Below are 63,399 nucleotides of genomic sequence, written 5' to 3'. Positions count from 1 at the left end.
CGGCGGCGGCGGCGGCGGGAGGGGCCGCAGGGCGGACACCGGAAGCAGGCCCGGCGCGAGGCGGAAGCGCGGGGGGCCGGACCAAGCCGCAGGGCGGGGGGAGCAGGCGGGCGGGACCATGGCGGGCGGGGCCGCGGCCTGCTCGCAGTGCTGCTGTGTGGCACCGTACGTGTAACGATACAGGTGTGAACACATCCTGTATAACAACTACTTATAGATCACATACATGTAAAATAGCTGCGTATTACGTATGCTTATATAAACACGTATCTATATATATATATAGATGCTATTACATGTAACGGCATGTGTGTATGTGTAATAAATAACCCCAGGCATTACGAAGAGTGCTGACTCACGACGCTCTTCTTTGAAGCAGCTCTGGGTCGCTGCAGGGCAGCTGTGGCCGTGTTTTCCCTGCTCACCGTGGCTAGCCGTGGCTGACATGGGATGACATTGCCGCAGGCATGGCCCCGCGGGATGCTGCACGGATAGAAACGGGCAGTGAGGACATCTCGCCATGCCAAACGGCAAAACGAGTCCTCAAGTGAGCCCTGTCCCCCAGGTGTGCTCTGTATGTTGAAAACATTTGAGAATTCCCAAGCTGGCTTCTGTTTTCTGCCTGCTTCCATGCAGGGAACCACAGGTGGAAGAAAACCCAAGGAAGCTATTTACAGATTCTGAGAATCAGTCTGGGATAGTTATAAAGGGCTGTCTGACAGCCAGGCATCTCTCAAGGAGCCAAGTCTGGGTTATGCACATGTGCTTAATTTAGTCACTGCTCAATAATATATGAATGGTTAACTGCAAGCTTCAAAATATGAGATCATTTTCAAAGGAAAGAGGTTGAATAAATATCAACAGGGGATAGCCTCTGAGGCTTTGAGGATGAGCTGGCTGCTGCAATAAAAGGTGACTGAGCCAGAAAGGCTCAGTGCCAGGGATTTCTCTGTGACCTGTCTTTTGAAGGCTAATATCCTTGAACAGTGTTGCCCACCTGATGTCAGCTGCCTTTAGCCAGAGCCTCCTGCCTGCCCAGTGAACACGGCAGGCATTGCCGTGCCCGGTTAGCGTGCGGAAGCAAAGCAGGTGAAGCCCAGGAGGGCATGCCTGGCCAGGCTTTGCCCACGCACCCACAGCTCCTGTGTGAGGAGCAGTGTCTGAGCCCCAGGCGTGCTGCGGGGCAGGCGGTTTGTGCTGGGCTGGGCTCAGCGTGTGCTCCGCTGGGAGCCATGCTGGTGCTGTCTGTAAAGCACCCTGTGACACGCCAGGGACCCTCTGCTGCTGCTTTTCCTGTGTTGTCCCGTTTCTTGGCCACGTCCTATGCTGCAGAGCTCCAGGACAGCTAAATTGCCTCCGTGTCCCCACGGTGCGGGATGTGGGAAATGCCTGGCCGCTTCCCATGGAAGATGGGAGCTGGTGGGATCTGGCCAGCTCCTTCCTTGCTGTGGCACTGCTTGCCAGCCTGGCGTCTTTGCCAACATTTCACCATCCTGGGTCCTGAGCGGGGATTCCGGCCAAATTCCAGGGGAACTGCTCCTCGGGGCCTGCCCACCCGGGCAGCCAGGCCGGGCCTGAGGGGCGGCAGGGAAGGCGGCGGGCGCGGGGCCTGGCCCGCCGGGCGTCCATCTGCATATTCAGGAGTCGTTCCCAGCTGGTTGGCTGCCTCGGCCTCCCCACTCCCTCTTTAAAGGCCTGAGCGCGGCCGGAGGACCGGCACCGCGCTCCCGGGGCTGGCTCGGCTCGGCTTGGCTTGGCTCGGCACGGCACGGCACGGCACGGCACGGCTCGGCTCGGCTCGGCTCGGCTCGGCTTGGCTTGGCACGGCACGGCTCGGCTGGGCTCGGCTGGGCTCGGCTTGGCTTGGCTCGGCTCGGCACGGCACGGCACGGCTCGGCACAGAGTGCTCGGACAGCACGCTGCTCCCTGCACGGCTGTGGCACCGAGGAGCGCCCAGGGAGCCCGTGAGGGCTGGCTCAGCTCTGGAGAAGGCACACTGCCCTCGGCTTCTGGGCATCTTCGGCTCGTTCCTGTCTTTTCCTGCAGGTAGGAGGAGACTCGGCTGCTTTTTAGTGTTCTGGAGGGTGGCACTAGTGACAGCTGCCAGCCAGAGTGGGCACCACAGCACGCACCTGTTAACTCCGTGCGGAAAGAGCTGCATCGGCAGCGGGAGTTTGCTCAGGGCAGCAGCTCCTGGTCCTGCGGAGCCGGGGATGCTGTGAGCGGAGCCAGGGCCGCCCACAGCCCGGGACCGGAGGTTCTGCTCCCTCCCTCCACATCTCCAGAAGAAAGACCGTGGGGCTGGAAACCTTACGCAGGTGGAGGTTTAGCTCCGAGCTGATCTGCTTAAAAGGGGTGGATCACCCAGGTTCCAGGGGCTGGGAAACCTCAGCCCAGGGGACAGGTAAGCTCCTGACCTTGCTGTTGAGCGCAGCAGATGAGAGAAACTGTGAGCAGGTGTCAAAAGAAGGTGGTTCTGTAGAAAAACAAGTGAGGCTACAGAACCACACCATTGAGGAAAGGATTAAGGTTGGATGGAATCTGTGACTGCAATGTGTTTGTTGTCACATTTGCAAAGTCACAATGTGTTTGTGACTTTGTTGGGTGCAGATGGCAGGCTGAGAGGCAGCTGCAGGCAATGCTGAAGCTTGTAACACAAGGGCAAGGCAGGATGTTGGGAGCTGCTGGCACCCCAGCCTTGTGCTGGCTGTGGATAAACTGAGCAGCTTGAAAGACCCTACTGCAGACTCTTAGGAAAATGAAACACAGCTCAACATGTGGTGTCAGATAACCCAGAAAATACTTGGTTTGTCAGGACTATTGCTCTGCAAAAGGTAGAGCTCTCCCAGGCACCTGCCTGGAATTCAGGGTGTTTGAAGAAAGGCAACCTGCTAAAAACCCCTGAGAAGAAACCCATTTTCTACACTGCCTTGAGGACTTGGCACAGAGCAGTTCCAGGGACAGGAGACTGATGGTGTTGAAAATGATTTGTGGGAATAGCAAAAGAATCTCAGACTTTAAATATATCCAGAAAAGAGCTGTCCTAATTTGGTGGTGCAATTAATGTGAATAAGGAAGAAACATCCCACAGGGAGGGTTACTGTATAATTGCCCAGGATACAATGTTTTACACCTTCTTTTCAAAGCTGCGCAAACGGGGAATGAGCCGAGGCTGTGAATCCCTGCTTGGAGCCAGCATGGCAATTTTAAGCCTGGGGCTGCTGGCTCAGTGTTTTTTCTCTCCCCTGATAATCCCCATCCTCATTTCTTTTATTCAGTGTTTTGCCAAGCACTTAGGAAGCCCATGTTGAGTTAGCCTGAGCATCTCGATGTATCCTGCTCACAGCAAGTCACATTGCACTTTACCCTCTCTGTGCCCTTCTGCACCAGCCCGTGTGTGCTGGCCCAGCCCCAGGTCCTGCCACCCCTCCCCGTGCCCTGGGGCTCTGCTGGCAGCTGCTGGGGCCAGCAGGAGCCGGCAGCACCCATGGCCTGGCTGGCTGTGTGAACAGCTTCAGCAGGGATGCAGCTGCTGCTCTGTGCTCTGCCAACACCCAGGAGCACCCCAGCCCACCCTTTGCCCAGGGGTACGTGGCAGAGAGCTCTGCCGGGTGCTCCCTGCCCTCACAGCAGAGTCCACAAGCCCAGAGGGCAGCTTCCCCAAATGCCTGTGGTGCAGATGCAGCTGGTGATGTGGGAAGTTTGTGCTGCCAGGCACTGCTGGGCCCAAAGCAGGTGAAATGTACTCTGGGCACGATGAATGCCTGGCTGGGAGGTGGGAGGTGTGGTGGTGCCAAGGGCATTGCTGCTGTCATGTGACATCTGACAGTCTGCTTACAGGTTTTGGAGTGCTTGGAGGTTTCTGCCTGGGTCATTCCCTGGTGAAATAGTTTTTGCAGCAGAGCAGGGATGCCATGGAAATCTGGGAGAAAAACATCTCTGGCCCTGTGCTTGGAAAACTGCTGTATGAGGTCCTGTTTCTTGCTCTTTCCCCAGTTCCACAGCACTAGCAGGCTGAAACATCAAACACCTGGGAAGCCCGCCAGTCTGTCCAGGCAGGAAGAAGATATGATGGACAGCAGGACTGGCTTTGATCAGGATAGAGACTGTGCCACTCCAGGGCATGGCCAGGGGCTGAAATTGGAGCCCTGTTTCCAGACTGACTCTCTCTTGCCTTCCCCCAGTGCGTCCCTGATACCACAGCTCCTCAGCCACACAATGGTTGGCAGGAACCTGGATCCCACCATTCTTTTCCCTTCCTCACAGGCAGTGGCCTTGCCTCATGACTGCAAATGTGGTGCCTGTCCTGGAGAAGAAGCACAAGCCCTGGCTTTCCCCAGGCCCCGTGCCCCAGCTCCTGTGCCCTGTGCTGGGGATGGGGACCAGCTCTCCAGCCAGCACCCACGGGAGCAGCTCTGTGACCAGCACGTACGAGCCAAGCGGGCCAGGGTGGAGAGCATCATCCAGGGCATGAGCCTCCCACCAACCCCGCAGGCATTTGACTCAAGCCTGGAGGCAGCTTTTAGGCAGGAGAGGGAAAGAGGTGGTGAGATGTCCCAGGAGAGCAAGAGGAAGCCAAGGGTGCCCCAGCAGGGCACGGGGGCAGCTGGAAGAGTGGCTCCCACAGGAGGCAGCTCCCATGCCAAGGGCTGCCAGCAGCTGAAGGAGCAGCTCTGCTTTTTAGAGCAGCAGCTGAGGTGGCTTCAGGAGAAGTTCTACCAAGTCTGTGACTCTGAGGATGCTGCCCAAACACAGGAAGATTCTGAGAAAGTGCAGCCACTGCCTGGAAAGCCTGAAGACAGGCTGAACAAGGACAGGGCCACTTCCACCAGCAACCCACGCAAAGTGCCTCTCAGAAGGAGTGTCCTGGAGGTGTGTGGGCTGGAGGAGGTGGAGGACAGAGGTGACACGGGTGGCCTGCCCTTGGCAGTGAGGGTACTCTCACAGGCACTGAAGCATGAGCTGTCTGTGGTGACATCCCAGGTAGTGGACTCTGTCCTGAAGACAGTCTGGCCAAAGGCAGACAGCCACATCCAGAAGCAGCACCACAGCCTTCCGATGCTGGGGCCAGATGCCAGGAGAGAGTATTCTGCTGGTGGGAAAGGCAGAAAGCCACTTGGTAAGCCATCTCCTATGAATGCACCTGGCTCCCTGGGCTCACCCCAGGCTGAGGTCCTGCCAGGAGTTTTGGGGAAGAGCCTGGGTTCTTATGCTGCCTCCTTCAACTCAAAAGGGGTCAGAAAATCCTCTCGGGTACCCAGCATGGGTTATTCACTGGGCTCAGCCACCCCTGTCCAGCACAGCCAGCTGCTGAGCCAGCTGTTGGGCTATGGCCAGCATAGCCTCTGGGGCAGCGACTCTCCTGAGAGCCCATCTGCTCTGGAGAGGGGTTGTCCAGAGCCCCTCAAGTTGCCCTGGGGAACTGTTAAACTGAGGTCATCGATTGTGAGACAGCAGCAGCACCATCCCCTGCCCCTGGGCCCTGCCAGCATGGAGAGCCTGGCACTACTGCCAGCTGGCAGGGATGGCCACGGTGAGCTGCCAGCTGCAAGTGATGGAGCACCCTTTGCCTCGACCCACATATCCTTTGGGGACAGCTAGAGGTCCCTGGGGAATGTGCTCCCCTTGTCCTCTGGAGCTGGGCACTGCCCCTGCTGGTCTCTGCAAGGCCAAGGTCCCTGCTCCTCCACAGAGGGCTAAACAGGTGTGGGCAGGAAAGGAGTCCTGAGCCATGGAGGGGCACTGCCACTCCTCAGGGTTGGCCAGATGCTGTAGCATAGCTGTGGGTACAAGACAGGAGCTACTAAACCTCCTTTTGGGCCTTACTAGGGATCCTGTAATCCTAAACCATGAACAGGAGTCTCATGGAAATTCTGGTTCTCACAAGACTGTGAAGTGCTCTGAGGAGCATTAGCTTCCTCAGGGATTCTCAAGGGAAAAACCAGTGGCTGTCCAGCCAAGGATGAACCCCTTCTGCCCCCCTGACAGGCCATGGGGGGCTATGGAGGGCAGTGGGCGTGCGTGTGTCAGGGGTGGTGCTCAGGGACATGCCGAGCTCAGGGTTTGCTACGTGTAGGCTTTCCTTGACCCCACGGCAGATGCAGGAGGCACTGACCCCCGGGCACCTGAAGAAGGCCAAGCTGATGTTTTTCTTCACCCGCTACCCCAGCTCCACTTTGCTGAAGACCTACTTCCTTGATGTGCAGGTAAAGGAGCAGCAGCCAGAACTGGTGCTGGGCGCGGCTCTGGTGTGGTGTGGCACCTAGCCTGCCTCCCTGGGGAACCATGAGGAAAGGGCTGCTCTTGTGACCCCCTGCCTTGCTGGCAGGACATGAGGAACAGCACCCATTTCAGCATGGGCTGCCCAGGAGCAGGTGCACAGGGTGGTGGCAGACATGGGCTGTCAGCTCCTCACTCTGTGCAATTGAGATATTCAGATTAAACCACCTCATGAATGTGCCTTCTCACTGCAGGGCACTGGAATCTCAGTGTAGAAAACACCTCGGACACGCTGATGTCATTGCCCCAGCTTGGGGCAGGGTTTGGGCCAGTCCAGCAGTGCCTGGCTGGGTTTGCAGGAGCTCATGGGTAGGGAGGATCCAAGCTGGCCTAACACCATCCTCTGGCTCCCCCCCTCAGTTCAGCCGCTGCATCACCTCCCAGCTCATCAAGTGGTTCAGCAACTTCCGTGAGTTTTACTACATCCAGGTGGAGAAGTTTGCGCGGCAGGCCCTGCTGGAGGGAGTTGTGGATGCTTGTACTCTCCAGGTCTCCCGGGACTCGGAGCTCTTCCGTGCCCTCAACATGCACTACAACAAGGGGAATGACTTCGAGGTGAGGAGGGGGGCTGGGGAAAGGGGGTGCTGGCGTTTGTGGGGGTAAGGAGGAGCCATGACACGGGGGTGTCACTGGCTGATGGCTGTCTTGCTGCAGGTGCCAGGGCGGTTCCTGGAGGTGGCCAGCCTGACACTGCAGGAGTTCTTCAGTGCCGTCAGGGCAGGCAAGGATGCCGACCCCTCCTGGAAGAAACCCATTTACAAAATCATTTCCAAACTAGACAGTGACATCCCAGAAGGGTTCAAAGCTGCTGGCTGCTCCCAAGAACTGCTCCACAGCTGAGTCTCTGTGAAAGCAGCCCTGGGTTGTGTGTGCAGCCACCATGTGCACCTCCTGGGCACTCTGTACAGCACCTGTTATTTGGGGTATTCTCTCTCTGAGACAGCTCCTAAGGTGAGGCCTATCACTTGCCTCATGTGCTGGGATTTTATGCTGTGCATTGTATTCTGCTGCTCAGAACTGGTGAGGACTGCCAGAAGGGAGGGACAGAGATGAAACCATCAGGTTGGAGCCTGAGAAGTTGCCCTGCCCCAGATCTCCCTATGACCCTGACTGAGCCGCCTTCATTCTCTCTTCCAGAGGGTCACAAACCAGGGCAAACAGCCTTGCTGTTTATAAAACAGGAAGAGGTCCTAGTAGTGGGCAAAGTTTCCTTGGCACAGCAGACTAGCAGATGTACTTAGTCCAAAAGCATGACTCAGTTTCTGTCCAGATACAACACACCAGTGTCCAAAGAAAACAGCTGGTGAATTCCAGCGGCTCGAGCACTCCATGGGGATAGTTGTTCCTGTCTGGGATATGTAAAAACGATGTTTGTTCTAGCCAACAAGAATAACACTCTCCTCCACCTCCCCTGTGCTGTCAGACAAGACCCCCCTGTGCAGCTGTGTGCTGTGGCCAAGCAGGTGTGTGCTCCCCAGCAGCATCCTCTGGGATGCTGGAGGAGAGCAGGCTGCACAGGCAGCTCTTCTTGGCACTCCAAAGAGTCTCCATCAGCCCATCACCTGGGAGGACAGCTCCATGTTAAACACCCATCCATGTTCTCCCACACTGTGTTCCTGCTGGCAAAACTGCCCCAAGCATCTCTGTTCTGCACCCTGCCCTTGGTGAAAGAGGAGAATGTTATTTGAGATCCATCAGTCCCTGTGGTTTTAACACAAGCTGGGGAAGAGCTGGGCCTTGACATACACAACCCCATTGCTGTAAGGGCTGTAAACTCAAGGAGGTTTCTTTATCCTGTGGCCAAGACTTAGTGACCACTTTTCTACCTGATGGAGCATGGTGAAGTGTTTTGTGTTAAGGGCTCTCTAATCCTCACAGAGGTGGCAGTGGAGAGGAAAAGGCTGTGAAGAGGAGGGAGTCCTGACAGAGGCATGGCACGAGGGCACTGGGAGGGCAGTGATGAGCAATAAAACTCACACAAAACCCTCAGGGAGAAGACTGGGAAAAGGCCAAGGTAATTTTGGAGGTGCTGTAAGGTGTCAGCTGGTACTAGAATGCAGCAAGTGACTCTCAAGAGGAGAAGCACAGCTCCAGCATCAGATGAATGCTTGGGGTGATCCATAGGCAATGCATCTACAGGAGTAAAGAAGTGGCAACATCAGGACACAGTGGGGAGCTCCGAAACAGGGGCAGTTTGACAATGGTTCCCCCCATTACGAGTGTGGCCACCAGATTTCCTGCTCCTTTTTGTGTATTTATTTCTCCAAGTTTGTATATTTTACAACCCCAACACAAAATTTACATGATTCCTTTTTAAATAAACACATTGTTTAAGTTACCCCTTTACATCCCTGTATACCTATTTGATAACATCTGTTCTAAAGAGTTATCCTAGAAATTTCTTGCTTTTTGTTGGGAAAAATAACACCACAGAAAAAGGGCATTCCTTCTGCCAGCATCTCTGTAGGGTCAGGAAGGCTCCAGTAACTAACATCAGCTCCTTTAAACCTGCCCCCTCACGCCAGTGCCTCATGGTTAGTCTGCTCTGAAGTGCAGCTTGTGAGGATCAGGAAGGAGGGGCTGGAGGCACACAGACATATCCTAAAGCTTAAGGGTGCTGGACTCGTGTACAACATCAAATAAATGCTGCTGGTGGTACCATGAATGTGGTATTCTTGAGGCAGTAATGACTTCACAGCTTAAGTAATGCTTTGGATAGGCAAAACCAAAGCTGCTGGAAAGGAGAACGATGGGCTGGCTCAGGGAAGGGTCAGCAAATTCATGTTTGTAGCTAAATAATTAGGGAACATAAGGTACAGGTTTACTGGAGGCATCCTGCTGAAACAAAGCCTTCTCACACAGAGTTCCTGGTGGGGCTAGCAGTTTCTTGCTTCCTGTGGTAAAATGCAAGTCCATGAGTGCCAGTAAAACAGCAGGTGGGGTACCAAGGACAAGACAGTTCCCCAAATCCCAGTCATGCAGTGGCTGAGGTTGTAGGAGATGTCTGGAGGTCATCTTGTCAAACCCCCTGCTCTAGCAGGGCCACTGAGAGATGGTTACCCAAGACCGTCAGAGGGGTTTTAAGTATCTCCAAGTAAGGAGGGAATGTTCTTGAAAGGGTCCTTCCCTCAAACACACATTAATGAAGACATTTAAGAGGACTGGACTATTTGCAGCAGCATTTGTGCTCCAGTGGTTGCCACAAAGTCCATGATGGGAACTAGAAAGCTGTGTAAGCTGTGTATTACACTTTTTTTTGGGAAATGTCAGCCAGTATGACCACGACAAACAGCATCTGGCATCAGTTATGCTTTGCCTGTGGTGAGGTCTCACTACTTGTATCCATGAGTTTAATTCTGCCCATGTAAATTTTCCATCTAACAAAGACGTTAAAAAAACAAACCCAAGAACAGACAAACAAAAAAATAGACAAACAAAAAAACCCCACAACACCCGCCCCCCAAAAAAAAACCAAAACCCAACAACAACAAAACCAAAACAAAACCCCAGAAAACAAAACAAAAAGCCCTCCAGCATGGCTAAAGACTCAGCAAAGTACTCAAGATTACAGACCACTTGAGCCATTGGCTGGCATCTTCTTTGGCAGATTTTTAACCTCTGTCTACCTTCAGCCAAGTGCGACAGAGGCCACAGAAGTGTCAGAGATGCAGAGGTAGAATCCACCCACCTTTTTGTCACCCTGTGGTGCTCCTGCAAGCAGAGATGCTGTCTGGGGAGCCTGGAATGCAGCTGCCTCCTCCAGGGTCACTTGTCTGTTTGGAAGCAAGGGGGTTGCACTCAGACAAGCACAACTCTGCTCTTGAAGGTGAGTGAGCTGAATCAAAAAGCCTTGTGCTCCTATGAGAGCCTTGGAAAGCAGCAGCCAGCTGAGAAAGGAGGAGCTCACACTGCCTTCCCTCCTACCTAAGTCACAGAAGTCCTGATATGGAGAAGGCAGCACATCTGCTGGGATGTGGGGAAAGCTGGAGTTACTCTAGGAGCAATGGAGCCTCAAGAGTGAGGGAAATAGGGTGTGAATTCCAACACTGTCCAGTTATTAGTGCAGTTCTGCAGGGTTCCAGTTCTCTTCAACATCCTAATGACTTAGGTGTCAAAAGAATACTCAGACTACTAAGTTTGCCAATGTTAACTCTCTTGAGGGCAGAGAGGTCTTGCAGAGATCTCAACACACCAGACAGATGGGCAATCACCAATTGTATGAAGCAGAGCAAGGGCAAGTGCTGGACTCTGCACGTGGGATGGGGAAAGCCTGGTTGTGCATCTCCACCATCCTCAGAAGGTCAAGCGGAGGGGCAGGCACTGATTTCTTCTTTCTGGTGACCAGTGACATGACTTGAAGAAATGAGGCTGAGTCAGTTTAGGTTAGATATCAGGAAAAGGTGTTTCACCCAGGGGGTGGTGGGAAACTGACACAGACTCTCCAGGGAAGTGGTCACAGCCCTAAGCTTGACAGAGTTCAAGAATTATTTGAACAATGCTCTCAGACACATGATGTAACTCGTGGGGTGTCCTGTGCAGAGAGGAGAGTTGAATGTTGATGATCCTGATGAGTCCTTTCCAACTCAGCATTATCCATGCTTCTATGAAATGAAGGTTTAACCACTTGTGCAGTGCAGGGTATGGTGTGTAATGCCATTTACCCAAGACACAGGAGCTCTAGTTTTCAAACAAAGCCTAATGGGTGTCCATCACAGACAGAGTGCTACTGAAAAGCTGAGTCTGCTTGGAGGACTGAGGGGAGAAGGGAGAGCTGCTGCCCACACAAAGACTATGGTCATGACTCCCAGTCTTGGCTGGGCTCTTGCTTCACCATTTCCCACTAATTAACCAAGGAAGCAATTTGGGCAGTGCAGTCACTACTGCTGAGTTTCATCTTTACATAAAAAAATCCTTTCCTTCCCTCTATCCAAATTTCTATGGTATATGCAAAAAGCCCACAGGCACTCATAACTGTCTCCTCTGGGAACAATTCCTTGGGCTATCCTTTTACATTTCCAATTGCATTCCCAGCCCATCCACAACAACACTTGAGTCCACATAGCTGTAGAGCAGCAAAGGCTGCTAAATATTTTAAATCACTGATTCCTGCCTCCAGGCTGCAGCTGCTCAAAGAGGGAGGTGTGACCACACTGACTAAGCTGGCAAGAGCCTGAGAGCCCTTAGGTACTCCTCTATGTTAATACTTACCATAAGAGCCCTTATTACTCATGTGCAGCTAATTAGAGCTTGAAGAAGTTCCTAGTGAATGTTTGCTCTTATGCCAAAATAGCTTGGGGGAAATTGACAATAAAACATATCTGGTTTTTCTTTTCATCAATGTAATGACTTGCACCTGTCTACAGTGACTGAACCAGCTCTAGAAGGTCACCGGTTCAAAGAATGTGATGTGAAAGGGTCCTTCCCTCAAATACACATCTCAGATGCTTATTTGACATCAGGGCAGCTCTCCATGAAAGTATCCTTTGGTGAACCAGTAGCCCATGTTCATGAAAACTCAGTATTTGCTGTCCCATTATAAGCATTGGAAGGACAGATTAATCTACATCTAATTAGGCTACAGTACAATTACCACATTTGAGAGACCTGACTTTTCTCTGAAGAAGACAGCCCTTCCTCTGCCTCTTGTGCACAGAGCTGCCCTGGCTGCAGACCCAGCACCACCTGAGGAGAAGGTGAAGTGATGCACGGATAGACTGTGGAGAGCAGTCTTGAGAATAAAACAGGCTGTGGGGTCACTCAGGACAGACTGGCATGTCTAGCTGATAGCAAAAGCTTTTTCCTTTTGCACACCAAGAAATAATTTATTAGTTGAACCATGGACCAGGAGATGTGAACTGGGGCTCTGCCATGTGCCAGCTTTGTAGCAGCAGCCACGTGAGCTGTTCTTGCTTGACTCACTCAGTGAAAAGCCCTGTTTTGCCAGTGGGAAAGAAGCCACGCTGCCCTGGCTCATCAGCCTGCTGCAGCAGCTCAGGTGCAAGCACAAAAGCTCAGGTGCAGAGATGAGCACACTGCAGAAGGGAGATTGGCAGCTTTGCCCAGACAAGACACCACAGGCTGGCACACCATGACAGGGAGGCCATCGTGTAACCCAGGGGCGTTTGAGGGAGATACTCTGGGCACACAAAGGAGTGAGAGCACAGTCAGCCTCTGCTAGAAGCTGTCTCCATCACCCAAACCCCACAGGCTAGTGCTTGCCTTGGAGATGGGGAGGGTGGCTGGGGTGGCAGAAGATGACAGGCTGCTAGAGAAAAAGCACATATATCCATGCATACATATACACCAAACCAATAAATCCATTTTTAAAAGCAGGCCTGATAGAGAAGAATTCAGAACAGCTATTCAAGTAAAACCAGGGAGAGCTGTGCACAGATCTCAAGGAAAAGCAGACTTAAGTCAGCACTCAGCACTTATGAGGACAGAGTTCATATTCATATACTAATTCATTCTTATCTAACTGTACAGTGCCAGGTCAAGTCCCCATGCCAACATTTACCTTTTTTCTGGTAACATACATACATTAGAGAGACCTAAAATTTGAGAAAATTTCCGATTTTCTCCTTTTTAGATGGCTTTTAGCATTTTTACAGCAAGCAATCCCACCTGTCATTATCTTCTGCAGTATTTCTACAGGCTTTCCAAATTTAGTCATGTTATTTGGCACTAGACTTTTGATTAAAAGTTTATAGGGCAATTTTCACTTTATGTACAAGGGTTAACACTGTTCTTGTTTTTGCTAATCCAATAAAACAGGCACTACAGATTACCTACTAAGCAACTCTTAATGACACAGCATAAAGTCCAACTGGCATGAGCTGAAGTGGCAGCTTCCCTCCCGGTGTTTATTGCTTTCTCACTAGTTGTTTTATTAGATTTAAAAGGATCATTTTTAAATGTGCCAGTCTGTACCAACAGCATCAATCTTTTTATCTTACTGCAATCATAGAAAATAAGCAGCTAAAACTAAGTGGTGAAGTGAAAAGGTGCACATATGAAAACTACAAATAGAGGAAAAAAATGACACTTCAAGGAATACATTTTACTGGATTTCCCATGTGTCATCCAAAGATTTACACAAAGAAATTATGGAAAATACTTTGTATTATTAAAAAAAATAAGCTAAATACCTAACATGTACACATATAAACATATATCTATACATCTCAATAGAAAACCTCTCCTCATAATTCTCAGAGAGCAAACACAGAATATACAACAGCTTACATAATTGTTTTTTATGTCTAGTTTCCAGGTTTTTAAGAAAAAGTAACCATAAGGAGAACAATAAAAGCCACCAAGAATTCATGCTCAAGGGAAAAGTGAGGCCAGCCCTATACTGAGTCCCTACAATTGGCAGTGCAACCTGTGTTGAAATAAAAACAATTACAAAGGCTGGTTTTAGATAAAACTCTTTTGGAACAGTATCTACAGTTACAAAAAGGTAATGCTGTAAAATGGTGTTTTTAAAACCCAGAGTGCTTGCCCCTCTTGCACAATCATTATAAAGCAGAACTATCACCTGTTCACGTTTCCCAATGTTCCAGGATGCAGCTGTGAGCCCACAGATTTTTCAGTTTGTTGTTTCTTTTGAGGAAGCCTGTGCCCATAAAATGGCATTTCCTCCTGAGCACAAAACACCAGATGCTTTTCACTTGGCAGTGTGCTTCAAATAACTTCTTGGGAAAGCACAAGCTCCCGTGCAGCACCTGGAGTCACCGCTGCTGTCAGAGCTCCACTGCTCTGTGACTTCAAACAAACTGTTTTTTCTGTGACTTCAAACAAACCACTTATTCTGCAGCTATCTAACCCCTGAGCTTCACAGCAATCACCTCCATTTCTGACTAAACTTTTAATAAGCAATGTTATCCAAAAGACCAGGGCAATTTTTACAGGAACTGGAAGCATCAGGAAGTAAGAAACATCATCTCGGTAACGGTCTCGTCAGTGCAAGCATTCATGGCACAGGTTCTTGGCTGTAACGAAGTTGTAACAGACCAGGCCAAGGTGGGAGTGTCTGATCTGGTGAGAAACGTTCTGCTTCAAAAACTTCACGGAGCTTTGATTATTTTTGGAAATGTACAGGAGTGACAATACTATACTCACCCATATGTTGGCATGTAACTGGACACATGTCCATGAACATTGTATGATTTGCTTGTGTATGCATCTTCCAAACTGCAATGTAACCAGGATGCTGCCAGCAACGTTTTCTGCATTTGAATAGTCATACTGACCAGGGAAACAAAATCCTTGCAGATCCTGGGCTTACTCATAAAGATGACTGCACATCTTTTTTTAGAAGGGGCCACCTCATGCTAGGAGGAATTATCTTCAGACTGGTGTTTCTTGACAGGCAACAATGGAGAAGATTGCAGTGGCACAGAGCGTCTGTTTGGTGCAGAACAAATTGTTATTGTGTGAACTCTTGAGTAGCTAAGACAAAATCTCAGAGCCATCCCACTGATTTTTCTGCAGAGGCTGCTCTCTGGCAAACAGTGGCAGTAGCAGTCCTTTGCAGACCAGCATCTTACTGTAAACGATGCTGGAACCAGCGTGGGAGGTGTTCCTTGGGAGCACTGCACTGACATCACCTGAAAGCAGTATGTAGTGCCCCAAAGGCCTTCTCAGAAAAGTTTACTGTGCCTTGCATCATCCCTGAGACACAGCCATGATCCAAGGATCTTGCTGCTTCCACAGTTCACAAAACTCAGTTCACCATTTCACAAAGCTGCTCCTATGAGCCTTTTGTGCCAGTTCAATTGTCTTTATTCAGTCTATTATTGAATGGTCATATGTTTGCAAGCATTCAGTGACTTTTTCCACTGGAAATAAACCATAGAATTACAAGTCCACACCCAAAACATAACATCTCTAGCACACTGAAAGCTAAAGCCAAGAAAGGATTCTCAGATTTACAAAATAATAATTAAGAAATCTGGGGGAGAGGTAGGTAGAGAGTAAAGAGAAATGCAAATACTGTAGATGTAACTCAGATATCATGCAGGTGTAAAACAGAAATCTGTAAAAGTCATGGAGTAATGACAAGGTAAATATGGCGTTCCAAAAAATCCGGTCCTACACGGGAAAGATCTACATATGAGAGCTCTAAATCCTGGTACAAATAAAGGAGCATTGAGAATGAACAGGGAGGAAGGTTTTATGCAGATGCCTCTCCAATGTCTGTTTTTCCCCATAAGACACTTAAACACAACTGTAGCACTGGGAAAGTGTCCTGCCATGACAACTCATGTCTGCACTGGTAAGATTGAGCACAGAGTTGTGTTATCAATACGTTTGACTGTAGCATGGCTTCAGACATTCAGCGTGCCTCAGCACATGAATCCACACCATACACGGCTCCAAATTACAGGACATTCATCCACCATCCTGCACAAAGATGTAGCATTCCCCCAAATGCAAAATGGAAGACGATGGACTCATTAGGATAATCCCCTAGATAAAAATCAACTTAATTAGTCCAGGAGGAGCTACAAGGATTTCTGAGAAGCAACCCTGGAGACATGCATCTTTGTGCCTTCTTGCTCAGGTAATGGGGCTCATCTGCTCCACAGGAACCCTTCAGAGCTTGGCTCAGACACATCCTGGGCACAGGACACGATCCCTGTGCGCACAGGTTCAAGGGCAACATGTCAGGGACTGCCAGAGATAGGCTGCTGCTTCCAAAAGCAAAACTGCTCTTAAAATAAACCAAATTCTGGGACAATGACATCAGCAAAGAAACACAGCCAAACAAAAAAATACCGGTTGGTAACAGTGCAAGTCAAAAAAATGTGGTGCCTAATTGCAAGAGTGGTATTTTAAATATTATCCTATTTTCAAAACCTTCATCTATTATCACAGTTAGAAAATCAGCAAAAAAAGAGGAATCTGACACAGAATGCTGAACTCCAATTCCTATTTTTTCACAATGTATTCCTACCTTTTACACTTTCCAAAACTCCCTAGAATATTGCCCAGTCTTCATTTTGCTGCCAATTATACTCTATTTGCCATGGAACATGCCAACCATAAGCATATTTGCAAAATATTTTAATAATGTTAATGATTTTCAACTAATAATTTCCATTATTGCTTGTGTATCAAAGGTTTTAAACAGAGAAACTAGTAAAAAAAAAAGCATCTAGATACTGCAGAAAGTTAGTAATGTCTCTACTACATATAGACTCCATGTGTACATTCAGCTACACTGAACGCTACTTGCCAGGTGTATGCAACTTGACACTAACACTGAGAAAAAAAAATTACAGCAAAGTCTGAAACTTGAAAAATAGCAGTGCAGAAGGCTCTGAAGGCCACGTACAGGTCTTAAATATCTGTTGGATAGGACTAATCCAGCTGGAGAACTGAAGGTAAAGGAAACCAACTTCAGCATCACATATTTATGTTTTATATAATATACACATGAGATGCATTACACATTTGTTCATGACCTGTGCTAGAAAATGCACTAAAATAATTATGCCCAAGTAAGTTAATTATCAGAAGACAGAAGTTCTTTGTCTCTCCTGTACCTCAAGGCTAGCAAGTGGCTTCCACTGTTGAAAAACATGTCCCTCATTTTGATGCACATAGTAAAGGACAAGTAAGATAAGAGGAAATGTCACAACAGTCCAGAAAAGAAAAAACAATGTATTACACTCCTGCAAGAATGTACTAATCTCATTACTAACCCTGGACCTCATGCAGACTTGTAAGCAGTGTGTATATGAAATTTTGTTTCACTAGGAATGATAAACTGCCCATGCACAAGAACACAGTACCTGCATTTTCTGTTCACAGAACTTAACACCAAAAACTTCATATGCTAAGAAGAAATGTCTGAATGAAGAGACAAATGTTGCAATACTCCTTGAGAAGACAATCTGTATGAGATTGTTCAGCAATAACAGACACTGCTGAGGAACTTGTCTCCAAAACTCTGTAATGGTTGCTGCTGCATCAGCAGATGTAGTAAAGAACAGCTTTTGAGAGAGAAATTCTCTGGACAACTGTAGCTTTTCAAATGAAATTATTTATATGTATAATGCAAAAAAACTATGCAAGTAGAGTGCAACATGACATGATACAGTCAGCATTTTTGCACAAGCAAAACATAAATCATGCCAACTTTAACTTCTAGAAAGTCCTTTTCTTCAACAGAGCACATTGCTAAGTCTAGCCAAGGAGCAAGAGAAGGACATAAGTCTGCAGAACTCAGACAACCTTCTACAAGCCAGCACTGATACAACTGATAAGGAAGGTGATGAAGAAAAATTTATCCTTGAAGGTCTCAAGTCTCAACAGTTCCCCAAAACTGAACCACACTCAAACAGTAATTTCTGGTTTTACTGAGGTAAATCTAGCTTTTGAGTTAGACTTTTATTTTGCTCCAAGTCTGTCTTCAAATATAACATAACTGGCATGCACTGTTAGCATAATGCCAGCAATGCAGCATACTCACCAATTTAGGGGCTCATCCACAAGATTAGTAAAATAATTGTTTAAAGGCAACTGATTGTTCTTCTCGAGCTACATCTGAACCATATATACTGCAATGAGACTACAACAGGTAGGCTTTGGATTAAAAATGAGGCTGTTTATGCCCAAGTTAACTTCACAGCTATCCCTTCAGTCTTACAGCAGACTTTCTCTGGCTATTGAGAAAAGGGAAAGGAGATATAAATAGTTATATTCTTAATAAAGCAACATGTAGATTGCAAACTTCTTGGAAAAGAATATTCATGTTCCTCCCCAACTATAAAGTACCTCCTGCAGACTGTGCAGCAGTCACATTGCACACTGTGCAAACCCACTCAAACAGTTTGCATTACAGCTGCAAGTTTGTTCCATTACGACAGATCTCTGTAGTGCCTCTGGATCCAGCTGAACTTCTGAGCCTTCTTAGCAGAGTAAAGTTAGCAAGTTCTTCTACAAGAAGCATTGTTAGTGTTTTGGCTTGGATATTTATCCTTATTTTTCTTCATTCCAAGAAGAAAAAACCAAAAACCAAAACCCACAAAAGATGCAATAAGAAACTCTGGAAGGCTTCAGAAGCATTATTTCTTACTACAATATATTTAAAGACTTCACAGTTCAAAAGCAGATATTAGCAAGTTAAAAACAATTTTCCATTAGAAGTCAGCAGTTGTAAATGTTTTTTAGGAGGACATATATGACAATTTATTTTTGATGCCTCTAATTAAAGCCAAAGAAAGATCTTGTTCCATGTTTATACAGTCTGCAGGTTCAATGGAGCACAAAATCTTGACTGACTTGCAAGTGATATTCTACACAACACCACAATGTTAACCACTGATTTTTTCATAGAAAAGTGGCCACTTTCATGAAGTAGAAGTTACTGGTTTATAACTGTATCAGGCAATACGAACCCACAAAAAAAATCAAATTATTGTGTAATCAATATAATGTTTTTTCTCCCCAATTTAATCCTAACATGAATTCAACGCTTTAGTGCCATCTGGTTGTCATTACCTGAAAAATCTTGATTTCTGTGAGACTAATTGAGGAGAGCTGGTACCAGACTAGTTGATCTGTCCACGCCTTGAAAGAAAAGAATTTGGCAACTGTAGTTCAATGGAAATTGGACCTCAAAGTATAGCAGTAAAGACTCATCACTTACACATGAGTTTTGAGCAACCACAGATTAATACATGGAAACAATGTAGGCGTTTGTCACTAAGGTTTTTTGTCCTCCAAACAGTAATACGGTCTTCTGAAAAAAACAGAAGCCACATATATACAAAGGCTTGTACCTGGGTCAGTAACAGCAGTTAAATAAAACTTTTATTACTATTTGTATCAAACTTACCAAAACAGAAAAAAAAAAATTAACTGCTGCTTAAGACATCTTGTCATACACACATACAGTGTATGTCACCACTAAAGTAATTTTCAATAGAAATATTTAGACTTTCTGCAGTTAAAGGTTATTTACACTCTGATACCAGGAAGACTTGCAGCTCTGTTTCCCTACTGTGCTAATCTCAGAGAATTAACATCCTACAAGATTTAAACACAAAACATTTTACATTTGAAAGACTTTTTTCTTTCCTTTGGTAATGTTTCAGTTTACATGTAACCCTTAAAAAGCCTCTTCAAGACAAACTGCTTTCTAAATCAGCTTGCTCAACTATACTCTTGACCTGCAGGCAAAACACAGCAGGGATGAATTTAAGATTCTCCTCCATAAACATATATGCAGCCAGTAGCTAAATCAGACATCTTGAACAGTGGAGCTGCTAACACATTCTACTCACACAAGACAGATTCCAGCTCTGATAATTAAAGTACCTGAATTCCTTTTCCTTCTTTGGGTTTGGTTTTTTCCCCCAAGGACCACTGCAGTTATAATTTCTACCCAAAGACAGCAATATCACAGGAACTGGTGATGACAACCTTGTAGTCTTCATGTATTCCTAAGAATGTATTACTAACTGTTCAAACAGTAACTCCATATAGGAATATACTGGTGCCAGCAGACAGTTCAGATGCCCTCCTAAAGCACAGCATTAGGAATTTCTTGTGTAAAGCTGAACATCCATTCATACAGGTGTATCTTGACCAGTTATGGGAACAAAAGGTGTCCCCATACACACGTACAAAGGAAACAGTATGGAGAAACACTTGACTGACAGGACACTCCAGAGCACAAGCTGTAGGGAGAGGCCTCCCCTTCCAAAAATATTCAATCTGAGAGTTCCACGAGGTAGAAAAATCTTACGAAAAAATGAAACTCTGACATTTCCACCAAGACAACTTTACATCTTTGGTTTTGCATATTGAAATACTAAATCCTACAATTCAAAGAGACTAGAGCCTCCTGTCTAGAAACCTAACACAGAATAGAAAATATAAGCAACTTCAAAACACACTTGCCTCTCCATTTGCAGTAAACTGCTGTGCCTTTGCTTGGTAACAGTACTTCAGCTTACCTGATTTAAGCAAAATCATGAATAAAAATATATTCTTCTTCCAAAGAGTATTAATCAGCTAGAAGGTGGTAATTCACTGAATGGAATATTGTAATTTCTCGTTTTCCAATCTACTTGCATGAGGAAGACTTAAGGCTCCAGGCTGCAGATTCAATACCATGCAAATTTGGAAGACAAATCACAGTTGCCGGAACACTCCAGAGGTAGGAATAAAACAAAACAGTTTCAACATGAAAAAGTAAGTGACTAATCTTGAGCAGAAATTTTAAGTGTTCCTTGGAGTAAAGAGTCCTTTTGTTGGCTGAAGGATTCTGACTCACGCAAGTAGAAAGAAATGAGCAGAAGAGAAAACAATTTTGATTTAAGTTTTATAAGAGAATAAAGGTGATTGCCCTAGAGACTCAAACCCCAAAATGAGCCATTCATATTTAAAATTCTATGAAACTTTTGTTCTTTCTCGTCTCATTTCTACTATGACAAGAAGACTAAGTATAACCACAGTTTAAGAATAGCTGATGCTCCAAGTATACCCATCTCAACTGAGACTGCGACCATGGCTCCTCAAGTATTTTACCTCATAGTATGCAAGTTGTCCTGCTGTAGTTTGATCACAAATTGTCAGTGCACCCAAGATCAGAATTTAGAACTCGTTTTCCAGAAGTGATCTGGGAAACATTAAACGCTGAAGAGACATAACAGAAAGGAACCATGTATCCATCGTAATTTAGCTTCCCGAGGATGCATGCCATGTGAACGTTCCATAAGCAAAGAAAGCAGTACTGCTTCACCTTTCCAGTCCTTGAATGCTGAACTACAATGCTCCCAGGAGAGTTCCAGGCCTTCAGTTCAGTCAGCAAAGAGCTACCTAGCTGCACGCTGCCAGAGACAGCACGAACTTCATAGCAAAAAATCCCAGCTCAACCATATTTCTTCAAATCTCAACTCTGTCCAGTACTGTGTGGGTGGCAGCAACATGAACAATAAGATGGCACAGCCTGCTAAGGGAAATTGTGTCCTAAGGGCACAAAAAAATGATTCACCACGACAGCTGCATTTACATAAATGAACAAAGTATTTTTTCTTCTGGTAACAATACACTTGTTTAGATGACAGCAAGGTGTCCCACAGGCAGAATTACTTTATTCCTTTCAAAAGAATTCTCAAAGTGTTCCGATGATGTTGAAATCTCAAATTGGGAAAAAGTGATTTTGGCTGGTGAGATCATGTTCTTCTCTCTCATTAAAAAGCACACTACCTACAGACTATTCTTCTGCAGGAATCACACTTTCTAATGTGACTTGCAACTTACAGTTCTATGATAATTTTTACCTATTCGAATGCATTAGATGTGGGCTTTCTACGGATAGGTTAATATATGTTTCAGTGTAATCACAACTCTACTTTTCCAATTCAATCCTTTCAGAAAAGATTCTACTGAAATCCTCTCAGTATCCCCATGGTTACCTAAACGGTTGCTCAGAGATTAAAAGGCTTCTGAAAATAGTTAAAACAATGCCTTACACAAAGAGAGAAGAACAGTGATGTATTCTATGTATCGACAGACAGGCAGGGAAAAACTAATGGACAGGATTAACAAAGATGACTGAAGCAAAGTCCAAAAAATGCCAAACCCAACTTGATGTGTGAAAAGTAAAACTAACTTGTACCAATACCAATTCTTCCCTTTGAAAGACTGGGAACAAATAATGCAAGGCAAGTTATTTATCTTTGTTGATGTAAACATTAAAGGAAACAGAAAAACAAATTTCTAGAACTGACCTAATACTCAGCTATTGTTTCACTCTTTCTTACCATAGTCAGACCATCACACTTAATGAGCAATCCTACAGTAAAACACAAGGTGACTGAAGATGACAACTGTGCTGTATTCACATAGCACAGCATGTTGCACATTCCCTTGCAAAAACCACATGTACTTCTCTCATGAGACAGGTAGCTTCAATATTAAAAAAGTAAACTGTCTTGAAAAAAACTGAAGTGCCATAAGAAACTATAATTCACAGAAAATACTGTTTAAACAGTCAACTTTGTTGAGAAGGTAGCAACTCCATTCTGCAGCAGCTGATGTTTTTTTCAGAGCTGAATTTTTCAATGTGATGCACAGAAACAGCGCAACTTAGAGACAGCACAATTGCATGCATGGTCAAAGATGGATCAATACATGAGAGTGCTAGATGCATATCTCCCTATTTAGTTATCAATGAAAGCTGGTATTCATTCTGCTCAGTGCTGTGTAAGGTTCTACTGACAATTTCAGTGAGCATAAGAGTAAGAGCTAAATCAGGATCAAGACAATGTATTCTGTACTGAAGGACTTCCCAGACAAAAGCAAAATCACTAATCACCAACCTCTGGTTAGGAGCCAAGCAAGGGATTAGCTAGCTATTCTCAGTTCTGCCAGCAGGAATGATGAATTTTTCCTTTTTGCTTGACTTCTTCAGCCACCGAATGTCAGGAGTATGTAGAATCTACTATATGCTGTAGTTCTGGCATAAGTTATTTTCTTTCAGAGCCACTTCCCATCAAGAAGTTGAAGAGTGGTCTGCTAAGCATTCAAACCAACTGAAACAAATGGCAAAGATTATGGATATATTGATATTTCTGTATTAAAGAAGGGGAAAACAACTGAACTTCAGGAAAACAACAAAACCCAAGCCCTTCAGCCTTTTCTGGTCAAACAGTCTGACAACAGTCTACAATGGTATGTTTTCATAACTGAATTTTGGTTTAAACTTCAAGACTGATATATTTTCTGTCAGTACTCATCAGAGTAAAGTATAACTTCATGTATATTCTCTGCTCATTTTTCTTTAGTTCTACATGCACCACAGAATAAACAGCACAGCATAACCTCTCAGTATTATCTGCTAAAATAATTTCAAAATTTGTAAAACCAGTAAACAACATTATAATTTCTGACAGACACTTTCCATTGGAATGCTCCAGAAGTATTCTTTAGTCTGGAAGAAAAATGTTAGAAAAGGATCTGGTACAGTTGTATTACCAAAAAATACAGACAAAATCACTATCAGTTCTTAAGAGATAAGAAGCAGCATCAACTCATGGTATGCCACGAGAACTCCAGTTTTGTCATGAAAAGCTGAGTATAGACTGAAAGCCATTTTACACATACCTGAGTGTAACTCCTCCAAAGTGAAGCTCACCTGATTTCCACAGTAATACACAGTACTCATTTCTTGTTAACTATTAGTTTCCCTTTGTCAACAACTCTCCACCACAACTGAAAGAGTATGTACTGAGCAATATTTTGAGAAGTATATATGCTATGTAAAGTAAGGGTACGCAGAAAATGTGCATTTAATACCTTCTATTTAAAAAATGCTGCATTCAGGGAGCTCAATTTTCTTGTATGAAACATATTCAGGGCATAATACAAGTTCAGCTATTCCCCTTGTTTACCGAAGAACTTTTAATCATGCACCACAGAAAAGGCTGAGAGGCAGCCAATAAACCAAAACATCAGAATGGCAAACAAACCCATCTATTACAACCATGCTCTCCTTTAACAACCTGAACTACCACCACACCAGAACAAGCTGATTTACCACTCTAGATGCAAAGTACAATGTAATCACTCAACAGAGAAGGAAAATTCAGGACTTCATTTTCTTTCCTCAGAAAGATCAGGAGAAAAATTCAATTCACCATTAAAACAGCAATTATTTTCAAATTTAAATCTCTTTCCTGGTTACAACATTGTTAATGCAAAGCATTTGCTTTGAAACCTGTGAGGACAAAAGGAAGTTTTCATCAGCAAACCCGATGCTCTGCGGAAGTGGTATCCTAGCATCTATGAAGAATCTGTACCACTTTTAATAGTGTGGACTGTTATTCATTCATCTTTTTTTTTATCAAGCTTAAGATGTTTATCAAAGGAAAAGAAGACAACATTGTTAATGCAAAGCATTTGCTTTGAAACCTGTGAGGACAAAAGGAAGTTTTCATCAGCAAACCCGATGCTCTGCGGAAGTGGTATCCTAGCATCTATGAAGAATCTGTACCACTTTTAATAGTGTGGACTGTTATTCATCTTTTTTTTAATCAAGCTTAACATGTTTATCAAAGGAAAAGAAGGTATAACTTCTGGTCTTTGTCACTTCTTTTAATGATGTATCTCTATGACTCAGTAGACTTATGAATGGAATTAAACAACCTGATAGGGATCAGCGTTGACTAAAAGACATAAGACCAAAACAAATTTTCTAGGCTGCCCCTCATAAAACTCTCTAGTACTGGCTTTCATATTGAGCATTAAAGACAAGTTTTTCATACATTGCTACCTTGAACATCAGAGAACCATCCAACACAATTCATACTCACGTAAGTAACAAAAATTTGACATAATTGAGAAACCAGTATCCAAACATAATGATATTCCTGCTTTCCAGGAACATGAACTCCCAAAGGCCAGCAAGACCTGGGGTCTTAATGGATCTGTCTATGAGAAGAAGAGCAGGTGAAAAACCTAGAAGACAGGACACATTCCAGAATATGAGCACAGTATGTCTTCCAGGTAAGGGTGGCTCTGAGCAATAACATGTGAACACAGACCACATTTAAAACGTCAAACAAAAACCATACTATACGGTCCACCAAGAACACTGAGTTTATAGTGAAATTTATTGTTCTGCTTCCTAATACAATAAGCTACAAGGTACATACAGTATAAAACGAGAACATCCACAGAGCAAAGGTGATAAACATTCTGTGATGGTACAGTGGAGGTAACATCTGTCTAATCCTTCCACTTTATCCCACAAAAAGCAGCTAAAACTACTGACCCTCCCCCTCCCTCCCCTCCAAAAATATTAAAAAGTAAACTTTCTCTCTCACTTAGGAGTAGTGGGATTCAATGAGTTTTTTGAGGGCACTGGTTATCTGCCAGTATCTCAAGAAAATTGCTGAAACTAAAGTAACAAAGAAAAACTGTGAAGGTGGGAGTGACATGACCCATGCAAGATGCTCATGACACCTTGGTTCAGTTCTCCGCAGAGCAAATGGCCTGTAAAGAAAGGAAAAGTTTGTTATGTCACATAAACCAGCAATTAACATGGTCAGAATTAAGATATAATAAGCAAAATCTGAACTCAACAGGAGTAGTAGGCACACAGCTAAACTACTCTACATGGAACCACAAGCTTCCTTGTAATAAAGCTGGGAGATCTGAGAGCTGACAACCCTTTCCCCTTTATTGCCAGGTGCTGTACAGAAGGGTGCAGGTTGACACAGGCACAGCTGACACCTACTACACGACGTTCCAAATCAAATAACCTTGTCTGGGAGAACTCCAACAGTGGGGTGAACTGCAGCCTCAACTCTTGCCAAACATCAAGAATATAAACGTTGATGGAACAATGGAAGATGAATATTTACCTTAAAGGCACAAAAATCCACTTAACCACTTTTTCATATATACTTGGTGCGGTTGAGGGCTCTCTCAGCAAGGTGACCACTTTCATCTGTTATCTTCTCCCAGTCGGTTTGTCCAACTACAAAACCGATGGCCCTTTTCCTGTCAGCATCTTTTTTTTCTTCTAGATCTGCCCATCGCACCTATGGAGAACATCCTATCAGTACAATAATCTTCCAAGAAATCCTGATATGAGTCTAGGCTTTCCACTGCAAGTAAGAATATAAGAATACTAATTTCTACTAATTTTCCTTAGAAGAGGTAAGTATTGGGTTTTTTTTCTGATAGGTAAAGAGAAAAATTATTTTTAATTGAATATACCAGGTGTTCTGTGGAGTAGACAAAAGGTATAGATGATAAGCTTTTTCCATTTCAGTGCTATAGTTCTGAGAGTTGAAGTGTAACTAATACAATTATTTCTCTGTTCAAAGCAACACTTTCTGCTGGAAGAATTATCCAAGACTCATTTACTGTTTTAATTTTCTGGGAAATCTGTCTTTCAATTGCACAATTGAAACATCTAGAAGATGATTATAAAACTACAGAAAGACAGTGTTAAGGACAAAGTCAGCAAGGAATAAATAAATGAAGGACAGTTTTCTTCTCTATCTTCCATTATATATTTCTATTTAAATTTTCACACTATTTCTTTACACATGTTATTTCCCCATCTTTACATCTCCTTATCTGCACTGCACCTCTCTGTGGTAATGCAGATCCCTTTAACATATCCTGTTCAACATACACAGTGACATCCCCAAAACAAGACACCAATGGGAGGGAGAGCAACAGGAAGGAGGGAGGGAGAGATGCAGTGAAGAAAGGCTCCAGGCCAGAAACTCAGCTGAAACACACTATTGCAGGACAAGAAAAAACGGCAAGGGAAAGAGCTCTTCGTTGCATACTGATTAGTCTCATTCAAGCTCATGTGTTACTGGGGAACGTAGCCTTATCAATTTTCCACCAGCACCTCCCTATCCACAGTCTACCTGAACTTCCCCTGACATTTCTACTGATAAGCAATGTCAGTTTTCTTCCACCATCATCTCCTCTGCCAATGCCACAAGTACCTAAATTTCTCTCAGACACACTGTCCAGTACTATCAGTTTTCTATTTGACATTACAGAGCAAAACAATACCCAAACACCAATAGTTAATTCAAATTACTTCTAGTGGCAAAAGCTGGTCTTTCTATTTTGCAGAAAAAATAAAAAATTACCTCTTTCTATTACATCTTTATCTCCCTCTATGATTTTCCCCCCTTTTTTTTACAACAGAATTTAAATATGCAGCACTTGGTATTCAGACCATGTCCTGCATAGTTAATCTGTATTATCTACAATTCCTAGCTCTGTTATAACTAATATGTTTACCTCTGGAAGACCCTACTTGCAAGCATAATTTCTTACAGAAGCTAACAGAACAGCAAAATGAAAAGGGAGTCAATGAAATTCCCATATTCATAGACATTGAATTACTTGATATAAGCTCTCTTTCACAGAGGCCATTGAAGGGTTATATACAGACAGTAAGTCATTTGAAAATTTATTACCCTTTTCTTTCCAGGTTCAGAAGCACGTGTATCATAGTCATCTGGAAGCTGCAGATAATCTTCTATTCTGCTGGCAATTGCTTCCCAGTCACGTTTTCTTTTAGTGCCAGTCCGCAAACCGTCCAGCTTGTCTGAGAACAAACACAGAGCCTCAGCGTTAAGGGAGATTATTTTTTCTATTATGCACACAAACAAGATGAGAGTGGAAAAGTTTTCAAAAGAACGAGCAGGAGAATTTGTACATCCAGCTTGTCTTGACAGGTGTAATGATGAGAGTTGAAATAAACTAAAGAAGACTCAACACAGTTTTTAAGTTTTATTGATCTTTCATGTTAACTGTGTGGCAATAACACTCAGTGTTGTTTTCTATATGAGGGAGAAAAAGTTTGCTCTTCCGGATCTACATGGAGTTTGCCCTTACAGGTACAATATAGCCAACAAAAGCTAGGAACCACAGATCCATCTTTCTGTATTTGAACACAATATTAAAGCTGTAGCATTTTCCCCAAATTTGGGGATAAATACTGTGTCAAACATGGCACACATGCAGTTTCAGGGAACAAGTGGCAATTATATAACTTAATGCATCAAAGATAAGTTTTTGAGATATTGTTTCTGCTAAACAAAACGCTCCTTGGAAAGCCTGATCCTCCCCTTTTTCTCTCCCCATAAGGCAAACCATTTAAAAAGTCTTCCAGGACTGGGAGAAAAATATCTCAGAATCTTTTCTTTCATGGTGTAAGAGGTCAGTCATGAATATTTGAACAGTACATTTGTCCAAGAGTCCTCAATTTCTTCTTTTTCTTATTGCACCGATACATGAGGAGAAACAATTCCGTTCCTAGGTTCTAAAATTTTGTTCCACTTTAGACACTTATTCTCAGTAAAGAAAACAACACCTTCTTTAAAATATGTGGCAAACTGTCTTTGGAAAGGAGATGAAACATTCATTGTAAGATTATGAACAACAAAGCATGAAAAGGAAAACCAGCTCTACAAGTCAAAGGAAATTTTGTTACTTCCGTCGATGTAAACTACCAATTTATAAGCCAACAATTCAAGTATGTGTAGAAGGTACACTAAGCTTGGCAATTACATTCATTAAACCATTACCAGTGATGTTAGAAATACTGTTCCAGAAGTCACTGTTGTAATTAAATTCACCCACAAAAGGCCTCAGAAATAGACCAAATACAAGGCAGCATTATTTTCTGGATAGCAGAAGACGATGTTCAAAGGTATGAACTTAAAGAAACTCTGTTCAGAGATGAGTTTTTTGGAGAGAGAGAAGAGTAACAATGGAGACAATGTGAGGCAATGGTACTGTAGACATGCTAATAAAATTTAAAGTCCATAAACTAATTAAGTTATTTCTCCCTCATACACCCCAAAACCTTTTAAAGACTCCACCTCTGCCCCATTTCCCTGGAACAAACACAGAACTTCTAATAAAACATTATAATCCCTCTGCTTCTTAAAATAGCCAACATTTAAGAAAAAATGTTCAGAGTATTTGTATCTGTTACATTATTTAGTTAAGGTTCTTTTTGCTCTAAGTTAAATCTGCCAAATTTGATGCTCGATCTCCACAGAAAGGTGACACTCCCTCTAGAAGACAAAATTGATTTATACAATATTCCTCTGTTACTCCAGTTACAATCAATCAGTGTAGACCATTTGTGGCATTTAGCATTTCCAGAAAAAAATAACATTGAAAAGGAGATTAACAGACTCATTGAGGAGCATTTAGGAACATGAAGAAGGGAAAATGGAGAAGCTCTCTGTTGGCAAGTACCTGCAGACAGACATATTCCTGTTGGAAGGAAGCTATGATGCAAGCTCACCCCATTACCGATGTGAAAGTAAGTTAAGGCTCCCACTCCCTACTGCACCCCAAACAACTGAAAACATTGCCAAGAAACGTGTGATGCTCAAACGTCAGTAGACAGCTCAGGAGCTGTTCTGAATATGCAGTTCCCTTCTGTCCCTTTTTGTTACTGCTACACAGGATTTATTTTAAAAAGTTATGTCCTTCCATGTTTGAAGCTGGATTGCTTTTCCAGACAGGTCTGCTTCCATCCATACTACTGCAGTTCAAGGTATGTGTGTCATGCAGCAGACACTACACACATGTCAAAAACCTGCCACAAAGGATTATTTCAGAATATTCTTTTCTGAAAATGAGACAAGGTGTCATTTTGTAACATTGGTGCTTGTGATTATTTGTGGCTGATGATTATTTAGTGTTAACCTACTGAACATCATTTCATCATTTCATATTTAAAAACAACAAAGAAGCATTTCTGAAAACCCATAAAACTTAAAAACTCACCTTTAGAATTTTTAAAGTAACATCTGAAAACAACTAATTTAATTAGCACCTTCAAAACCTAAATAAATCAATCGGTTAAATTTTTCTCTTCTTATACAAAAGCCACAAAGTTTTATGTAGAATCCCATTTGTATTCTAGAGCAAATTTTACAATGGTATCAAAGTTTCAGGTACACCAGAGCTCATTTCTCCATTCCTGAAAGTTTGTAGAACTTGCCACTAAGCCGCACCTTGAAACAGAGCATTGCACTAAACACTCCAGTCAAATTTTAAAAATTAGAGTCCATTACTTTAAACTTCAATATAACAACCTTTGTGCATTATGCACTGAGAAGACCCATGAATAGACTTTCAGAATGAAATTGTGGCTGTGCACAGCACATAAGGAAAGGATAAATCACACACACACTCAAGAGGAATGTAAGAATAAAGTAAATCAATGCTAAAGAGCTCTGGGTCATGTGTTTGGCGATTGTCACAAGTCAGTGTTTGCAGCTGGAACTCAAACTTTTCAGACATTTTCTGAGGTTTATTACAATCAGCAAGATCTTACTGTGCTCTCCTGTAAACAATATCTACTCAGAAAGAAAACAAAAAAAAACAAGACAAGACTCAGAGCATTGTTTTTGGAGTCTGCACGTACGTCATCCTGCAAATGTGTGCCCTCTGAGACTAATGCAATAAACGCAATGGGCAGGCCAGCTCCCAGGAAATAACTCAGTTTTAGAGTAACTAATGCACACCACAGCTTACATGTCTTTCCAGAAATAATTCTAACTGATCATCTACAATGAAGGCTTATTGTGAACTAAATATAGTAATTCTTACTCACAGACTGTAAGTGCTTCTAATGTACACCTTAAGCTAAATGCTGACTGCCCTGGCAGAGTAATTTTCAGAGAAACTGCCTTCTCTACATAGGAATGCCTCACTTTTTTAAAACCTAAGTTCTATCAGAATTTACTTTTAATCTACAGACCTATATATATATGAAACTGAATCTAGAGGGTAGTTATAAAAGTAAAATTGTGAATACAGATTTAATAGAAATCCCATCTCAGCACCTGGATTCTGTGTCTTGCAGCATGCTAACATCCATTTTGTTAATTAAGTTTGTCTGTTAAAGGATTATTTCAACAGCCTTGCAAGTAACTTACTTCAGCATAAAAGTGACTCTGCTGCTTGCTCCCCATTTTACATTTAAGTGGAGACCATATAAAAATAATGTTTTTTACATTACGGAGTTTTCATTGTGGAAGGAAACGTAACACAGTTCTTAGCATGAATTTAAGAAATAATTTTATATGATTAAATAAATCATTGCTTATAACAAAAATGCAGACCAATCCTAGCTTAATTGTCTAACTGCCTAGCTGTTTGGTATGCCAAAATCATTGAGTACAAGGTCCCTCTGCTTGTACTGCAGGTGCCACATCATTGAAATAATCCACAACTATTTCTATGACTTAAAAGAGAACACAGCAGGAGAAAAGATGGTATAGCTAAGCCCTTAACAGCAAAAAGGTGAAAGGCTGCTTTATATAAACCAGACCTTCTAATGCTATTTCTATGGTGCATTTGTGATTTTGGTTATTGGAAAGTTATGATGCACAAGGCTGTACCACACACACGAAGAAGCAAACCTCAAAATTAAAAATTATTAAGAAATGCTGCGTCCCATTTAGCTATTTGTGACTTCTGATGGACATGATACAAAAATAGCAGTTCTGGGCAGACAGCCTAGATAAAACATTCATTTAGAACTTTTACTGTTCAGTAAAAAAAAAACCAAAACAAACAACAAAACAGATTATCATGTTCATTTAGAACTTTTACTGTTCAGTAAAAAAAAAAAACCAACCAAACAACAAAACAGAAACCAGAAACCCCTTTCCATGAATAATCCTTTCACCACCGATGTGGTGCATGCATTTCTGCCTGAAAGCTGCTTTTGAATTTGGCAGAATCCTAATATTGGCAGTAATGAGAACAAAAAAAGTACAGCAGAATTCATGCCCTTGTGCTTTTGGAAAGTCCATTTTACATACTACTAAGAAGAATTCTATTGCTCTCCTGGAACTGCAAAGCACAATGAACTTTAAACTTTTTAATGCCTAAGTTGTTGAAAAGATGTACTGACGTCTAATCATTCAGAACCAATTTCAAAGCTACTCTGTCCTCACAGATGTCAATTTTGAAAAGTGAGAAACATCTTCAATACAGTTCAGTTATGAGACATGTCTCCAAGAATGCAAGAAGTTACTGATGACACTTAGGAAAAAAGGTATGCAATATGAAAAAGAGTACAGTGTGATGTAAGTTGACTCTTTGCTTATATAAAAATAATAAACACAGAAAGATGAAGAATATAAATACTGTTTTTTTCAGATTTGAAGACACAGTACTTTCCTTGAACAGATGGAGCAACAATTAATGAGTATATACAACAGTGATGATTAGAACGTAGTGAAGTCTCCTGCCTCTGGCAGAAGATAGATTCCTGTTCTGTATAGACGCTTTTGCAGTTTCAGACACATGTATAGAAATCAACGCATTTATTTGTCTTTCTAAGGAGGCACAGTAAAAACAAAAATTCAAGTCTTGCAAACATCATTAGATACCAACTATAAGAAACAGGAAAAAATAAATACCCACCTAGCTTTGCCTCAGAAGTGTCCATCTCCCATTTGCTTTTCGGAATGTAACCCTAAATCATACACAGAAAGAAGCTCGGAGGATTAGAGAGAGACACACATGCATATCACTTTTGAACTGGAAACAGCATTACAATGGGAGTTTAAGGTATTTCTTTTTGTAAGGCACAATTCTCATTATCAGATGGAGACCAATTATTCGGTATTTCAGAACTTCTGCATCCACTTCCCATTCAGTGATTTCAGCCCTTGCAAATCATTAAAGAGTGCTGCCCTCTGCAAACACAGAACTCCAGAATGAGTCTGACAGACAGCAAAGGCACTGTGTGCAGTTACTGTATTGTATTATCCCAGGTGGCAAACTCACTGCAACACAACTTTCAGGCATAAAGAATATTCAAAGCTTTACAAACTCAAATGAAAAAGTCACCGTAAGTTTTTATGAACACATTCCCAGATTTAGTACACAAGCTTCACTTACTCCTTTTGAAGGGACAGACTAAATTCACGTATGAGTGGTTAATCCACAATCAAACTTTTTTTTGTTTAAATGAGAGTATCTGCTGAGTCACTAGGATTTAAGTACTACTTTTCATTTTAAAATGGTACTCTTAGCGCAATGACTCTTATAAAACAACTTTGTCCTACAAATAATGTCACCATGTGTAATGAACTTGAGCCAGTTTATTCTTTGTAAATGAGCATAATGAAAATAAATTTGGCAAAAAGGTATTTATTTTAGTTAGCCTCTTGTTATATTTTCTTTTTATATTCTTTGACAAGTAAATTGTTACTAAGTAACCCTCATTTCAGCTGTTCAGTTCAGTGTAAGAGTACTTATGTTCCTCTGCAACCACATAAAAAAGCTCAAGGTAGTGAACGGAAGCCCTCCGAGAGAATTTAATTATTTTTTAGAATGTTTTTTAATAGAGAGGGAAAAGAACTACTCTAGAAGATTTCAGGAAGAAAACAAACAATTCACAAACCAGTTTTATTACACTAACTTCTTTCCTGCTTTATTTATAGGTTGTTTCCACTGTGGTAAAAATATATGCGTATTTGTTAGTACTATGTGTTACTAAATTCCTGTATTCCAGTAAATTCCAGAGAGCCACACTGCATTTGATTATAATCAGCACTGCTCTTAATAATCCTTGAATGAGCTTTTTCTATCAAGCATGTATCAGTGACTTGAGGTTATCAGATCTCTGGATTTTCTTGGTTTTAATAAAATCTGTAATTAATGCAAACCAAAACAGTTTGTGCTGCAATATTTCCTTGTAACAAACAAATAAACTTCATGTATATACATATGTTTATACATTTAAACCAAGTTGCACTTTAAAGCTTGCTCAGAAAGTTTACACCACAGCTAAAAGCCTGCATTAAACAAACTGATGTGGGATACACTGGTGAGAACACTAAGTTATATGTATCAATAATTCATACCATCAAGCACAGAAAAGCAGGAACTGTCTGAATGCTACAAACAATCCTATGGGAGTTGATAATAGCAAGAAGAGTGACTTTGATGGTGTGAAATGGCCTATTGTGTGCTGAATCTATACAACATCCTGGTCCTCAAATAGGATAAGCAAAGATTCAGACTTTATCCTTTGGTACAAGACAGTTGGATATTTCAAAGATATCTGCCAGATGGCAGGAGCTTCAGACCTCCCTTTTCTCACAGGATTAAATGCAGCAAAATGAATTGCATAACCCTCATCAAATGCTCTCAAAAGGGTAACAGATACCAAACACAGTGTCCTGTTCCACTTTCTGTCTGACATAATTCTCTGAGATTAGCCATCTGACTGAATTCAAGAGATTACCCACAGCAGATAATGCTCTTTTTCGTATCTTGTGAATCTGAATAGGACACATTCTTATATGCAGATTACTTTTTGCTTTCTCTTTGTCTCAAAGAAAAGGCCTATTGTTATAAGTGCTGTACATTAGGACACTCCCCGGAACCCATAAACACACACATACACACACAGATTTATGCACAGATGTCTTAAAAGCTAAAGACAAATTCCTCTTTTAACTATAGCTCATGGAAATGGGACGAGCAGCCATATTCTTGTAAACATGGATGCATCCTTGAAATGTTCTAACCACACTTTATGCAGTCTCATATTCTGCGCCAAAGAATAATTTAGTGAAGAAAATAAATCAGTCATGTTGAAAAAACCAGATGTTTATTAGAATCCACTTTTCCTAAGCTTTTCAAAATTCTGTTTCAACTGCTTTCTGACCTGCCACTCCTAACGAATAGTAAATTTCCATCAAGGAAAAACACTTTGCTCAACTCAGACATTTTTGGTTACTTCCTGTTTATTTAACTTTAACTGCTTGGTTGTGGGCACCAAGATTTGAGACATTCAACTCATCAAGCACGGACCAGTTGCAGCTCCAACACATACCAAGAAGTTACAGCAGGAAGCCTTTTGTAGCCTTTTAAATACATACCTAAAAAAGCCAGCCCTCAGGGCGCTTCTGTAACCTTTATTTATCCAAGAGACCTAATGCCTCACCTTGGAAATACCACCTGACAAACAAAGTCAGTCAACCGTGGCAGAAAAAGCAGTGTTCATAACTGTTATCATATACTGAGACAGTTGAGGAGAGTTCTTTAGACACGTGAAAGGAAACAAGCTAAATTAATCTTTGCCCATTGCTCCCATCCTTCCACTTTGTGTAGTTCTTAAGATTATCTGGAAGACAGCACTATTATGTACTGCAATTTAAAATGTCTCTATGAGGCATGTTACCATGCTCCATGGACAATACTGTTTGTAGCACATACTCACGTATTTTTAGAAATAAATTAGGAAGAAATAATATGATTTATCATTAAAGTTCTCCTAGAAATGTTTAAGTAAAAAACTGCTAGAAAGATGGGAGTTAAGATCACACTGCTAAGAACAACAATGGGTTGGCATTTGTAAGACTGAGATTCTCCATCAGACACATTAATGAACAATTTGTGAGGGATGGCTGATGTGTCTCCTACCAGTTCACTTTCTTCTTCCTCTGCTGTGTCCTTCTTGACTTCTTCTTTCTGGTCTTCAATATTTGCATCAAAATCCTCCATCTCCACCTGTTCCAAAGCACATACACAGACTTACAAGGCACTGTCTGGCTTTAAATTATTTTCTTTTGAAGAGAGTAAATAGAGATGTCCAAATTCAAATAGAAAAGAAAGGATTCATCTTTGAAAGTATGATGATGCAATATATATGAATCCTGTGTCCATTCTGGCTTTCCTAAGAAGCACGTTCTCTTCTAGCAACAAAGTGACAAGAGAATATTCTTTACAAATATTTTCTGGGGAAAAGCAAAAATTGTTCATTCCCTTCCTTCATATGCATTCCTTGTGTTACCACTATCTGTAACAGCATGACACTTTCTTGCTTACCACACAATCACATTTCAAAACTTGCAATCTTAGAAAAAGTTCATAAACTTGCCACTTACATATACCTGGAATGGCTGTCTCTGCATAGAACATCTCTACTGTGTCTTTATTTTTATGTATTTTTAAATCACAGTGAAGAACATTAGTAACAGAGTTCAGCATAACAAAAAAGAAGAATGAAGACATAACATCTAACTCTGCTCATCTAATGCAATACTTTCTGGGCTCCACAGCTATACTGGGCACCCATGCATATACTCTGGAATACATAAAACTCTCCAAGTCTGTACAGTTTTTTATATAATTTGCAAAACCTTGTAAATCCCAATCCGCCATTATCTGAGCCTACTTTAGAGTGAAACCTTTTGCTGTCCTCTTAAAGATGACTATTTTTCCAGTACAAAGAATTTGGAGATGTAATAATAACTTGCTAACATTGTGACAAAGACCCTCTGTCTACTTTGGCAGCTCATCAGTTTTTATGGCCATGTCAAGAGCCGTTCTGACAGCAACAAGTCATGGTTCATTCACAAAGATCACACAACCAACACTCATTTATGCCCAGAGCTCCTGACACAATGCTAAAGACAAATGCAACAATACAGTAAGCTGACACACCAAACATGCATGTCACTGCAAACTGCAAATGAAGTGAAAAGGCAATTATAGCCTTCTGCTACATGTGATTTGTTTCTTCATTCTCTGCTAAACATCTGTATTTTTCAAAACAAGGACTGAGTTAAAATTTGTTTATTTCCTTATCTTACTTTCTCCAACTACCTTCTCAAAATATGATCTAAATAATTCAGTAACCTGTAAAAAGTGCTGAATATCATCTAAGAGTATGAAGATTCTCTTTAACCTCCTTAACTGGTATTCAACAGTTGCTAAGAGCAAAGTGACTTCAACTCTCGCTCAAAGATAACTACGTCTGAGCTTCAAAAAGGTGATGAAAGATAAAAACGTACATTGATGTTTGGGGTAATTCATAAGAATAACAAAACACACTTTCCTGACACAGTGATTCTGGCTTTCTAAAGTGCCTTGCTGTGATCACATCTTTGTCTGCTCTATATTTTCAGTATATTCACATTGACCTGATCTGCTCTCACCTCTTCGATAGCAGCATCCTGCAACAGAGACCGAATGTCCAGGCGCATCATGTGGCGTGGTGCTGCCTCCCAGTGATCAGACATCTAACAAAACACACACAAAAATGAAGCACCTCTGAAAATCTAACAGATTCATTGGAAAACTTGGTTTCTGATTGCTAACAAGATGTATCTGTACTTCAGTAATTTTAATCAATCCCATGAAATAACTACCAGTATTTCTTAGAGGAGACATGTAAGCATTATGTAGTCTATAGCTTTCAAACAACAGTGGGCCCAAAAGCACAATATGACTCCAGATGTAGATTACCCTGCTGATATCCTTTAGCTTGCGCCCATGGATATTCCTCTTGGAACACGTCTGGTTATCTGCACTCATTTCAGCTAAGTAGACCTAGAAAGAAAAAGACAATATTAAATATTGCAAACCAATTTTTAGAGCTCTTTTTCTATGTTGTGATACACTCTGCAGTTGTACTTTAAAAAAGGTAAATTTGCAACTGTAAACCACAGCATTTTTCCTGAATGTGGCAGACATATTCCAATCAAAAGTTTACAAACATCAGCATATGGCTGTCAGCAAGTTCAAATGCTATTTAGGCTCCATTACCTCAAAGCCCTTTGTTTTTGCAGCACTCCAAAACTGTTCAAAGTGTCGCACTCTATCATTGATAGCATCAAGGATAATGAAGGGAAAGAAGCCATCATCCAAGGTCTTTTTGAATGTTTTAAACATGCTGGTACGATAGGTCTCCTCCATATCAGCCTCATATTCGTACTCCATCACCTTTACCAAGGACAAAAGCATTAAGAAAGAGGACATCTATAAAATGGCTAATATTCAACACCTGAATGGCATGACCACAAAGTACATTGGGGTACTGGAAAAACACCTTTCAGGTCAGTTTTTAAGAATTTGCTCATACCACCCTAACATAACCCTAAGTTATATTGGCTTGTTTTGAACAACAGCCCAGAGACCTCTGCACTCTTCCCAACCCACATTCTGGAATTCTGATTGCCACTGTTTTTCCAGAATGTCTTGTTTCTTTGTCAAGAAAAGCAACAGAATTAAGACTACCTTCTTTTTAACTTTTTTCCCTGTATCTGGGTCTCTCTCCTCCTTCTCCACTTCAGTGATAAAGTAGTCATCCAGGCTGAGCACTCTTGGTGCAGGTCCTCCACATTCTACTTCCTTATCCTGGGAAGAAAGCAAAAAGAAAGCATATACCTTTGCTGTAAAAATTCCATTCTGCTTCAAAATACTTCTGGTCAAGAGCAGTTCCCCTGGGTCTCTCTCCTCCTTCTCCACTTCAGTGATGAAGTAGTCATCCAGGCTGAGCACTCTTGGTGCAGGTCCTCCACATTCTACTTCCTTATCCTGGGAAGAAAGCAAAAAGAAAGCATATACCTTTGCTGTAAAAATTCCATTCTGCTACACTTCAAAATCTTCAAAATACTTTTGGTCAAGAGCAGTTCCTTGCTCAACAGTAAAAACAAGAAGAGAGTAATATCCCTCCTGCTTGCTAATACTGGGGGAGATTCACATAGCACATGAAGGCATGGAACATAAAATAACAACAGACTTGAATTCTAGGCAAACAGAAAATGAACAGTAGAGGAAGCACATGTAGAAGACAAGCAGCACTACACAGTGAGTGCCTGTTTACATACCCTGATGAGTTTTGCTACATGTGTCTTTCCACTGCCAGGTAACCCTCTCATGATGATCACAATCTGAAACAAAGATCATGCAAGCAGATATGATACTGTACTACATTTAACAGACTCTTGTTTGCAAATATTTTCTTCTGGAAAATTATGTGCTGTGGGCTCACACTTTTGCATCTCATCAAGCACTCAATGCCTGTTTTAGAAACCAGGCTGTGAGAAACAGTAGTAATTCCACATCAGAGTTTTTATGTTAATAATCTCAGCAGTTTAGGCTGCATGTTATAGGTCTGGTTCAGTTCCACTAACTTCTTTCATTCAACTGAATGAAACTTACCTAAATGTTTTATAGCCTAAATTGTGCTCTTTCTTACATAGTAAGGTGCATTGCCAAATCTCTGTGTAAAGACAAGTCGTTCCCCTGATACATCAAAAACCAAAGAGAAGACCTCAGAAGAGGCCAAAACACCTTAATATTACACACTAATTTCCTTTGAGCATTCCAATGAAGTTCACCTCTCCTGTGGACTCCTAACAGCTGTGCCACAGCACTCCAGGTGTTTGCAAAGGAACTAAGCTAACTTCCAGAGCTTCCTCAAATGTACACTTGTTCCCAACATATTACACCCACCAGCATTTTATCTGGATACGGACCTTGTTGAAACCAATTGCTGCTTTCAGAATGTACACTCACCCTCTCTGGCCTGCTATCCCGTCCTGGTGGCTTTAAAATATCATCTACATTTTTAGATTCTGGCTTCCTTTCTACTCGTGGAGCAGGTGGTGGCTGACGAGGCATTGATGGAGCAGAAATGGGAATCCTTTCCTCAGGGTAATTTCTACGATCACCTTCAAATTCCAGTGTTTGGACAGAAGAATTTTCTTAGTTCAGTAAAATAAAAAAATTAAGATGTTCTGAGCTGATTTAAACAGACCTTCATTATTTTAAGTTAAATTCACAGATATGTCCTCATAAATAATTAAAATTTCTAATCTTAAACCTATTGCAATCAAAGATTTAGCAGAGTATATAACGGTTTCATTCATGATCTCAACACCACTGAAAAAAAAACCTAAATGCCACCACCTAAAGAGATTTTCCTGAATTATATATTTTGAACAAACAAATATTGCAAGTCAATCTTCTACTAAATAATCTTCACCTCTGCAAGTCTATTATTTTTAGTAATATTCTAGCATGACTTCAAGATAGAGAAACTGTACCTCCAAACATGGAAGGGCCATGATCATATGCTGGACGATCTGTCTTCCGTTCATATGGTGGTCTTTCAAAACCACCCCGCCTGGAGGATGGATGGTCTTTCTTGTCACGGTAAGACTGAGTTCTTGAAGGCGTGGTAGGAAGAACCCTGCCAAAAAAGTATTTTGTGGATTTTTGTGAATTTCCACTGTGGATTCCAGAGTGAAAGGAACACGTACCTCACAGGCAAAATGGACAGCCTGATACACAATACAGCCTCAACTGCACTGATGTCCATAATGTTCCAAAATCACGTACCTATCATCTCGGGGATGCCGCTCCTTTTCAAATCTCTCTCGTTCGTAGTCCACCGAACCTCGGTCTCTGTGCAACTCCCGCTCTCTCTTGAAATCCCGATGATCTGTGCTGGAATTACCTTGACGCTCAAAATAAGGCTCACGATCTCTTTCTCTATTGTAGCGACCTGGATGCTCTGAAGGGAGAAACCCATAGAAATCCAAACTACTTTGGAAAAAGAAGGGAACAGGTAAGAGTGCAAGAAAAGCATATGACATGTGAGCTAGGATGCACTTAATCAGACACTCTTTTCCAAACTGTACGACAGACAACCATACTGCGTAGTCCTACTTAAAGCTACAAAATTGAATTTTTAAAGTGGCTAGGTTATTGACTGCAGTACTCCTCTTGAAAATATAAACTGTTATTCTTATGGATCTCTGAAGAAAATAAAGTGGTTGTAGCTTAAACAAGAGTTACGTAGTTTGAACAAACTTTTAACATCTTACAACTTTTCTTAAGAGCTAACTAACTCTATGAAAGCTAGCCAAGCACCTCCTACCTTTTTGAAATGTTTGCCTGTCTGGCAGAGGCTCTGGACGAAGGGTTACCCTCTCTCCATATGGAATCTGTTCCACTTTACTCGTGGTTATATCTGGTTGAAAATAAACAAAAAAATCCTAAGGTTTTAAAACACATATCTTGTATTTTTTTCCTCTTCATGAAAAATAACCAGTCAATGGCATTCAAAGTGACTAGAACAAACTACCATAATTTCTTTTAATGGATAACGCCAAAAAAGCTTTACATAAATAAACAGCACCACGGTTTTTAAAGGCTGAAGTGGGTTTGTGTGTGTGTATGTAAACCACTCCATCTTAACAATGGGACTTCTGCCTTTTCAGGTGAGTTCAGGCAGCATGCAGTGTCAGAAAATGATAAACATTAAAATGCCCTGTAAGTTTTAATAACTCACAGAGCTACTCTAATGTCAAGAATAGTAACTGAAAGTCTCACAACAATGACATTTTTGCCAACAGCTTTTGGTAAAACATCTACTTAATGGAATAGATATGGCTTCCAGTCCTGTTATGGTACTTTAGAGAGAGAAAAAACAGTCTTTAAATGACAATGCACAATTTAAGAACTTCTTTATGACATTATTTCACTCCTGTTAAAGGAGGGAGATAAATTCTACTAAAAACTAGTGTTGAATTTTAGCTTTGGTAAGCTAAATAGTAAAAAGCAGAGCCCTCCACTACTTACATACATGTTAAACAACTGTGTAGGGTGCATGCCCTTCAGAACCAGACTCTGTCTCCCCCTCTGGCTAGAGGGTACCTCACACCCATTATGCAGTATATAAATAATGCAAACACCAGCCACATTCTGTTTTAAATCACTAAATCACACCTAAGAACTCTAACCATCCAAAGTACCTTCTAGCCCAGTTATTTTCATACCACGACAATGGGATTAAGGGAAAGTAACACTATCAACCTAAATACAGCACATCACTTTGTATTTATTAGAAGCACCCATGACTACACACCATTCATGGAATACACACTGTTCACCAACAAGAAATAGCTCTTTCTAAAAGCATCAAGAAAAACACTAAACTCAGAGTCATAACAGGTTAAAGGTTAGAGACTCCTTATAACTGCACTGCTCAGCATTACATCACCAATGCACACAAGCCTACACATCAAGCGCAGAATGCGCATACTTTGCATGGCACACTCCCTTCAAGAAAAAAAGGTCAGGAGGATTAATTATCTCTTTGATACATATCCAACACACTGCAATACCCACCTCGGCCGTGGCCATAATCCACCGTTTGCTGAATGATGGGTGCTTTAGGAACTGCTGGAATAACGGGAGAAAGGGACACTGGTACAGCTGATGGAAGGGAGGTGTGGATGGCAGGTACTTTCACAGGCGAGGAGACAGGTGGAGGCATCATCGACTCCTGCTTACACAACTCGTACTCCATATTTGCACCTTTATCCTCATTTGTGTCCCACAGTCCATGGAAAGAGTCCTCATCCCAGCGTTCCTGTTCCACAGCAGAAGGTGATGGTTTTAAAGATTGACCATGACTTGGGGTTGTAGTTGGAGTAGAAACTGGAGCGTGTGGCCTTGTCATAGGTGTAGTAGGCCTTGCCAGTGGGGCACTTGGTCTTGTCACAGGGGTGGGCTGTCTGAACAACACGGGAGGCTTTATAATAACAGCAGGAGAAGGTTTAATAGCCTGGGCTTCTACTGGTGCCTCTGAAGAGAGCTGAGAAGAGACCTAGATGCAGAAAGCACTTTTAATGTAGATCTGTCAACTAACCTTCTCTCATCCTCAGTATGTGCAATGGCAATTGGTAGTCAAATCATACACATTTTCTAGTACCTCCATCAAGGTGCTACAGTAGGAGGACTATTTTTAAAAATTGGTGGCCTGATTTAATTTTGTGTTTCCTCATATGTGAAGGCTTAAACACTACTGATTTTCTTCAAACAACCTTACCAATTTTAGCTCCAGTAGGCCTATCTCAGTTCAAAAGTGTCTACTGTTTATTCCCAAAGACTCCTGCTGTCTGCAAAGATTCCTGCTGTCTGTGTGAAGGCTGAAAATCTGAAAGTAGGCAGCTTGTTGAGACGTAAAAGGATTGATAAGGCCAGTTTCTTTGTGGAAACCACTGGAAAAATTCAGAGGACAGAAATACCTGGAAAAACCTTAATAAAATCAGTATCAGAAGAACATAAGAAATTGGAAGGTCTTGCCTAGTCGAAAACCAAACCAAACCAAATCCTTCATGAACCAAACATCCACAAGAAACCCCACACGTTACAAGACTTTTCAGCATCAGAGCCAAGTTACCAGCAACCGTATTAGCAACATACAACAAAAATTGCAGGATGGTTGTAGATACAAAGCTGAGCTCTGTAATAACAACTCAAAGTCAGAGTAGAAATATCTGGAGGCAGGAATTCCAAGAAAGACAAAAGTTGATGAGTGAAGTAGTCTGAGATACAAAACATCACTGTAAACAAGAGGTCACCTAGGCAAAAAGAAAACTTGCAGTGCCTCAATCACTGCATAGCACTTCTCTGGATGGAGGGACAAAAAAAGGCTGGTCTGACTAAATGTCAGACCCAGAAGACCTTAAGGCTAAATTTATTGGTGTGAGTAACTTTGGGGTTAAAATGTGATGAAGAACACATCAACTCAGATACCTTCTCCAATACACCTTTAACAAAACTGTTTACTCATTCTAGGAAGGATTTATAAACCTGACTTAGCATGACTGCAGAACTTCATTTCTGAATGATCAAAAACCCCAAATATAAGCATCTGAGAACAGTTCCCAGAACTGCACAGGAAATTGAGCAGTAGAGAAGTAGTTGCATCACAACAGGACAGAGGTACACAAACATGAGTTTCCATGCACTTCATGGAAGGTAATTACGTAATAAAAATTCCCAATAAAAACAGCAAACAGAAGACTAATGCCCATGCTACATTGAAATATCTCAATTTCTGATGGACATATCCTCAAGCTTTTCCAACTTCAAAGAGTAGAACAGCTCCTGAAGCAGGAAAAGCAGTGCAAATTGAAAGAACTTAAGCAAGGAAAAACAGGGTCTTCTTGTGAACCTTACATCCCTGTTTTGGGAGAGCTCACTTCTTTTTGCACATTGTCCCACAGCAATCTAGACTGCTGAACCTAGACCGCTGAACCTCATGTGCAACCACCCCTGATGGGTCATACTCAGAAGACATGGTGGACTTGTAGGTGTAGAAGAAGGGATTACAAGTGACCTCACCCCTGATAAATCACAGTTGTACTAATTACCAAAGAAGAACAGACATGCCTTAATGGGCTCTTACTAAAAAAGGTAAGTGTAAGTGTGACTAGAAGGGATGGGTTGGCTGGTTAGGGAGAGCCATGAGGAAGAGGACCTTGAGGAGGCAGAGATGCCCTGTGGAAGAAGAAATGATCCAGAGAGACAAAAAGAAGAACAAAACAAGGAAGAGAGCTGCTGCTGCAAAAGATCTGCTGTGAGGTCAGTCTGGGTCTGATAGAGCTGGAGCCTGCTGTTGGAGCCTGCAGTCATAGCTGAGCTAGGTAAAAGCCTGCAGTCAGAGGCAGCAAGGAAATACTTGCAGTCGAATTCCAGCAGGAAATAGCCAGCAGTCAGAGTCTGTCAGAGAAGCCAACAGCAGGAGTTTGCTGTAGTTGGAGTCAGGATGGCTAAGCTGTAAAGAAGAATAAACTGGGACCCTTTTCACATTGTTGAATGAGTCTGTGTCGTGGCTCATTTCCACCCCTAACCAGAGGTCTGCTGCAACAGACTGAGTAGAAAATGCTTCTGAAAATTTAAAGAAACAAAGAAGTTGTTTTGCCTCAACAGAAGATAGCTAAGGTTTTAAGCATTACTGGGGGCACATTCCACACAGAAATTTGACCATCAGTGTGTAGAACTGGTTCAACATACATAAACAGTAATCACTACCAACATGTTATCAGTGTAAGATGAATTTACCTGAAAGGCACCCGGCCTTGCGCTTGTGTTCTGTGATCTTGGAGACTCCTGGGTGGAAATGTCAGGTTTGAACTCCTTCAACTTCTGTAGCTGTTCTTTTTGCTCCCTGCACATGCATCATAAGGAAGTGTTATCAGTCTATAGCTTAAATGAAAAATTAAAGAAATCCATGCTCATGTGAGAACACACATTACACTAGCATCAGAGACAAAGCCAAAAGAAGAAAAGGACAGCAGGCTTTACATGGCCAATGCTCTGACTCAGAAATCCCTGCTTCACATCCACCTAACCATGGAGGCATTTAGTGAACGAGCTGCATGCTTTTTGATCACAAGTTTCCTGAGACATGTGGCTGTGCTTTGCCAGAACCATTCCATTTGAACAGTAAAGAGAAAAGCTGGATTTTTGGCTTCTGTCAACACCTTCTGCAAGCAAGAAACCCCTTGGAAAGGCATACCTAAGTGCTCTCAGTAACTTGCTCTGGTTCACATGGTAACAGGACTGAGGCCAACAAAGCACAAGAGATTCCAATATATAAAAAGCCAAACAGTGAGTCTAACTTTTGCTTCTTTGGTTTATATATCAAAATGCTATTTAATATACAACCAATACATAGTCTACAGAGCAGAGCTCTGGTTCAGCTGTGAGTACTACATCACTGGATTACAAAGTTCTAGTGAACATGATTTCCTTTCCCTTCACTTTTTGTTAGCAATTTTTAATCTAGGTTTTTCAATTGCTAATAACTTTGTGTATTGAAGCAGTTTCTAAATGACAGCTAGGAATGGGATGCCTCTGTAAGAAGACGTCACAGAAACCACCCTAACCAGTAATGCATCTGTTCAGTGTTCAGCAGAAGGGAAACTTAGCTCAAAGAAAAGAATCCTCAGGGTTTTGTAAATACAAAAGAGTAAACTGGGCACTACACTAGATCACAAATACAGAACAGTCTGCAGCTGAGACCATGCTGTTTTACACACAATAATAGCAAAGCCAGATGAAGGCTTTAGTTTTGGAGATGAAAGCAGTTATGTACCACACTACTGGTATAACTCTTGACTCAAAAAATCCCCATAAAAATTAATAAGCAATCTCCATAAAGTTGTTCCTACTGTTCAGACTTAAATCATCTGCCTATAAGAACCTAATGAGAAATAACTAATTTGAAGATTACCCTAATATTCTATTAAAAATCAGTATCATGTTTATATTTCCCCTTTTCACAGGCTTTGAAAGATGTATATATAACTACTTTTTACATAAAACATTTTAGTGACTAAGTTTAAATTATTTAAGCCCTAATAAATTTCTCTTGTAGTGATTCCCAAACTATGGTACTTAGCCTAAGTGACTGACCTGCAGCTAGTCACAATAAACAGCAAAACATATGCTGGGCAACTGAGGCAATGGGAAAGTCAGGAAGCTGAAAAGAACATTACTGCAAACTTTTCGCAAATACTATTTTATAACACAGATTTCACAGTTAATAACACTATTGAATTAATAAAATTGCAGTAAATTATTAAATTATTAGGAATTAAAGTTCTTCCTTTAAAAAAATTATTTTTCTTGCATTTTGGCATGCATCCAAGACCTTCTATATGGGACAGGTGCTCAGCAATCTTACAAATCTGAAAACAAAATAGCCTAAAGAAAGGGGCAAAACATCTCTATCTTGAAATGGATTGGTTTGGAAGGGACCTCAAAAATCATCTAGTTCCAGCCTTCTTTTCATTAGATTAGGTTGTTGAAATCCTCATACAGCCCCATCTCTCCTATTACTAATTTCATAATCAACACTTCTTAAAGCCTTAGGACGTCTAGCAGCTGCTTTCTAAAAATGCGGTCTTGATGAACTCTTGCATTTATACCCTCCCCATTCTTATATCACTCCTTTTATGCTGATTCCCAGAACTTAAGATCAACCAAATTTGACAAAATTGTTCACTGACAATACTGGGTTTCAAATGAGGAAACTCTGTAAAAAAACCAAACAAATGAACAAAAACCCACCTGTGTTTTAACTTAAAAGTGAGCAATATAAAAAAATAAGTCTTAAGAACCACATTAATGTAGGTCTTGAGGGGTAAGTACTACAAAGCAATTATCATTAAGCTCATCTGATACCACCAAAAATACTGAAAAGCAATTATCCACAAGTTTATTTGAGGATAACAAAAAGATTGGTCGGGTGATTGGACAGATCTCTTCCTGGAAAGTAACATACAGGGAGCACCATATTCACAGGGAAAAGGACAATCATCTATTTAAGAAAAAAACCTCCATCTACAAAAACTGTGGTAAAGATACTCCAAATAACTTGTTCCACATGAGCTCCTACTATCATGCTGTGGGTAAAAGAAATGAAGCCATTACTGTGTTGATTCAAATGGATCCCACAGAATGGGATTCTTATTCAAAATCACAGAAGAAGGCAACTCACCGAAGCATTTTGAGCTCCTGGGCAGCCTTCAGAATTATCTCATGTTGTCTTTGGCTTAGGACCATCACTCCTCCCAAGGACTGGTCAGAGTCCAGGTTTGAATCTGCTCCCAGCATATCAGAGGAATGTGAAGGGGGAGGAAGGGATGGATCTGAGTGGTCATCCAAAGTCCGCAGTCTCTCTCCATCATCTGGATACCACCTATCCGACAACCGTTCCCTCTCCCAGTCAGTCCTTTCAGGAAGGTAGTCTTGCTTCTCCCGCCATGTGTCGTATCTCTCAGGATATTCTCGAATCCTAAGCTCCCCCCTGTCTCGGAGATCTCTGTCATAATGATCTCTGTTCCTATCATCCCTCCACCTATCTTCACGATACCTGTCCAGAGGTGGAAGGGGTGGTAATGGTGGCAGAGGGGGGATATCCAGGTCACGATTCCCCATTTCTCTGTCATCCATAGGTCTCATGTCCCAGTCTCTATCCCATTCTTTGTCTAAATCTTGATCATAAATATCTGAGGATCTTCCAGTTCTATCTAGATCTCTCTCTAGTTCCCTTTCTCTTGGCCTTTTCCAGTCATCCCACCATGAATCTCGTCTGTCGTGATCAGACGATAAAGGAGGTAGTGGTGGTAGGGGAGACAACGGAGGCAGTGAATGGTGGGATTGCAACCTGTCATCTCTGTCATACACATGTACAGAATCATCCTGATAATCAGAGTTGTGATCTCTCCAGTATTGCTCTCTTTCCCACTCATCCAATTGCTCATGCTCCAAAGACGGGTCATCTTGACTATCTAAAGGAAATTCCTCCTGCATTGTATCATCTTCATGACCCCAAGAACCCCTGAATGTTTCATCTCGATGGTATGGAGGCAATTTGTCAGGGTCATCACCTAGGTGAATGGGTTTACCCATATTGCCTGTTTCAGATCTTCCTGCTTCCCTCTCATGGCTATCTCCCCTTCTGATGGGACACCTCTCCCGGCTACCTGCGCGCCTGACCAGGTCCCTCTCCCGGCTACCTGCCCGCCTGATGGGGACCCTCTCCCGGCTGCCTGCCCGCCTGACGGGGACCCTCTCCCGGCTGCCTGCCCGCCGCATGGGCTCCCTCTCCCGGCTGCCTGCGCGCCGCATGGGCTCCCTCTCCCGGCTAGAGGCCCGTCTGACCGGGCCTCTCTCCCGGCTTCCTGCCCGTCCCCTATCCCAGCTGCCTGTCCGCCCAGGCAGCTCTCTGTCTCGGTTAGAGAATACCCTCTCATGGCTATCTGAGCGTCCCAGCCCCCTGTCTCGGTTGCCTGACTGTCCATCTGGCATCCTCTCCCTGCTGCCTGACCGTCTCTCAGGCATCCTCTCCCTGCTGCCGGCTCTCCTGAACACTCCTCTGCCACGGATGGAGGGCTGCCTAGCCTGCCCTCTGCCTCTGTATACATACCCTCTACCACGGCCATCGTCCATCCTGCCCATCCCCCGGCCATGGCCATCATCCATCCTGCCCATTCCCCAGCCACCGTCCATCCTGCCCATCCCCCGGCCACCATCCATCCTTCCCATTCCCCGGCCACGGCCCATTCCCCAGCCACGGCCATCCCCCTGCCCTCTGCCACGGCCCCTTCCTCTGCCTCCTGGTCCCTTTCCTCTGTCTTCATGCATGAATGGCCCTTTTCCTCTGCTTTCTGGTCCAGGTAGGCCCTCAGTGTTATCGGAAGCAGTCAACTGGCCATCTGATGAATCCAAATCCTGATTTCCTGTTGCAGAGGTTACTGTATCCTGGTTCTGAATAGGTGGGGTGGGTGCCTTGGGCTCTTCTACTTGCTGGTTGGGATCATGTGAACTCCATGTCCACTTTTTAGGAGGGTCTGAACTAGGTTCTTTGACTTCAGGTTTGGATGGCTCCTGTTGAGTGTCTGTCAGGTCCTCATTTGGCTCAATGGGACCTGCACTCTGTGCGTCAGGAGTAGATTCAGTTCTGCTTACAGACTGCTGATCACCAGCTGTGTCTGTAAAAGGTTCTTTGCTTTCTGACTGTGAGTCTACCTGTGTCTGCTGCTGCTGCTGTCCCAAATGAGGCCTGGGCCCCATCCACCGTGGACCACTAGGTCGGGAACCGTGTCCATGTGATGCATTCGTTGTATAAAATTGTCCTGCTGGTCCTCGTGGGATAGAGCCCCATCTACTTGAAGACTGTCCATCTGTATTCTGCCGGTCAAAACGTGACCTGTATCCTTCTGAGCGCTGGGAGTCAAAACGAGGTCCTCTCTGTCTTGAGCCTTCAAATTTGTCATATCCTCTTCCTCGAGGTCCATCAAATCTAGAGATGACACAGTAGAAATTTTTTCAAATGAACATGTCATATGAAAGTCCTATAGATTAATTTCACAAAAATAGAGAACTCATGTCTAAAGTCAAGCTGCTTAGATATTTGGGATTCACAGTTGTACATTACTGGAGGAGTCAGGAAAGCCAAAGCATGGCTGAAGCTGAACTGTGCAACGGATGCAAAGAGTTCCAAGAAGGGCTTCTAGAGATATGTCAGCCAGAAAAGAGAAGGGGAATAACATTGAAGAAGACATTACTGTAAAGTCTAGCAGAGTATGCAAGGATAGAAACAATTGAACAGAACACCACTGCCCTTTGACTCAGCAGACATCACACCAACCCATCTTGAACTAATGAGCAGATAGAACAGATGCTGTTTTTGCACCCTGATATCATGTATTAAAGAACAACATTCAAAAAACAAGATCTTGGATTAAATTATATAGCAGGTATAAAATCAGCAAAGACATATCAAATATTTACAGCAGCTTTCCTATTTTCAAAGAAGGAGCATTGTGTCTTTGAGAATGAAAAGGGGCAGCAATCCCAAACACTTGAACTTTACCAAAAAAAAAAAAAAAAAGGCAAACTACTCTAGATTATGCTCACGTGAAAGACATCTATGTATCCTTGCTTTAAAAATATAAATACAGAGAGCATGGTGTACATACATTAAAAACAAAACCTCCACTGAACAAATACACCCTTCCCACAACCTCAAAAAGATTTGAGAAAAAGATACATATTTCATTTCTTAATAAATCACTGAAAATCTTGTAGCCTGGAATATGTATAAACCAACAAAAACATTCTTACCTAGGGCCTCTAGGGCCTTCAAAACGTGCTGATCTGGGAGGATCTGGAAGCAATCCACCTGACCTCACTGGTTTATCCTGCACAATAGGTGTGTGTGTTGAAGACACTGCAGAAGTGCCTTTCAGTTCCCCACACTGTTGTTCAGATGAGATATTTACAGTTTGTTTACTAAGATGACCTTGAGACTTTCCGTGATCAGATGAGCCAAAGGATGAACCTACTTGAGAATGGTAAGGTGAATAGCTAGTTGAACTAGCTATTTTTGATGCATAGGTACCAGGGGTGGGAAGGAGAGCTGGCCTTGGTGTTTCAGTAGCTTGACTGCTTTGAGAACTGGATCCTGAAGGGACAGAGGAATTGGATAACTGAGAAACAGAAGAGAGAGGTGGGGGGACCAGTGGTGGTGTAGTTGAAGGTAAAGTTGGAGGCATAATAGGAATGCCACCTTGACCAGTTTGGGAATATGGAATAAATGGAGGTGGCAGTGAAACATTTGCAGGATATTGATTCTTCAGATTTTGGAGTGAGGTCACCTTTTCCTGCAGATGTGACTGAGTAACCTTCATCTGTTCATCCCATGCTTTCCACTGCTTCTCATACTCTTGAAGCTGGTCTTTGTGAGGGTAGGTTTGAAGCTGATGCTGCCACTGCTGATTCATTGATCGCTCCCAGTCTTTATGAAGCTGCTGGAACTGTTTTTGCTGTGCCTCATAATGTCGCAGCTGCATGTCCACTGACATTGTCTGCAACGAGATGACAACAATAGGTTCAAAATAACTTAGACAGTCAGTTACTCTCAGAGCCATGTGTTTCAGTATCACTTGTAATATCACAATTTCTGATATTAGACAGTCAGTTACTCTCAGAGCCATGTATTTCAGTATCACAATTTCTGATGACTTGGCCTCAAGCCTGAGGAAGAACCACACTGAAACAAAAGCAAACACCAACAGTGACACCTAAAGACATTGTGAAAATTAGTATATTTTATGACTGTATACTATATCTATGTATAGAAGACTTCAATAGGACAGCTGAAGAAACCTGTAATTTGTATAAACTGTATTATTACTGCATCCTAACAATGGCTAAAGCTCAAGTCAATCTTCACATATATACATTATGTGACTATTTCTCAAGGTTTCAGTTTTTGCTATTAACCTGCTCAGAACTGCCTCAGCAGTCTGCAATTATTTTTCTCTAAGCCTTTGCCAGATCTTATTTGCACAAATGAAGCTTCTTTCAAGTTCTGTCTTTCATTATGTGAGGATATCAGGCTTGATTTTGCTTGATATTTTTAAGGTCTACCCAAAGAGATTAAAAAAAAAAAATCCAAACTCAGACACCCCAACCTACAAAGAAATGCTTAATGTACAAACTCTTCCAACCCACTAAGAGTTGACAACTCTCTAATACAACAATGAACTTCTACTTAAAAGCTTAAAGGTTACAATACTGGTTTCAACTGATTACATGAGTTAAAAGTAATGTGAGATACTGATTTTTTAAATTATATTTATTGTCTATTTTTGGCATCTACATTTATCATTGCACATATTTAAAGAAGAGCAGCTTCCAAATTATTCCGTGCAATCATCTAATTACTTGACCTTTCTGAATTGTTTCTCCAGTGGCAAAACATTCAAAGCTGAGTAAATCCAATATTGTGTTCAGCTTTGCTGCTGTATCACCTAGGTACATCCAAAAAAATCTTACAATAAGTGTAAAATATTGTATTTCTCATCCCACTGAAGCTTCATCACCATCTGTCAATGCTTTTTTCATTCTGAAGTTGAGTGACAGTAGGGAAAATGGATATAAACTTCTACCCAAGCAGAAAAAGTAGCCAGACAAATGAACCAACCATTACAAATTATTCAACTATTTCAGCAGACTATGAGTGCTGGGTCGCCCAGGATGTGTATCAAACACCACCTCCTTAGAGTCTCACCTCTAAGTGTGGAGGCTGTTGCATGATCTGTTGATACTGCTGTACTATCTGCTGCAGCTGAGCGTGCTTCTGCATTATTCTCTGATACTGGAACCCAACCCGCTGATGGGGGTGCTGCTGCCATTGAGCTGCTGCTGCTTGCAACTGCTGCAATCTCAGATCCTCCTCAGGGTCATCAGGAGGTTCAATATTGAGCTACAGAAAAAGGCAAATAGTAGAAACAAAGGAAAGTTGCTTCTGTCAGAGAAAAATACACTGGGTCACTACCCATTTTACAGGAACTTTCTCACTGTTCCTTACTTTATCACTCTATTTCAGTGTTCCAGCCACACACAGCTTCTGGAAGGCTGATTTTAATCCCACCTTTTCTGAATGTGAACACATTTTTTCTTAATGTGAACAGTCTAATCTAAAGGTTAGGCTGATGGCAATTAGGTTATTCATACATAAAGAAACTACCTACAGGAAAGAGATTAATGAAAATCTGTTATCTGTCGCTCACAGCAAATGTAATGAGAAACAGTGGTTTTCCATGATAAAGTAACTCCAAGTGCATTATTTCCACCACTTTGTAGGAACCTTCATGCTGTAAGTTAAAGTGGAGCACATACTGTTCAAACATCAATCATGACCTCCATCTATTATACAGTAACTGTTACTGAGCATGATGATGAAAAAACCTCTGTGCAAAATTCCTTGCTTTCAGGCCAATTCTAACACACAGAGAGAAGGGGACCCAGAATTCACAAAGTGACAGAGAGAAATTAAGAAATAGTGTCTTAAACATAGCATTCCTCAACTGCTGAGTGCCTACCTGGTTTTGCACTCTGATATCATGAGGTGATCTCACAGACAAAGATGTCAACGTTGTGGATGGTGCAGGGGAGTCAGCTCAGACTTGCTTGGTGCACGTGTTGGTGGATATACAATTTTATATACAAGAAGTGTATTTTCTAACTGGTGCAGCTTTAGCAAATGTTTTTTAAAGACTGCTTCAAAACATTTAGTTATTGTTATGAAGTATAGAAGAGAATTTGATGGCATTAATTTTCCTGAGGTTTTGGCTCGTCTAGGACACAAATGGAGTGGCATCACTTTACAAAGCCTACCTGAGTTTCAGCAGAGGTAAGAGAAGACTCATCTTCTTTGGATGCTGGAGGCAGGGATTCATTAAGAGGAGGAGGTTCAGACTGCTGAGTTGAAGCACTCATTTTCTCTTCTTCAGACTTTGCTCTCTGCTCATCCTTCACTACTGGACTTTTCATCTGCTGCTGCCCCTGAGCATGGGCTTTTGCCCTTTGCTGCAGGCTAAGCAGGTGCTGCTGGTACCAGTATTGCTGCTGTTCCTGTAACAGACATAGATTTTCTAAGTTTCACAAAAAAAGCAATAGAAAATCATTAATGATAGCCACTAGAATCATACTGTAGGAAAGTTTTAAAAACTGTTTTGAGGAAAAACTCACTTCTTCAGCAACAGTACTGCAATGGATGTCAGAAAATGAAATAAAAATTCATAAACCATTATGTGATGCACAGAACCCACAATAGAATTTACTTTTTACCCCAACAAGCTTAATATTCTATAACTATAGCAAACAATACTAACAAAAATCTGGAGCACAGGCAATAATAAGCAAAATTACTAAAGACATGCTATAAGTACCATGGTTATGGGTTTTAGAGCTTTTTATAACTAAGAACTACAGTAAAGATAAAAAGAAGGAAATGTACAGAAGAGATGAAGAGGATGAACAAAGAACACAGACATCAAGTAGAGTGAAAATGGCAGCTGAGAAATTGTGGTGAAGACGTTTGAACAAAGCCATAGAAAGTAAAAGATCAGTATATAGTGACGATTATGTATCATCTGAATTCTCATTAATCCAGATTCATTCAACAGCTGAAGAGGGAAGCAGATATGGTTGCATCCCAGAAATGATCCATTTAAGAAATAATAAGCCTTCAGTTTTAAATATTTCAAGATAGAATTAAGAGCGCTCAAGGCAGATAACAGAAGCTTCAAAAAGTAAGCTGCCACTAACATAAAGAACAAAAGACTAGAGATAAGTATCTCAACACTTAAGTAATGTCTTAAAGAGGCCTGAATAAGAATCAACAGTTCTGTATCTCTTCCAATATGAGAAATGTCAGGCATCAAATTAATAGAAAGACATCTGTGGGAGGCTACTCTTCACCTGACAGGGTCTTGTGCCATCAGAGTCCCTACTAGAGACCTCTCCAAGGGCTAAAATTTTGAGAATTCAAGACATAGCTCAGAAAAATCTACATATTTTGAAAACACACCATTTACAGCTAAGGCAGCTCCTGTATCCTAGGAAAGTATTGCTACACCCTTGATTTTTAAGTTGCTCTCTTAACATCTCCTTTTAGTCACTATCAAAGATAGAATGATAAAATAACTCTAATTTTTGGTCTAACCTAGTGCAACCATTCTTGTGCTCTCAGTTCCATTAACTCTGAGAATCTGTGACTGATCTCCATCCTTTTTACCTCCTGTTCTTCCTTTCCATCCAAGCATGCACAGTTAAGAAAAAACACCTATATAAAGCCCAGTCAGAAACAGAAAAGAATCCAAAAGATGCAGGCATTTTAAAATAAAAGTGTGACAACATCAAAGCAGTAAGTGCTGTCTGATGAGATTTCTCAAAAGTGAATCACTGCCCATCCTAAACAGGTTTAGAAGAAGAGTAACTTTCTGCTAGAAACCTACCTCATGCTCAGATCAGAAATTATGTTTTCTCTTGGTAGGAAACACAAATATGGAGCTGTATTTTTAGAAAAATACTTCTGTAACATGGAAATGAGGTCAATGAAATGAGAGACTACGCTTCACAGACTTTAAATTGATCATGCAATTATTCCTGCCATGAATCTTTTAAACAAGAATGTCTCAGAAGAGTTCCATGGTTTTGAGTGGAAGATATGCATTCATACTGCAGAACAGACTGTCAGAAACTTCAACAACATGCTGAAGTAAGTGCAGCTCAAGGGAGGAGCACACTTTCCCAGCTATACAGAACCCGATTCAATTATCCATCTCAAAAGGCACTCACTATAAGGTGATCTGCCATCATGGTGCTAGATGCTATGATGGCTGAACACATGTTCTGCCACAAAATTGTTGTCTCTACAGATCCATTTTTTTTCCTCCTCATTCCACCAACTGGACATGGGACTAGAACTCATAATATGATATGGGCTTTCCAGAGCTATGGTAATATAATTACCTATTATTTTCAGCAGATGAGTCAGTGACATCTATTACTGTGCTATCTGGAAAGTATAAGAAAAGCAGAAAGTAGATCCTTACAGCTTAGTCGTAACAAAACAGAAGTGCTAGTGTAGAAAATTTTTCATGATGAAGAATTCAGTTATTGAGTGCTTACCTCCTCACAGTGACTTGTCATTCAATTGAACTCGTCATCTTTCAAGTCCAATTATAATCCTTAGGCCCACAGAAAACATGAGCATCAACACAGGTCTCTTCCCATCTCTGGCTGACCAAGAGTCGAGGCCCGTTGCATTTTACAGCAACACTGAAACCAGCACTATCAGCTCCTGGCCACAGGACATACCACCAAACACGTTCATGTGAGGTCCACACCAAAAGACTAGTCCAAAGCTAATATAGGTGACCCTAGGCCATAACATAACACCTCTTGTGGGGGACACTCTGTCCTTTCCAGGTGAAAATTGCAAACAAATGGTTTAGTACCCTCTACAAAACAAAGGGGCTGTTTAAAGAGCGCAGCAATGTGCTAAATGGTGAGGTGGTAAAGCTGAGGTAGCTTTAACAGATGAAGATAAATGCACATTTATGGGTACAGATGTACCCATGCATCCTTGGAGTAGGAAGAGCATTGCCAGCAGGTTGAGGGAGGTGATCCTGCCCCTCTACTCAGCCCTGGTGAGGCCACACCTGAGTGTTGTGTCCAGTTCTGGGCTCCTCAGTACCAGAGAGACTTGAACTCCTGGAACAAGTCCAGTGGAGGGCAACGAAGATGCCAAGGGAGTGGAGCATCTCTAATAAGAACAGGCTGAGGAAGCTGGGCCTGCTGAGCCATGAGAAGACAACTGAGAGGGGACCTCATCAATGAGCACAAGTATCTGAAGGGAGGCTGTCACAAGGAAGGATCCAGGCTTTTCTTAGTGGTGCCAAGGAACAAGGAAAGAGGCAACCGGCAGAAACTGACATATGGAAATTCCACCTGAACATGAGAAAGAACTTTTTTACCAGGCAGGTGACTGAGCACTGTAACAGATTGCCCAGAGAGATAGTAGAGTCTCTCTCACTGAAGATATTCAAGAACTGTTTGGAATACACAGCCCTGTGCCATGTGCTCTGGAAGAACCTCCTTGAGCAGTGAGGTTGAATCAGATGACCCCCTGTGCTCCCTTCCAACCTTACCCAGTCTGTGATATGGTAAACAAATAGCAGCACACATTACCCAAGTATCAGATGGAACACTAAGGAAATACCACAGTTATTTTAAATTCATTTGACAAGAATCCAGCAATTTAATCCAACTATATACCCACGGAAGAAACTACACTAAACTCACGATACTGTCAAGGCAAAGAACAGTATTTTAGACTGGAAAGGAAAATAATAAAACACCAACTGATGGCAAAATGTGTAATATCTTCCGAGTTAAGAGAAAAACACTGATATATTTGTCTGCAGCCCCTGCTACAGGGGGTGAGAAACAGAAATAATTGCTTTCAATTGCCAGTTTAAACAATGGCTTAATAGGACACTACAAATGACAAATTATACTGTTTCTTCACTTGGCTTTTCAGATTACTAAAAGGCATGAAAGCATCACTACACTTAGCTTTTCCTATTCCTTATAATGTAAAAACTTGTTACTCCAAATCTTGTCTCATTTCACAGCCTAAGATAGCCAAAATCGTATCAATCTGTTATAACAAAGTTATGACGAGGAAAATATCATATTCCTTTTGAATTAACACTGACCTGTGAATGAGGACAAGCAAACTACTCAAGATAGAAGCTGTTTGTATAAACACTCATAAACCAGACACCATAAACTTCAGCAGTATTCTGCTGCTTCCATGTGTGCACCACAATAAAGCATTATTTGCAACTCTATTGGAGATATTTTATCAATATTTTATCATTGAGTTCAATAATTTAAGAAGTCAACAAGCTGACTCAATAGCAAATTAACACCACTTTCTACACATGACTTTTTGAGGTTTTGGCTTTGTCATTAAAAAATGAAGTCTTGTTGTTATCGCTGTAAAAGATCAGTTAGTACTGTCCAAAACCGTCCTAAAATTAAGTGAGATGAACTGAAAGCACTACTTTGCTAGGCAGTAATTAGTTATATGGTACAAATATAAAAATGGCACGTCCCAGCAATCAGCAAATTTAAAGTGTCAGTGACTTCAGGATGACACAACAAGATTTTTGCAAACCTAGCTTCAAATCAGAACCCTAAGATCAATTTACCAAAAAACCAGATTGAAATAAAGAAATTTCCAAGTATACAGTTCAATTTTGTTCTTGCAGGTGGATCCCAAGAAGATAACTCTAAACCCATGCAAAAGCCTCAGTGAATGTGCCTGACCCATGTACACAGCTGAGGACCCCAACAGGTGCCTGGCTGTGCATGCTGAACCTCAAGCCTGGATTCTCCCTGACAATGCAGATGAATGGTCCCATCGGGTTCACTGGCACTTAGGAAGTGAAGCACACAAGCATCTTGCTGCATTTTGGCCCGAGTGTACACATAAAAATCACACAGCTGTAACATTTTTCACTTCAAGGCATTTCAGAACATTTCCCTCCAATGCCCTACGCAATTTTGTACTGGAAGATCAAGCACATGTAGCACAAAGAAGAGGGCAAGTACGTACTGCAACAGAAACATTGCTGCAGCTTTAACTGTGTGTTGTAAGATTAAAATAGTCACAATTCTACTCTGATTAGGCAGACAACTGCAACTCAACCCATTAAAAACAAGTGACATCCCACAATGTGCAACAAGGAAACAGACTGCTGCATCTCACAGCTGGCCGGACAAAGCCAGCAGAGGTTAGGGGCGGGTCACCCACATGCTGTACTTTGGAATACATTCTCCAGAGACCAACGCACGCTCAAGAAAGTTAAAGTCAGCCAGGATTCACATTTTTCCCTAAACATTTTCTCGAGAAATGACAATTTATTACATCCCTACCAACACCACTGGATAAATCAGCCTTTACGAAGGCTCCCCTGAGCTGTGCCATTGCCACACTTCCACGGACTGCGTCCAAATCCTTTCAATATTATGCAAATATAGTGTGTTTATTAACTGCCCTTACTCGGGGACCTTTGCAACACCCAGTACACGGCGCTCATCGCCGCCGCTGTCCTGGCGACTCCCCGCTGCCAGCCGGGCGGCCTTACCTGGGGAGTCATGGTGGAGGGGTCCGGCTGCTCCGTGCCACCGCCCTCCTTGGCGGCACCTTGCGCGGCCTCCGGCTGGGCAGCGGCGGGCGGGGGCAAGGACGCCTGGGGCGGGGGGAAATGAGCCTGCGAGGGCTTGACCGGGGGAGGGATGGAGGGGGCCAGGGCGGGCTGGGAGGGAGAGGCCTGGGAGGGGAGCAGGTAGGGCTGGGGATGTGCCATGTAGCCCTGGGCAGGAGGCGGCAGGTAGGGCTGGGAGGCGGTGGCCGTCGGGGGTTCCAGGTAGGAGGGCGGCGGCTCGGAGAAGGAGGGGGGCGGCTGGGAGGGCGGCGCCCGGGGCAGGTAGGGCTGCAGCGGCGGGGACTGGGCCGGCGGCGGCTGCCCGGGGGGCAGGTAGGGCTCGCTCTGGGGCGGCGGCAGGTAGGGCTGGGCGGGGGGCAGGTAGGGCTGGCCGCCGGCCTGCGGGGACTGCGGCGGCGAGGACAGCTCCATGTCCATGGGCACCGGCTCGGCGGGCACCGGCTCGCCCCAGTCGCCGTGCCCGCCCGGCGGCTCCTGCCCGTCGCGGTCCCGGGCCGCGGGGGGCGGCTTGCGAGGCGGTGGCTCACGGTGGGCGTACTGCTTCTGGTAGCTGCGCACCGGCGGCGGCACCGGCGGCACCGGCGGCTGCTGCTGCCAGTCGGTGAAGGAGCCGGGCAGCGGCGGCGGCGGCAGCCCCGGCGGGGGCGGGCCCGGCGGCGGCGGGGGACCCAGGAGCACGGACTGCAGCTGCTTCTGGTGCATCTGCTGGAGCTGCTGCAGCTGGGCCAGGTGCTGCTCCTGCAGGCTCAGGAACCCCGAGGAACCGGCGGGCGGCGGCGCGGCGGCGGGGGGCGCGGGCCCCGGCGGCGGGTAGCTGGGAAGCGGCATCGGCGGGACGGCGGGAGGCGGCACGCTGGGGGGAGGGATGGGCAGCGGCGGGGGGGGGATGGAGGTGGGGGTACATGGCGGAGCGCGGAGCGGACACAGGCCGCGGCGGCGGGCGGCGCTCGGCGCCTGCGCGCGGAGGCCCCACCCCCGGCGGGCAGTCGCGCGTGAGCGCCGCGCCAGAGCGCCCCGCTGGGCGGGGGCAGCGCCGCCTAGCGGACAGCTGCCTGCAGCGCGGGGCCGAGGCGGGAGGCGGGCCCGGAGCCACAGACAGACAGACGGACAGACAGATCGGGACGGGACAGGAGACGGGAGGGGGGCTGGCGACGCACGGGAATTCCGCTGTGTGTAGGGTGCCACAGGCGCTCTGCATGCTAGGCTGTGTTTAGCGGGCCCGGCGCTCCCGAGGGCCGTGGCGTCCCTAGGGCGGCGGTGCCCCCGGTTACCCACGGTGAAGCATTGAGTTAAACATAAAACTGTTCTGTAGGCACTTAGCAATGACTGGTGCCCAGTGCTGAACGCCTGTGGCAGGGCAGAGGCGCGGTGTGTGTGTGTGTGTGTGTGTGTGTGAGTGAGCGGGTTCGGCCTCCCCCAGCAGCACAGCCAGCCTGAGCAACTTGTGTCACGCTCGCTCTCTAGTTCAAGCCTGCTGAATCAAGGATCCCTGGCCAGAGGAGAAAGGCAGCTGTGGAGGAAAGGTCCTAGGACTTTTCAGTCAGGAGAAATATCAAGAAAATCACACTGTTAGGTAGAGAAGAAGCTTTATCCTCTCTGGTGAAAAAGCTGAACTTTATGTTCGTTGCTAAATTTCAGGAAATCCACAGAGGAGATACACCATGAATCTGCAAGAAAATATTTGACTAAATTCAACCGAGATGCAAATCTTTAAGAAAACGATCTTAATACTTATAGAACTGCCTTTTCTATTCTTTAGTATCCCTTCTTTTTATTTAGAGGTGATTATTTATCCTTTTCTTTTTAGGACGGTCTATTTAGATTTCTCTTGCAGTGAATATGACTTTCAGATAGCATTTGTATTTTTAGCCCACATCTACTGTTCATTATACTGTACTTAGCATTTATATACCTGAGTTCTATGGGCCAGTTTACTCACTAAGCTTTTGAAACCCTGTCCTTCCAATATAGGGAATTCCAGTTGCAAACATCCTTTAATTTATCCTCCTGATCTATTCACTCTACATGAGTTCTCTTGTGATCAGTTTACTAACAGTTATTTCCTGCAGGTAGGTCTCTCCTACTGTTTTTGCTGTTTGTTGTGGTTACTCAATATTGTCAAGAGACTTGTTACTTCCCTTTTGAGGGAATATGTGTACCTAAACTCTTTCAGGGCAATTGCTTTCCAGCCTACATTGTGGAAGCCAAAATGTAACTTCCAAATAACTTGACAGATGCTTTTTCAATATTCAAATCTGGTTTGGGCTGCAGTACAGTTGACTCCCATCAGACAAGGTAAACTGGCTTTAAAACCCAATCTTACCAAAAAAGCAACCCTGTTAAGTTCACATTATGCCCTCTGATTCTTCTATTCAGAATATGTTCTTTTTATTCTTTTATTCTGCTTAGTCTATAACATTAATGGGTGCCATCATGTTGGTCTGGGATATTTTTTAAAATAGCTCATGTTCCTCCTGCTTCCAAACACTATTATAACACATTTAGTTACACCTCAGTTAATCAGTGTCACATCTTGGATCAGCAGCTTAAATTGCTTCATCTGGTAAGGCTGTAGTAATCTCTCTGGTGTAGTAATCTTTCTGATGGCTCCAGAACGGAGTAGAAATTATTTTCTACCATTTTTTGCATAGATTCAGATTTTCTTTATGTGCTGCTCCTGTATGTTCTCTGTCTTTTGAAGCTATGGAAATTTGCTACAGCAGGAGATGGGATGTTAGCAGGGAGGCTGAATTCTCTAATTACTAAGAAACACTGCAAGCATCTGATATCTAAGTCCTGTGCAGGTTTAAACCAACTGCCAGGGTTGAGTCAGTAAGGAATTTCTCTTCTGGTTTGGACTGACAGAGTTCTGCATTTGTGGGAACATCAAAATATTCCAGTTTACCAAACTCTTTCCTGTGACAGTGATCTTTCCTCCTCTGACATACTGTAAATTGGATCAGACACTGGGGTGCCATTGTGTGTGGAGTAAACATTTTCCTCTGAACCAAGTGTTTGCTACACAGGCTGTCTGGCATTGCAGGAGAAGCACCTGATCATTCAGGTGGTCCTCTCCTGTCCTATTTATCTCTTCGAGTTAATAGTAAAGTTTGTTGTCTTACCAATTATACTCAATTAATAAAAATTTCCTGATGGATTTTCTCACTGCCAATACCTTCTTCTGCTCATCCTCCAACCCTCCTAACACATCTTTATTAATTGCCTTATACCTATTCCAGATTTCTCCTCCTTTTACTAAATCAAGGCAGAGTAAAAAGAGTAAAAGATTTCAGTAAATGAGTAGGTTTAGCTTGATGCCTACCCACTGTTCATGCTAAACACATATATTTTCATGAAGTCCCTGCAAAAGGCATTCTGCTCCCCAAATTCATCAGGCTGCTGTGCCTTTGACCTCTTCTGTGCCAGAAAGACTATTTTCAAGTGTTACCTTAAGTGTCCATTCCTTCCTTCTTTCTTCTCCAGTCGCCTTCCACTTAGGTTAATTCAAGTGAAGTTATTTGCACTGGAACAATTCTAGTTAACTACTGACTCAAAGAAGTCTTTCGACTTCTTCATAATTTTTCAGAATTATTCTGAAAAGCAAGTTACAGAGATCTAATCCTACAACTGTTTCTCAATCCTCACTTGACTAAACATGGGCTTCAAGTGTTCATAACAATACTTGATCATTAGCTTAAAGAAATACAGATTGGATTGAGAGAACAAAACTAAGGATATTATTTTTGAAATGTATATATTATATACTAACTGTAAAATCTCTCCATTGCTGGCTACTTTCTTCCTGGCTAGAGGTGGAGAAAATTGTGATAGCCTGGAAGGGGCTAAATTTTCAGAGTCAGTATGCTGTTATTTCAGGGATGTTTAATAAGTGAGCCTGCAACAAGCAAAGAGATAGCACGAGAGGAAGGTCTGATGTGTTCCCAAAGTTTCCTGCAGTATCTGTAGAGGTATGGTGCTGGCAAGGAAGTTACCAGGATGTGAGAGCATTTCCCAGACAGGAAATTATCTTTACTGCATGCTGTCCAGCATACAGACAGCCAAGTTCAGCTATTATAGAATCGTTAAGGTTGGAAGAGACATCCATTGAGGTCATTGAGTCCAACCACTAACACAGCACTGCCAAATCCCCCACTAAACCATGTCTCTAAGCACCCCATCCACACTTGAACACTTCCAGCCCCAGTGATTCTACCACTTCCCTAGGCAGCTCCAATGCTTGACCACCTTTTCAGTGAAGCATTTTTTCCCAATATCCAATCTTCCCATGGCACAACTTGAGGCCATTTCCTCTCATTCCTGTCACCTGTTATCTGGGAGAAGAGACTGATGCCCACCTGGCTACAACGTCCTTTCTGATAGTTGTAGAAAGTGGTAAGGTCTCCCTTGAATCTTCTTTTCTCCAGACTAAATGACAACTCCCTCAGTTGCTTCTCATCAGACTTGTGCTCCAGGCCCTTCACCAGCTCCATTGCCCTTCTCTGGACATGCTCCAGCACCTCAACGTCCTGTCTTGTACTGAGGGACCCAGAACTAAACACAGGACTCAAGGTGCAGCCTCACCAGCAGCAAGAACAGGGGGAGGATCACTTCCCTAGTCCTGCTGGCCACACTGTTTCTGATACAGGCAAGGATGCTGTTGGCCTTTGTGGCCACCTCTGCAGCCAAACCAGTGTAAGGTTTCGGATAGATAGCTTTATCCTTAAGGATAAAGCTCTTAAGGTTTGGAAATTTTCTTAATTATACCAAGAATATAAATTTTCAGTCTTCCCCTCTACTACAGACCCAGCATTTTGGCCAGGAAGTGTGCTTTGGCATGCTGGCTCCTGGTGACCCTCACCACGCCACACAGCAG

The 63,399-nt window shown here is 42.9% G+C and overlaps 4 protein-coding genes across 10 annotated transcripts in view; 2 read left to right on the top strand and 2 right to left on the bottom strand.

Moving 5' to 3' along the window:
- The window catches only part of DLST (dihydrolipoamide S-succinyltransferase), a 16,121-nt gene extending 15,911 nt beyond the window's left edge, over positions 1–210 (bottom strand). The window contains exon 1 of the mRNA XM_039705171.1: positions 27–210. Coding sequence (XP_039561105.1) covers positions 27–195 — 169 coding nt within the window. The 5' untranslated portion in view covers positions 196–210. The remainder of the gene's footprint in view (positions 1–26) is intronic.
- On the top strand, positions 135–6,199 carry LOC120500374 (prospero homeobox protein 2-like). Of its 3 annotated transcripts, XM_039705169.1 has the most exons (3): positions 135–183; positions 380–565; positions 3,997–6,199. In XM_039705169.1, the coding sequence occupies exons 2-3, from the start codon at positions 521–523 to the stop codon at positions 5,599–5,601; spliced, it is 1,650 nt and encodes a 549-aa protein (XP_039561103.1). In that variant the 5' UTR covers positions 135–183; positions 380–520; the 3' UTR covers positions 5,602–6,199. The 3 variants fall into 3 exon arrangements, with proteins under 3 accessions (XP_039561103.1, XP_039561102.1, XP_039561104.1); XM_039705168.1 differs by lacking the exon at positions 135–183 and having other exon boundaries at positions 361–565; XM_039705170.1 differs by lacking the exons at positions 135–183; positions 380–565 and adding an exon at positions 1,872–2,046.
- Positions 5,073–9,504, top strand: LOC120500376 (prospero homeobox protein 2-like). Its single transcript, XM_039705172.1, has 4 exons — positions 5,073–5,119; positions 6,077–6,206; positions 6,640–6,834; positions 6,934–9,504. Exons 2-4 carry the CDS (start codon positions 6,099–6,101, stop codon positions 7,117–7,119), a joined length of 489 nt encoding a protein of 162 aa, XP_039561106.1. The 5' UTR covers positions 5,073–5,119; positions 6,077–6,098; the 3' UTR covers positions 7,120–9,504.
- Positions 9,505–24,895: 15,391 nt separating this feature from the next.
- On the bottom strand, positions 24,896–59,396 carry YLPM1 (YLP motif containing 1). 5 transcript variants are annotated; one of them, XM_039705162.1, is made up of 21 exons: positions 58,446–59,396; positions 53,119–53,355; positions 52,010–52,204; positions 50,059–50,801; positions 46,928–49,234; positions 44,485–44,590; positions 41,761–42,241; positions 40,508–40,600; positions 39,967–40,141; positions 39,672–39,817; positions 39,142–39,329; positions 38,451–38,513; positions 37,858–37,977; positions 37,387–37,563; positions 37,087–37,170; positions 36,777–36,860; positions 35,260–35,346; positions 32,245–32,296; positions 27,258–27,388; positions 25,668–25,847; positions 24,896–25,296 (listed from the first exon to the last, which is right to left on the bottom strand). In XM_039705162.1, exons 1-20 carry the CDS (start codon positions 59,352–59,354, stop codon positions 25,701–25,703), a joined length of 6,525 nt encoding a protein of 2,174 aa, XP_039561096.1. In that variant the 5' UTR covers positions 59,355–59,396; the 3' UTR covers positions 24,896–25,296; positions 25,668–25,700. The 5 variants fall into 5 exon arrangements, 4 of the variants coding, with proteins under 4 accessions (XP_039561096.1, XP_039561097.1, XP_039561100.1 ...); XM_039705163.1 differs by having other exon boundaries at positions 39,142–39,296; XM_039705166.1 differs by having other exon boundaries at positions 41,761–42,004.
- Between the last annotated feature and the right edge of the window lie 4,003 nt (positions 59,397–63,399).

The sequence above is a fragment of the Passer montanus genome, unplaced genomic scaffold (genome assembly GCF_014805655.1).
Source record: "Passer montanus isolate IOZ18808 unplaced genomic scaffold, ASM1480565v1 scaffold18, whole genome shotgun sequence".
Classification (NCBI taxonomy): Eukaryota; Metazoa; Chordata; class Aves; order Passeriformes; family Passeridae; genus Passer; species Passer montanus.
Note: the sequence above shows the minus strand (reverse complement) of the source record. Positions and strands in the feature narration are given on the sequence as shown.

Coding starts and splice junctions, on each gene's coding strand:
- YLPM1 (XM_039705162.1), bottom strand. CDS start 59,354: ATGCCGCTTCCCAGCTACCCGCCGCCGGGGCCCGCGCCCCCCGCCGCC. Junction 49,235..50,058: donor GAAGGCCCTAGAGGCCCTAG/GTAAGAATGTTT, acceptor TGTCATCTCTAG/ATTTGATGGACCTCGAGGAA. Junction 38,514..39,141: donor GGGATAGCAGGCCAGAGAGG/GTGAGTGTACAT, acceptor TCTTTGTTTCAG/ATTGTGATCATCATGAGAGG.
- LOC120500376 (XM_039705172.1), top strand. CDS start 6,099: ATGCAGGAGGCACTGACCCCCGGGCACCTGAAGAAGGCCAAGCTGATG. Junction 6,207..6,639: donor CCTACTTCCTTGATGTGCAG/GTAAAGGAGCAG, acceptor TCCCCCCCTCAG/TTCAGCCGCTGCATCACCTC. Junction 6,835..6,933: donor ACAAGGGGAATGACTTCGAG/GTGAGGAGGGGG, acceptor GTCTTGCTGCAG/GTGCCAGGGCGGTTCCTGGA.
- LOC120500374 (XM_039705169.1), top strand. CDS start 521: ATGCCAAACGGCAAAACGAGTCCTCAAGTGAGCCCTGTCCCCCAG. Junction 566..3,996: donor AAGTGAGCCCTGTCCCCCAG/GTGTGCTCTGTA, acceptor CTCTTTCCCCAG/TTCCACAGCACTAGCAGGCT.